This window comes from Ruditapes philippinarum, unplaced genomic scaffold (genome assembly GCF_026571515.1).
Source record: "Ruditapes philippinarum isolate M1 unplaced genomic scaffold, ASM2657151v2 ctg1663_1_1_1_1, whole genome shotgun sequence".
Lineage (NCBI taxonomy): Eukaryota > Metazoa > Mollusca > Bivalvia > Venerida > Veneridae > Ruditapes > Ruditapes philippinarum.
The window spans coordinates 55,622-118,883 of record NW_026858070.1 but is presented as its reverse complement, the minus strand read 5'-3'; the positions used below and the strand labels follow the sequence as shown (position 1 = coordinate 118,883).

The 63,262-nt window shown below is 32.8% G+C and overlaps 2 protein-coding genes across 2 annotated transcripts; both read left to right on the top strand.

Moving 5' to 3' along the window:
- Nucleotides 1–918: 918 nt before the first annotated feature.
- On the top strand, nucleotides 919–7,147 carry LOC132752003 (retinol dehydrogenase 16-like). The gene is made up of 7 exons (XM_060742233.1): nucleotides 919–1,361; nucleotides 1,649–1,868; nucleotides 3,330–3,530; nucleotides 3,915–4,067; nucleotides 5,141–5,334; nucleotides 6,194–6,433; nucleotides 6,794–7,147. Exons 2-7 carry the CDS (start codon nucleotides 1,655–1,657, stop codon nucleotides 6,926–6,928), a joined length of 1,137 nt encoding a protein of 378 aa, XP_060598216.1. The 5' UTR covers nucleotides 919–1,361; nucleotides 1,649–1,654; the 3' UTR covers nucleotides 6,929–7,147.
- Nucleotides 7,148–12,466: 5,319 nt separating this feature from the next.
- Nucleotides 12,467–56,951, top strand: LOC132752002 (E3 ubiquitin-protein ligase HECTD1-like). Its single transcript, XM_060742232.1, has 43 exons — nucleotides 12,467–12,600; nucleotides 18,206–18,429; nucleotides 23,927–24,161; nucleotides 24,491–24,854; nucleotides 25,429–25,618; nucleotides 26,928–27,139; nucleotides 28,089–28,165; nucleotides 29,042–29,264; nucleotides 29,502–29,697; nucleotides 30,057–30,204; nucleotides 30,786–30,950; nucleotides 31,352–31,756; nucleotides 32,089–32,256; nucleotides 32,632–32,769; nucleotides 33,524–33,670; nucleotides 34,198–34,286; nucleotides 34,847–34,958; nucleotides 35,666–35,800; nucleotides 36,158–36,297; nucleotides 36,803–36,946; nucleotides 38,618–38,698; nucleotides 39,276–39,374; nucleotides 39,697–39,860; nucleotides 40,474–40,650; nucleotides 40,981–41,168; nucleotides 41,470–41,598; nucleotides 42,861–43,098; nucleotides 43,877–44,140; nucleotides 46,397–46,509; nucleotides 47,180–47,365; nucleotides 47,753–47,906; nucleotides 49,624–49,715; nucleotides 50,393–50,523; nucleotides 51,169–51,371; nucleotides 51,846–51,928; nucleotides 52,365–52,492; nucleotides 52,850–52,995; nucleotides 53,366–53,547; nucleotides 54,052–54,644; nucleotides 55,034–55,112; nucleotides 55,528–55,621; nucleotides 56,128–56,278; nucleotides 56,597–56,951. The coding sequence occupies exons 2-43, from the start codon at nucleotides 18,290–18,292 to the stop codon at nucleotides 56,877–56,879; spliced, it is 7,386 nt and encodes a 2,461-aa protein (XP_060598215.1). The 5' UTR covers nucleotides 12,467–12,600; nucleotides 18,206–18,289; the 3' UTR covers nucleotides 56,880–56,951.
- The last annotated feature ends 6,311 nt before the right edge of the window (nucleotides 56,952–63,262 follow it).

Below are 63,262 nucleotides of genomic sequence, written 5' to 3'. Positions count from 1 at the left end.
TAATAATAAATTGTTTGTGCTTTTTGGCAGCGTTTTCGCATTACAAGCCATATGAAAATCAAAAGAAACTATCGCAAAATAATGAATAATTATTATAACAAAAAGGACGCCGTTTAATGAATACATTAAATTTCCATAATACATATACCCATACCGGATTTAAAGTTTCTTATTTCATGATAATGATTTATTAATACTCTCTTTAATCTTATCTTCTTTAAGTGAAGTTGAAGATTTGAAGTGTATTTATAACCCCAATATAAAGTTTTTAATGGTCATGAGATATACAAAACTGTTCTGTGTAGATATATGCAGTATCATCGGCCGCGGTGCATTGAGTTAATCTTTTTTGTTAGTATATGTAACAACGTATTAAATTCATGACAAATACATCCGTCTATCTCTTAATTTCCTGATCATGTACTCGACTTTCGTTTTTTCTTAAGATCTAATCTCATTAAAAAAAAGAAAAGAAATAAGAAGAAAAGAAACAGCCATTGTTATATTAATTTCCCCACGGATTTATATTACATCCCCGTGATTTCCCTTAAGCTTTATAAATCAAATGTGAATCATGCATTTTTATGATAAAACTTCCATTATTTTAAGTTCCGTGGTAAATGCCGAACATCATTTATAAAATAGCAACATATTCATGAAATCTCAGAAAACGAGTTTTCATAACATATCAATCTTGAATTATTTATGATAAGAGTAATATTTTCTGTGAGAGAGAATGTAAGAAATAAACGGTGTATTATTACACCAGGGTGAGATTTTCTTATTGATTAACGGTGTTGGAAAGTGCTTAAAGGTCCCTGAGCTCGCTTAACGTGAGAATATCGGCTGTAATATCCTACGTTTTCTGCTAGAAATAGGCCTACATACATCATATTTGACTCTTGTTTATTTGTTCGTTCGCATACCGCGCATGTTTAATGTAAATTCTTTTTCATTAATCTCGCAAACCCATCTGCACTCGTATATACGCCGTGTTCTGTTGACATACAAGCCTCGGGGTTTTATAGTGTATATTTCAAATCGTTTTATAGACCAGAAACCGCCACGGGGCTTATGTTAGATTTACCACCATTGGATGACACTTAAATGTGTTAAAGAGTTTGTCTGCTGAAATGTGTGACAGTGTGTAATCTTGAATAATCTTTTATTCGTGTTTTGTTATAAAGATCGTTACATAATAGCCGCCTCAATATAAATATATATGTAGCTGATATTTTAGCTATATTGACAGGGGAGTCATTAAGGCGTGATTCCGGTTATATCCGATTGCTATCATCTTGAGACAATTTTAATTTATACAGTGTTTATTATATGACTGTAGCGTCAGGACATATTTTAAGGTAATATTTTTCTATATTATTTTTGCAAGTATTTGTAAATATTATTAATTTGAATGGTTCTCTTAAGTCTTCTGTGAATTGTAAAATGTTAATCTTGAGGATATTTTATTAAAAATATTAAAGCAGTGACTTTTTTCCACATGTTTGTTTCTCCTTATATTCAATCAATGTTTTGTTGGATAGTACAAGATTTTAGCTTCAGTCTTAAGATGGAATCGCGTGCTGTCTAACTAACATCTTAACCCTTCAGGTACTTTACCACGAAATACTGTTTTTGTTTTTTTCAGACGATAATGTCGCTAGGAGACCTTTTACCACTGCAGTTCTACGAGGTTGCCTTTTTAGGCGCCTTCCTGTTTGTACCAGTTGTTGCCTTTCGCGGAGATTTAGAAAACTACTTTTTCGGTGTGCTGGTACTGTACATGTTACTGAGGGTTATAAAGAATCGAAAGAAATCCAAACTTTCAAGTGATGGGAAGGCTGTCTTTATTTCAGGATGTGACTCGGGTATGTTATATTTATATAAATATTATGTCAATATTTTACGCTCAGTTGTCTTACATGTTGTTTATTTTGAACTTGAAGTAAAAATAACTTATTTATAAGGTTGAATGAAGTTGACCTTTTTCAACTCTTTTTCAGTTTAGTTCATTGAAGAACGCGGGAAGTAGTATAATCGTCCAAAAATGAGGATTTTACGATTGTTTAGGACCTTCTTTTCTTCTTTTTGTGTCGCCTCTACGGAGTAGTGGCGACATATAGGGATCACTTCTCCGTCGTCTGTCTGTCTGTCTGTTTGTCCGTCCGTCCGTCACAAAACTTGTCCGGACTACTCCTCATAAACTACTGGTGCAATTTCATCCAAACTTTACAGGAATGATCAGTACCAAGTCTAGTTGTGCATATTGTCAGCATTTTCCGGTTCAATGATTTTTGTCAGAGTTATGGCCCTTTAATAATTTTTAATTTTAAAGTTTGTCCGGACTACTTCTCATATACCACTAATGCAATTTCAATGAAACTTTACAGGATTGATCTGTAGCTCAAGTCCTTGCGCATATTGCACGGGTTTTCCGGTTGAATGATTTTTGGCCGAGATACACAAAAGCTTGTCCGGACTACTCCTCATAAACTACTAGTGCAATTTCATCCAAACTTTACAGGAATGGTTAGTACCAAGTCTAGTTGTGCATATTGTCAGAATTTTCCGGTTCAATGATTTTTGTCAGAGTTATGGCCATTTAATAATTTTTAATTTTAAAGTTTGTCCGGACTACTTCTCTTTATACCACTAATGCAATTCCAATGAAACTTTACAGGATTGATCTGTAGCTCAAGTCCTTGCGCATATTGCACGGGTTTTCGGTTGAATGATTTTTGCCGAGTTATGGCCCTTTTGATAAAAAGGTGTTTTTTTCTGTGTGTTGCCAGATACGCAAACGCTTGTCCGGACTACTCTCCTCATAAACTACTGGTGCAATTTTATCCAAACTTTACAGGAATGATCAGTACCAAGTCTAGTTGTGCACTGTCCGTCTGTCTGTCTGTCCGTCTGTTCACAAAATTTTGCCCCAACATCGAAATTGGCCATCATGAGGCGACACATGTGATTACTGATCGCTCTTGTTTAATATTATGTGTGCGCGCGCGTGTGTGTGTATGTGCGAGCGTGTGTGTTATTTCATATTTTATGACGAGGTACAAGCTTTTCCACTTCTCCAGTGCTTCATTAAGATTGTCAATCAACATTATTTATTTCACTGTCTCATCACGTGTAGCATGGTGTCCACATGGGTCTATTACCCTAATGGAAATTATCAAATAATAAAAAATCATGTACATTAATTAAGGTGTTTAGAGAGCATAATTCTAAAGTTAAAATTGTTAATGTTTCAGAATCCGGTTAAACATATACCAGTTTATAAAGCAAACAGTTTGATACGTAGATTGGTCTGATTTAATTTTCAGGATTCGGGTATTTGGCAGCAGAGAAGTTTGACAAAGAGGGGTACGTTGTGTTTGCCGGATGTTTAAATGAAAATGGTGAAGGTGCTAGTAATCTAAAGAAAAACTGTTCGGATAAACTCAAACTTGTTGCTTTGGACGTAACTGACGATAAAAGCGTGGCTTCAGCAGGAAAGTTCGTCAGAGAAAATCTTGGAGATTTACGTGAGTTATATTACATTACTGCCATATGTTCGTACAATGTTTTAATGCACGATATACCTAGTCTTTGTTGTTGTTGTTGTATTGTTGCTGTTATTTCATTATGATTAGCTGGCAATTCGTACGAGAACGTAGGTTTTTTTTAATGTAATGTACTTTTCCGTTGAACAAATGTCTGTCTAGTGTATATTTTGTACTTTTTTCGTAATGAGTTGACTAATTTTAATTGTTATGTTATTTTTTGTACTCAACCACGGATGTTAAGAAATATTTAATTCGTGACTCAACTAACTGTGATTTGAGATTAATCTCTTCTTTTTTTAAATGAATCATCTGATAATCATAATTGGATGACATATTCACGTGTTGTTTTCTATTTTACTCCAGAATTATGGGGCGTTATTAACAATGCTGGTGTGTATGGACATGGTGATGTTGAATTATGCCCAGTTGAAACATTCAAGTCTGTAGCAGACGTCAACTTCTTTGGCAATGTTCGAGTTACACAGGAGTTTCTACCTCTCGTAAGGAATTCAAAAGGTAAAATACCATATTGCTGATTGTCAAAATGTGTTCTGTCGAAAAAACATACTTTACTCGCATAGTCTATGAATCTTGTTATATTTCTTTCAAATACCGTAAAAGCTTGATATATATAGTGGTGTAACTTATATCATCAATGAGAATTATTATCACTAATTCCTCAGTTTTGAAAATCAAAGTCCCAACTAAAACCTGAATACTATGGTAGCAGATTCATATCTCTTTCTTGTCTTCTCACCGCCATATAAGGCGCATCGAGGCAAGACGAATGCTAGAAAATTTGGATTGTTTCTGTCTGTTCGCTGCTGGCAATTATCCGCAAATAAGTTTAATAAAAAGTGTGGCTTGTTGCCGTTATTGCTATGCCAGACGAAAACAAGACAATTTATTTGGTTTTTCCTGCTTTTTCGATAGTGACAATATTAAGTGAGACAAATTTTGTCTTGTTGCAATATCTTCGCTAGTGACAATTCTCCGCGAGATCAGACGAAAACAAGAAACTTTGGCTTGTTGCAGTCTCTTTGCAAGTGACTCCGCGAGACAAGACGAAAACGAGAACATTTGCTTTATTGGCGCCTTTTTGACAAGACGAAAACATGACAATTTAGTTTGTTGCCATTTTTTTGCTAGTGACAATACTCCGTGGGACAAATTTTGGTTTGATTTGGTTTGTTACCGCCTTTCCGCTAGACAATACTCCACGAAACTGTTATTGATACTGATATTGAGAGAAGACTTAAAAAATGAGACTTTGTTTTGTTGCCGCCTTTTCGTTAGTGACAATACTCCGTTGGACAAGACGAAAGCAAGGAAATTGGTTTATTACCTTCCTTTCTCTAGAGACAATTATTAGCGAGACTGTTAATGTTATTGATATTGCTTTTGAGAGAAGACGAAATCAAAAAAAAAAAAATGGCTAGCTGCCGTCTTTTCGTAAGTGTAAGAAATTAGCCACCATAGAATACATGTATATTATCATACGCAAACACGAACAATAAATTTTCATTAAGACGGCAATTTTGTTGTGCGTTTGTATTTATTCTTTAATCATGCGTTTGTATCTATATTAGGTCGTGTTGTCAATATGTCAAGTATACAAGGAAGGTTCACATTGCCATGTGCTGCAGCGTACAATGCATCCAAATATAGTATAGAATGTTTGAGCGACACACTGCGCATGGAAATGAGAAAATTTGGTGTCAAGGTCGCAATCATTGAACCCGCCATGTTTGGAGGGAATACCGACATCCACAATAAACAAAATGTAAGTCACGTGCCACAAGAAATCTGTGTAGATGCAAAACACCGATGCACGTTTAATGTAAAAGACACACTTAAAATGTCAAATGTTTGTAGAAATGTTTTTATACCAAGCAAATAAGCTTTTATAGTTTAACGACTAATCAAAGTGAATTTGTCTATATAATAGTAGGCCTATAATACAATGAATAGTTACGGTGATAGTATTTAGTATCACACATAACAAAAAATCACGAAAGAATTATACATGGAAGTTGTTACTAAGTTAGAGATACATTATCCGATATTACATATACGGTATTTAAAAAGCAGATAATTATTCGTTTTAGAACAAAATATCATTATTCATCATGAAAATGTTTATTCAAAATCGCTTAGAATTTTGTTAACATATTTCTTTCAAGCAATATTTTATAAGAATATCCAAATTTAAAATATTTATGGAACATGTGCCCTTTGTAGACCAATTCACTTTAAAGGACAAAAAAGTATATATGTTGATGGAACTTATTTGATGCTACTGTAAATTGAATGATTTTATTTAATAAATCTACTTGAACTTAATTACTATAATATTTATTGTAACAGTTGTTAATTTTGTTAAGTTATGTTACCAACGCCTTTTATCTTGCGTCATTGCATGGTTATTGGGTGATAGGGAGGGTGTACCATAAGTTATTCATTATTTAAAGTATCGTCAGCCAGCTAGATTGATTGCTGCTTTTAGACATCGACTTACAAGACAATGTGATCTGACAACTTTAATTGGAGAAGTAAGCCTATCCCACAATTGTTATATATTAAACGTAAAGTCTATGTTAAAAGACATGGAAAAATACAGTGATATTCTGATTTCATTGCAGATATCCCGCCATTACAAACAAATAAATGAATTTTGGGAGAGGAGCAGCGAGGAGATAAAGTCAGTATACTCGAAGAAATATTTAAACAATCAGATAGATCTAATTGATCAGTTACGTGAGAAGTTAGCAGCCAATAGCTCGGACGCTGTCATAGATGCCATGTTTGATGCTGTCTCTAGCTCTGCCCCGGAATATAGATACGCTGTACATGGTGGCCCCTATCCTGTTGATCCTATAGCGGTAATTTTACAAACATTCATTCTATTACTGTATGATAGAAGAAAATATAAATGAATGGATAAAAGAAATAGAAATTTAATGTCAAACTTAAATTTCCTGAAAGGTTCAAGGCGAAAAGGAAATACGATCTTTTATTTGTATATTATTGTATTGTTCATGCTGTATGATTAACACAGCTATTAAATGTACGCCACTAATACCTATGTAACTGGTGATATTAAAACCAAAAGTCATTGAACTATGTCAGTTGTTGCTTTAGCTAAAGCTTCATATGTAGCTTTAATCATACATGCAAACCTTAAATATTTCATTTAATCAACATTACTTGAACTAAATGGAATCTCTTTTTCCTTCTTACAGATTTTAGCAACAGTGTATCCATATTTACCGACGACGGTATCAGATTGGTTCCTATGTAGAATAACTGGTCATCTAACTAAAGACAATTTAGACGGGGAACCAGCGGAATCGAGAAACGGGATCAAATCCGAGTGACGTTTAGAACACAACTTCTAGAATAGAACATTCATAATAGTAGTTAAAAAATATGAAAATTGTGATTGGCTGGATATACCAGTTGAATCTATTGCATTTGGACCATTTGTCAGACAGGATGTGAAGTTTAATGCATCTCGAATAAATAGAAGATGGAACTTACAAGCTAAAGAAGAAATGATTATTAATGCAATACTAGAAATGATATACAATGTAATATGTTATGAACAAAAACTGCTTCACGTAAACAGCCTCATAAATATGAACAAAAACAATATCTGCAGTTGATGATACGTGACTTTAATACAAAAATAATAATAAAAAAAACTTGAGAAAAAACTGAGAAACCAACATTGTCAATATCATTGTTTAAAAATGTAAGGTTGATGGCAGCTGTTCACTTTAGAGAGAAACAAATTAATGTTTGAAATTGTCATTAGTGTTTTTGTCAATCACTCAAATGAAAACAGAGTTTGTGGTTTAACTACTGTTTTTAATACAATGGTTTCATTCCCTTTGATCTAACATGTTTAAATACAAAGTGCATAGTAAGTGTTGCTGTAAAAAAAAGTAAAGTAAAAAATGGTTTCTTCGATGTCATGAATGTAAAACACTGTTTTTTTTATCTAGAGCTAGGGAATGTATGGAATAATTCACTCTTGTTTGTTTATTGAAACGATTCGGTTTTTTTAACGATTTATACTTTTAAAATGAAACCACTGACAATACAATCCAAAATAATGTTATTTGGCTGACTAACTTGTCGAGGTTAATAAGTATTATTTAATTTATGTAAAATACAGAGGTTTTTAGCGAAACACAACATGTACGCCTCTCTTTGGTGTTTCCCTAATCTAAAAATGTTGTATTATTCGCCTACATTGATGTTAATTTACAGAGTAACCTTGACATTCTAGCTTAATGTCTCTTGCCTTTTGTAACACTCGATTGTTCAGTGAAATAATATACAGCAAGATGAAAAAAGTATTCGTTAATATAGTGGTATATGTAGGTGTAGAAAAGGCTGCAAGTATATATGAGCCGCGTCACGACAAAACCAACATAGTAGGTTTGCGATCAGCATGGATCCAGACCAGCCTGCGCATCCGCGCAGTCTGATCAGGATCCATTCTGTTCGCTTACAAACCCTATAACAAGTAGAGAAACTGATAGCGAACAGCATTGATACTGATCAGACTGCGCGGATGCGCAGGCTGGTCTGGATACATGCTGGTCGCAAACCCATTATGTTGGTTTTGTCGTGACGTGGCTCATATGTTTATTCGTTACAAATCAGGCTGTTATTTCAGTAAAAATAATCCAAGAAAATGTAAAATGTAGCCTCAGTTTGACTAAATGATCTGAATTAGAATCACGCGATTCGAAAGAACAGAGAATATAGCATGATTGCTGATAGATAACACCATGCACATGATGTTGAAGTGTCAGTTTCTGTTTTACATTAACCATAAGGTATTAAAGAGGCAGTGTGAATTAACGAATTGGTTAGAACATATGACATTAACTTTTGTCCAAAAGACACGTGTCATCATGCTTCCCTTCAGCTTTACCTAAATGCTATTAGACAGGAAACATTTTGGTATGATGGTAAAAAGACAGGCTTTGTAAGCTTTGTCTACGTCATGTTCACCAGATGCGGTAAGTTTGTGTGTTTGATGTAGTAATAATGTGCCACACCGGCCTGTTCTTTCCTTGAATTCTTGTGTCACACATTTAAAAATCTATATCTTTTTCCAAACACATAATATTTTGATGTTGTATTAAATAATTAAATATCCGGTTACTGGAGAGGCCATTTCTAAATGGATGAATGAATGGATAAATAATATATCGCACCATAACTGAAAGTTCTTCATTTTTCTTTATCGCAGTAAGGTTCTACAATTTCCGGAAGCATAAATGGCCATATTTCTGCATTTGGAAAACATCTTTCCTTGTATTTTTGTGTCGATACACATAAAAATGTAGTCATTCTTCCAACACATACTCGTAATTTGATGTGGTATGAAATAATGCAATCTTAGGGGACATGGTTTGACGTCAAGGGCCGAAAAGTTACGGTTGTATATTTCTGGTGTTAATTATTGGTCCATCATATATAGAAACCATCATGTCGTCTCAATGTACATTGCTGTAAGTTTTCCTAATGACTTAGAATTAATCAATTGCGATTACTCTGGATAAGTTTGGCTGTATCATTAGTCCATGTTAGTCATTGCTCTGATGTTACCTCTTTCCAGTATTACTTTGTACTTTGTAAGTTTCAATTATGTGCGTACAGGGCATGAACAAGGGAGATAAGTCTAGCGTTACTACACTAGTATAGAAACAGCGACATTTACTAAATAAATAATGTACACAATGTCCTATCCATATAAACAATCTTATAAAGTTTGGAGTTTTGTATTTTTCTTAAAGAGCAGAATAGATTTAACTATAAATGTCTGACTCAATGATCGCAAGGCCAAGTGCTACTGCTGGTCTAAAACCCATGGTAAACATTCACCAGAACAAACATAAGTACATGTATAATGTTTGAAGGAGTAAAGCTCGTGTGAAGATTTTCGGCACATACATAAAATCAATTGGTCATACGCGGGCTGCAGGAAAAGTGCTGTGATTAAAACAGCTTTTAAATGAAACAGAAATTTGCCAACATTATAGTCTAACACACTTGTGGATCAAATCGATGAGAAGACACTTCAATCATGATAATTGTAGGTCTTATTAAAAAGACAAAGGAAAATATTTTTAGAAGTGATGTCCGCCAGGCAAATGTTCGCCTTGACAGAAAGAAGGGATGGGGGGCATAATCCTTTTTCCTACTATTTCACACTATCTCTTTCATATTAGCCTTATAAATCATTAAAGCTATAGTATAATAAAAATTATTTTGTAATATTCAATTTTGAATTTATGCTGTTGCTTTTTTTCTTTTTCAATACAAACAATATTTGAGGTCATGAATCTTTTTATAAAGAAAACTTGAACATGCAGCGTGGCAATATTGAGATTTGTAAAGTGACGGTACTAGTATTTTCTCCAGATATTGTCGTGGTCACGAATAAGGTCTCATAAGAAAAAAGTTTGCGCTTTGTATACTTATTAAAGCAACTCAACTGAGGTACAAACGACTAAAGACCTGAAATTTAGATCATTTGTGGCAATTAAAACTATAAGGTATGAAAACTATAATAATAAAGAAAAAATAATTGAAAATCATATTTGTGTTCGAATTTTAGTTCGATTTTACTTAAAGCGTTAAAATGCTCTTAATTTTTTGGTTACAGAATGATAATTTTGGGAAACTGTAGTTAGCGAATAATCTGAAATTTGTAGAACAAACTGCCGACCAGACCTTCCATGAAATGGAAAATAAATTCCCCCCAAAAATTTTTTACTTATAGATATAGATATTTATTATATGAAATATTGAAAAATATTTATAGAATAAAATGCGTATTTTCATTTTACTTATTTTCACTGTAACAAATTCACTGCAGTGAAGCATATTTTCCATATTTTCACCGGTGTCCTGCTGGACTACGTTTTCCTAACATGGGTGCAAGTTTTCAGGCATATGCCTGAAGCTCAGGTTTTTTTGTGACAAAATTCATCATGATTTACGAATACTATTAGATTATGTAGGAAAATGGGTATGGATTACAGTTTTCAGGTTTTTTTCTCTCAATTTTTCAATTTGAACCCATATTCTAAATTCAGCCGATACACACAATATGAGGAGAATTCTTTCAAATAGTAATGTCTAAAAAAGAAAACAAAAAGTTTATATAATAAACAGAAAATTCATTTTTGTATTTTCTGATCGCAAGATCAGTAAATACATAGCTAACATCCACGGTCTAACACAAAATTTCCTTACAGACCTAACAACGCAAAGTAGTTCTCACTCAGAACTGCTTAAAAACCAGCAATTTAAAAGAAAGAATAATTTTTAATGTAAGCATTTAACGAATTACAGTGCATTAAACGTTTAGAGTAGTCAATAGAAATATGAGGTTACAATCACAAATTTCGCGGATGAATATCTTTTTTACCAAATGAAAAATGTTCGGCTATTTCCGTAAAGCTTAATCAATGAAAATGCTATTTAGCTATGTCGATTACCGAATACTCCAGAGCGTACTACACAAATAAATCTGACTGTCGAGTAGTGGAATATATACATGTTTTGTCGAGAAGATTTTCGCTAAATTATTTTCATCAGTGTTCGTGAACAAACTATCTCGAACTTAGTAAAAATTACAAACACGAAATGGAAATTCTCAAATTAGAATTACAATGTATTTGTTTTTATTCAAGCTAGATATGTATTACTTCACCGTGGTGCAGAGGTAGCGCGCTCGTTTAGGGTGTGAGAGGCCTAAGGTTCAAATCCTAGTCGAAGCAACTTTTTTTTGAAGTGTCTTTTTTTAAGGAAGTAGCCACGATATGCAAGGATAAAGTGTGGCTGTCATAAAAAATGATTTTTTGATGCAACTCGTCATGCAAAATGCCATATATATCAATCTCAAACTGTTATAGACGCAATCGCTGCGTAAGATTAATTATAGTAAATAAAAATAAACTTATACAGGAAAATACATACAGATAGTCAGTATGATTTAGATTGCAAAGATCAGAAAATACCACAGAGGTTGCAGCCCTTTGATTTTTCTACAGAATCAATACAGGATTTATTTTAATGGAGTGGTAAACAATGAATATTTCGTGAGTGGCGGTACTCTCGATATATATAGTGATTTTGGTGAGGGTAAATTCTGTTTTGATTGACCACACAAACCTGTAAATCAAATAAGACACTACAAGGCACTGAAGACAGCGTCATAATGAATTCCATTGAAGTGATTGCGTTATTAGACTGTATGACGGTTGCAATGAAGTTTATTATCGTCTTTGAATAAAGTCTGGTATATACAAAGATATGATAAAGCTGACTTATAAACAACAAAATAAAACACTAATATTATGACAATACTGAGAATATTGAGAAATATTGATGAAATAAAATTCGTTTTTTCATTTTCTGTATTTTCACTGTAAAAAAATATTTTTTCACTGCAGTGAAACATATTTTCCGTATTTCACTGGTGTCTTTAATTTTCTGTTAATGATTTCTCTATTTTTTGACATCACAGTTCGAAAGACTTTCCCTTTAATGTTGTATAATGGCTGTAATGTCTGCTATATCATAGTTACTGGACAAGCATGGGTAGAGAGATTAAACAACGCAGCCGTCTGGTTTCTAAATCTATTTACTAATGATACTACAGAGAGGTGATGCCAGGTGAATTTAGGCGGGGCTTATCAGCTAGTGGCTAATACTAGCTGACCAATAGCGAGTCAATGTATTACACTGGCTGAAAATTAAATAAACTATCTTCTACAACAGACTAAAGCTAGAATTATTGCTGGTACAATATTTTTAGTTCCGAAGGCCTAAAACAATTAGAGTATTGTTACCTATGTCTCAAATTTAGTCATGTACTGCCTACACTTCGGATAACTTCGGGCTGTCGATAACGAGGACGAGGCTGGGAAATTTTCTTCGCAGGGATTGATTTTTACTTTCAATTTTTCTTTGAATGAAATATCTCTTGGATTTTACTTAATCGGACAAAATGGATTAGGTGAATATTACAAAAATTCTGTTAAATGTCTTACATCAATTATGGTAATTTATGAACTAGTATTTTAAAACGACCTTGTGGCTTGACAACAACAGATTTTTGTTGTTTCGATTCTCAGTTGAACTGTTCTGCTTTTTGTCTGTTTGCCAAAATTCACATCCTTTGTTAAAAATAAGCTTTCATTTGTGTTAAACAGTTCTATTAATTCAGCAATAGTTCGTACGACAAGTTGAAAAACTAAAAAAAAAGATATGAATTCATGATATAAGAAAATTTATTTTTGAATGAGGAAGATCATTAAAATTGTATAAATCAGTGTGATGAATAATAAGATGTCATTGACTGTGATTAATATTATGATGTCACTGACTTTTTTTGTTTCATCAAAAGGTCTGTAGGTACTATTATACTAATATTCTTTTTAATTGTAAAATTATATGAATATATGGCAAACGAAGGAACCTCTAAGATGGATTTAAATCTCAGACCTTAAGGGTACACATTTTAATAAGGAAGTGACTAGCCATACAGTTCCGTATTGCTTGCCAAATGTTCTACCTGTATGTGATTCATGTATGTCTAGCCTATATGCAGACATTCCGTAAAGTGCCGGTCTAACAGGCCTGACCGATAAAATTATGTTTGGACTGGGAAAAATGGGTGAGAGTGGTTTCGTCAAACTACCAGTTAGACGAACAGATCTTATATAATAAAACAGGTAGTGGTTTCGGCAAAATTAATTTATATAATGCAAACAATATCTCTTTTATAATGTGCACGCCAATTATCGTGGTTTATCACACATTTTCATGCAATTTAAGACAAGATATTGAACATTTAAATCTATTTCTTATTATTTTCTTCAGTATAATAATAATATTTACATAAAAGCATTACACAATACAAAAGAACGAATTACGGACAGGGTGGACCGTACCAGGGTATGTTTGGACGGGGCTGACCATATTTTGGGACAGGGCGGACCGTGACTCGAGACGAGGCGGACCGTGATTTAATGTAATAAAAATATTTAAATATAGTGTAATTGCCTTTTCTTTTTTTCTTAAGATATCATTATGAACATATACAAATATCAATGCAGTTAATTAATTTAGATTAAATTTGATTAATGAAATTATTTGAAACGACATCGAGTGGGACATTATGCAGGTGATAATTGACCAATTATTAAGATATTTAATGTCATTGTTTGTTAAGTAATAAGAGGGTATTACTTTATATAACAATACAATACATATAGAAAAAGCTTGTTATTCACGTCTGACATTTGAAACACAATACAAAACAATAGCGTGAAATAATGATGAGTGACGTTACAAAAATGATCAAAAAAGGTAGACAAAATTTACATCGTATACAGAACAGAACAGAAAAGATGACTTATAATATTCTTTAAAAGATATTTTAAAACATAATGACGAAGTTAGACAAACATATATACGAGTACAAAACTTAAAAACCGCATGCATATCGATTGATTTACTTTTTAACATACATTCATATATACACATAATATAATGCGCTATATATAATATTATGCCTTGTGCAACTATCTAGAAATATGTTTTGATGGAAAGTGTCTTGTTGGAATATTCTATCTATAATGTTATCAATTTTGACTGCATGCTCCTGGCTGACTTCTCAATTTTGATTTTTTTGACAAGTTCATTTATTAGCTTTGTTTTAATTAAGATGCTGTCTGTTTAGATAATTTATATACATGTTTACTTTTCTTGGTTTTCCTATAGAAACAAATTTAATCTAATATAATTGATCATTATTTAACAATACAGCTTAAATGTTATAAATTGCACATAAAAAATTAAGGTAATTCTGTCAAGTTTTTTAATATCAGTGCAAAAGGAAAATATGGTCTGCCCTGTCCAAACCTGCCCTGTCCAAACATAAGGTCCGCCCTGGTACAGTCCGCCCTGTCTCACAGTCCGCCCTGTCCTACGACCAAAAGAACAATATCATAGAAATATATACATGTATATAAGTAAAACATGACGAATAATGATTAAAAAATTTATAACAAAATATTGATGATATAAACACTTTATATATATGAACCATGTCTTCTTTGCCTTTAATTACTATCAGGCCTTTCCCCAGGCGCTTTAAGCATCGCGCTGCCGCTGTGCCTTAATCTCCAAATCAATCTTACCACTGTGCCAAAAAAGTTACTGCGGCGCTTGTTTTTTCTGATCCTTGTTTACAATTTCTAATAGCACTTGCAGAATTGGACTCGATGATTAATTAATAAACACAGCGGTCGTCAATTAGCGTATGTAATAACAGATTAACCCATTACTTCATATACACGCCTTTTAACGCCTTTTTCACCCCCCCCCCCCTTTTTGTTGTCTCAAATGATGAAAAAATGCCTTATTTAGGCCCCAAACACTTGTTTTTGTTTGAGAAATGTTGTTAAAAAAAGTGACCTCTTTTTCGGCGCGGCCCCCCAACCAAAAGATACATCAGGGGGTTGCCAGAAGGGGGATGTGCCCCCTTCTGTTTGGGGGGTTTGAAGGGGGGCGGAGTCCCCCTCATCGCCAAGAAAATTTTGGACTTGTGAGAGGCTGTAAATGACCCCAGATTGATCATAAGGTAACGTGAAACCAACGCTGAAAAGCATTTGACTCTATCTCAATCCATTGAGAAGTTGCAGCACTTTGAAATCAATTTTGATGGAAAAAATCAACGCAAAATAGTGATTTTTGGCAATTTTGAGATGTCCCCTCGTTGCCATGGTAACAGAAAATTTAAGCCTGAGCATGTTGTTGCAAGGGCAATGGTCCAGTCAACATTTGTGCCAAGTTTGATTAGTGTTGAAGCAGTTTTTATAGTATTATAGCAATTTGAACTTGTAACGGGAGACTTTTCAATGAAAACAGCCATTTTTCACAAAATGCTCATGAAGCAATGGGTTAATGAAAAAAATCAAAAAATCTACAAAACAACAATTTTTCTTCAAATTTATATGACAGGCCATGTTTAAACATGAAAAAACGCGATTTAGGGTAATTTCAAGTATTTTCATCATTTTCTGTTAACCCATTACTTCATATACACGCCTTTTAACGCCTTTTTCACCCCCCCCCCTTTTTGTTGTCTCAAATGATGAAAAAATGCCTTATTTAGGCCCCAAACACTTGTTTTTTTTTGAGAAATGTTGTTAAAAAAAGTGACCTCTTTTTCGGCGCAGCCCCCCAACCAAAAGATACATCAGGGGGTTGCCAGAAGGGGGATGTGCCCCCTTCTGTTTGGGGGGTTTGAAGGGGGGCGGAGTCCCCCTCATCGCCAAGAAAATTTTGGACTTGTGAGAGGCTGTAAATGACCCCAGATTGATCATAAGGTAACGTGAAACCAACGCTGAAAAGCATTTGACTCTATCTCAATCCATTGAGAAGTTGCAGCACTTTGAAATCAATTTTGATGGAAAAAATCAACGCAAAATAGTGATTTTTGGCAATTTTGAGATGTCCCCTCGTTGCCATGGTAACAGAAAATTTAAGCCTGAGCATGTTGTTGCAAGGGCAATGGTCCAGTCAACATTTGTGCCAAGTTTGATTAGTGTTGAAGCAGTTTTTATAGTATTATAGCAATTTGAACTTGTAACGGGAGACTTTTCAATGAAAACAGCCATTTTTCACAAAATGCTCATGAAGCAATGGGTTAACAGGTTGTTTATATGGTGCAATTAATAATCAGTCTGCGCGAAAATCTGTCACGGTCTGTCCTCGGTCATGGCTGAATTAAAATCATGTTGTCCGAGATAAATTTCACTACCGTCGGTCCTCACGTTTGAATAAAATTTCAAGAAGCTAAAAATATCAATAAGCTGTTTGATAATAAGTTCCCGGTGACCGAAAGAAATTTTTTAAAGAACCTGTCTCTTCAAAAAGTTACATCAGCAACGATAAAATTAAAATTTTGCCGTATGTTACAAATTTTAAAATTTTGTTTTACGATGCATGTTCAAATAAATGATGAATAACATAAAATATTCAAAAAATATTTAATCTGATATAATGAAAATCAACAACAACTAGAAATGTGAACTTTTTTTGCAGGAAACAGAATAATTTCATTTGCCACATATTTTCGCGATGCCGCTTTTTATAATTAAAAAGAAAAGGTAACCAAAATGAAGCTATGTTTTGTTAAAATGTGTGTAATAACACTTAAAATGTAGTTTATAAATTAAAATTACTAAATGTATTGTTTACATTAGTTGAGATGGAGATATTTTCCAGTATCACCTACTTATGGGAGTGGGTCCGGTGGGGGTGGAGTGAATTGGGAAGAAAACTGCATAAAGGTCTGAATATGTAGGGTATTAGAAATTATGTATCAAGTCTTTTCAATCACTTTTTAATGATACAGAGTTTCCCTTTTGGGAGTATTTATACCATTTTTCTAAATAAGCTTTTTCTCTGTTCAAATTCTGACTTCCTCATGACTTATTCTGTTTATTCATCATATACATACATCAATTGCATAAATGCAACAAAGATTGCTTAGGATTATTATTATTTGGTACTTGTTCTGGCTTGGGAGTGTCAGGACTCCTATTTTGAAAATCCTAGTGAGACACCTCCCTGTAAGGCTGTTTTTTCAATGGGCCAGCATCTTGTTTTGTTTCTACATTGATGTTCACACTAATATAAAGAAAGACTCAGTTTTAAACAGTTAAGAGTGATTGTGAATATAGACAGTTATTTAAATATATATATATTGTTTATAAAAAAAATTTCATAGTGTTTTCTTAATTTTATGATTATAGTGTAATTATTTTTTAAAATGTTACATTTATCTGGTATCTTTTTGTGTCGCCTCTACGGAGTAGTGGCGACATATAGGGATCACTTCTCCGTCTGTCTGTCTGTCACAAAACTTGTCCGGACTACTCCTCATAAACTACTGGTGCAATTTCATCCAAACCTTACAGGAATGATCAGAAATGTTTTCAAAGTACATTGACATATGGCTTTGAAACTTTGCACACTTGTTTACCATCATGACCCCAACCTGTAGACACGAGGAGGTAACTGTATCAAGCATTTTGACAGAATTATACCCCTTTTCTGACTTAGAATTTACATTAAAGTTTGCATACCACCTCAGATATTTTCATATACTATTGACATCTGGCTTTGAAACAAGTTGAAATTTTATACTCTTCTTTGAGAGCATAATGGGACTCAACATGGATTTAAAGGAAAATTTGACCCTTTTGTTATCTTAGAAAATTTTACATTATCAAGGCTCTTTTACTATCAAGCACTAAGAATAGTCGAGCGTTGCTGTCCTACCGACAGCTCTTGTAACAGATTAGACCCAGTTTTAGTTTAATTCTTGTTAAATAGTATTTTTAAAAAATTTGGCTTCTGTGAGATTACAGACCCAATGCTCTTTCATAGATCAGTTCATGATGGACGTTATCTTATGTTAGCATTTTGAAATTGAAATCCAGAAAGGGTTATACTATCTATGTTTCAATTTTAGAACAAAGTCAGCTTGATAAAATGAAAGTTATATTAACAACTTGATGAGACTTTCATATTACTTTATTTTTCAGCATTAACTACCTTGGTTTTGTTGACAAGTTGTCCAGAGTTGGACAGTAGGAGTATATATATATACACATTCTGGTGATTCCATCATGGCAGATTTTGATCCTGAAACGTTACTAGAATGGCTACAGATGAGTACCGGAGAGGAACGAGAGATGCAGTTGATTGCGTTAGAGCAGCTCTGTATGCTCCTACTAATGTCAGACAATGTTGACAGAGTGTTTGAAAGGTAATGTTAAAATATTAATACTGTATTGATTTAGATTCCTGTGTTGTAATTAATTTAAAATGTACATAGAAAATCTTACTTCATAAAATGTATTTATAAGGTTCGTCTAGAAAACTACTTTTTGTATAATTATTACTTTTTTCGGCTTTTGAAATGTTTAACAATTTTGAAAACATTGCTAGAAATTTATTGTGTTACCCTGCTCTCCATCAGAAAAATGTTCTTCACGAAAATTAAATTCATCCTTTCATCCCCCTTATAATGTCAAAATACTGAGATATGGTTTTAATAAAAAAAACTTTGCAGTTAATTGCAAAAATTTTTTTGCAGTTAATTGCATAAATTTATATTGCATGTTCTGGAATGTCTGGTTAAAATCACACGCTGGCATGCAGCAATTCATTGTCTTATTACATTGGAATCCTGGCATAATTCCCTGCCACTCTCCCTCTCTTTCTGTTTAATTGTTATATTGATTTTAGAGTGTTAAAATCTTCACTTAAAACATTGGGGGGAATTATTTTCTCAAATTTTTATCAACTGTAGAGGCATAGTTTCAGAAATATGGTCTCAGAAGTTGGGTTATAAACTTCATTACTTTGTTATCTTTTGATTCTGAAAGATTGAGGACAGATCCTAAGATACATGTATTGAGAGATTAACAAATTAATTTTTTTTTCACTTTTGAAGGACAAGTATTCTTAGAAATGGATAGTGAGCTGATTTGTTTTAGACACAACACTACATTTTAACACTACCACATTAAATATGTAAAAAGACTGGTCCATTTTGCAAACTGAAAGAAACTATCTATCATTTTCAGGGGGAAATTTCAAAATATATACTGATAATAGTGATTGAATAGGGTGAATAGTGACATGTGCAGGCCATGATAAGACGGCAAAATTGTGCTGCTTGATTTTGGTCTTTAAAATGATTGACAAGTCGGAGTTACAAAAAATCACCTCTTTTCTTAAAATGAGCTTAACAAAACAGGGAAATATGCACATAAGCTATCTGACTAATTTTTTCTCTTTCAATAATTGGTTTCAATAAACTAGACAGTAAGTAACTGATTTAGGTTGCACATAGGTCAATGGCTCCAGGTTCAATAAACTTTTGACGTCGTAAATTAGCACTCTTGCTTATCAATATTTTTGTACATGCCTGTAGTCTAATGCAATAATGAACTTTTATATTATTTGTAGAAAAATATTTACATGAAAAAGAAATACATGTTTATGAATTTTTTACCATTTATTATTTAAGAAATCAGAGCATATCTCTTTCAGTCAAATTTCTGTTATTTTTTTTTTCATATACACAATGTTATCAAAATTGCTTTAAATAACATGGGCAAGAAATCCTGTAGCCAAATTTAAGTTTTTGTAGCCAATTTAATAAATTGCTAGAAAAAGGGCAAAAAATGTCTATTGGCAAAGTGAGTCCTGGAGAAATGGACAGATATATTGACATTGTTTACCCTTGGAAGGGCTGTCTGCATACATGTTTGTCTTCCATCAGGATATAAGAACTGTAGAGGAGTAATTATTAAAACCTCACCTGATGACATGTTATTCTTTCTAAATTCATTATTTTACCATCAATTTTAGTTATTTCTGATAACATAATTTGTTAGTCTGTTATTGCTGGACATTAACATCAGGTCAAAATATCATATACAAGTTCAATGACTGTAAATTGATATTAATTATATTCTTATCAAATACAATAGATGTAAGGCTTTTGTCCTCTTCTTCTGCCAGATTTTAGTCATAGCCTTTGAATAGTTCAAGCCTCCCATGTATGATAGTCATATCTGGGCATGAACTTCGTAAAGAGACAATTTACACCTTAATTATTGTATTAGACTCTAATGGCTCAAGCTTGCACTATTTGACATGTGCCGAGTTAAAGTGAATGTATTTATAAAAAACCTTGTACACACATGATGACAGTTTTGTAACGTGTCATATAAGGTAAAAATTAATGTTTTATTGTCATTGTCGCAGTGCATGTCAGTATGTAAGGTCAACATTGTCATTTACATGTAGTCTATTGTGCACGAGATTCACACATTTTACTACAAACAAACTTGATAATTATATTACATTCATATGTAGAAAATGATTGATTAACTTACTGATGAACTTATTATAAAGAAATAATTAACTGATTGTTTACCTAATGTAGGTAATTAATAATCCCCAGTTTTTAACAAAACATTGTTGGAATTCCCAATTCCACGGGTATGGGTCATGTTCCCAAAATTCTGAAAAAAACACCCCTGTACTTGTATATAATTATATATCCAATTCCATAATTATAGTCACACACGGGAGGCCATAAAATGTTTGCAATCTATTGAAATTATAAGACCAATATTGGTTTGCTTATTGCCCCAATTCATTTGTCTAGATATCATAGTATTTAAGATATCAGTTAGTGAAATTATAGATAATACATCAAAAGATGATGTAAAAAAATTGTTTCAAATGCAGTGAACAATTTTTTGTAGTATATAATTTTTATAAAGAAAAAAAAAACAGACTTATTTCTTGTATAAAGTGTTTGTAAATAAATGTAAGTGTGTTTCATGCACTTGATAGTACATTGAACTGACTATTCTCTTACAGTGTTCGAAATTAGCAGTAGTCCGATAGCCCCTGACTTCTTAATTTCTCCTCGGGCTACCAACTTTTTACAGTAACAAGCCAAACCAGACTACTGTATTTTCAGAGGCACTATAAACAACTGTTTGAACAAATGAATCGTGCTAGTGAAATGTCTTTTAGGCTAGTGAATTTTCAAGTCTGGTAGTCCGACCGGCCTAGTGGATTCAAATCCCAATTTCTTACACTGCTCTTAGACCAAATTTTTCATGTCACCATTTTCTCCTCATTGCTGATTATTGCCTCCTCCCTTTAAAATTACATACCTTTTTCATGTGAGGAAACTAAAAAGTGGAGTGTAGTTTAAGTTCTACCCAGGTGCCCTTGTTTGTTTGAAATAAGGCATCTTCAGTTACTTGTGGTGTATCACAAAATTTAAGGTGAAACCTAGGAAGTTAAATGATACCCAAGTATTTCATAATTTGCCAAAAAAAAATCTTGAAGTTTGTTTTAAAGATAGAAATCTCATGAATAAGTGCTTTCTATAAGGTGCAAATTAGAAAAGCATTTTAGGACCATTTCAGCTGTACAGTAATTACCTACTACTGAGGTTTAAGTGTGCTTTTTAGCTCGACTTTTCTATGAAAAGGGGAGCTATCCTACTCGCCCCGGCGTCGGCGTCGGCGTCGGCGTTAGCGTTGGCGTCACACCTTGGTTAAGTTTTTCGTACCACCCCACTTTATTTCAGAAGTATTACAAGTATGGCTTTGAAACTTACCATACTTGTTCACCATCATAACCTCCATCTACAGACAAGAGTACATAACTCTGTCAAGGTTTTTGACAGAATTATGGCCCTTTTTTGACTTAGAAAGTGTATTGAGCTTGGTTAAGTTTTTTGTACCACCTCACTTTATTTCAAAACCATTGGAGGTATTGCTTTGAAACTGACCATACTTGTTTACCATCACGACCTTCATCAACAGACAAGAGGACATAACTCTGTCAAGGTTTTTGACAGAATTATGCCCCTTTTTGACTTAGAAAATACATTGAATATGGGTAAAATCCACTTATTGCCTTAACCCTTTGAGATATTGCTTTGAAACTTTTAATGCTATTTCACATCATTACCCCCATCTGTACGCAAGAGAAGGTAACTCTGTCAAGGATTTGTTTTAAAAATTAAGGCCTTTTATCGACTTAGAATCTTGGTTAAGTTTTTAGTACCAGTCCACTTTTTGACTGAACTGAGATATTAATTTGAAAGTTGGAATACTTGTTTACCATCATGGTCCCAAAACATGGGCAGGAGAAGGTAATTCTGTTAAGGATTTTATTTGAATTATGGCCCTTTTTGACTTAGAAACTCAGTTAAGATTTTCATTCTTGTCCACTTGTTGACTTAACCATTTGAGATATTACTTTGGAAGTTGGAGTTCTTATGTGCCATCATGAGACCTATCTGTAAGCAAGAGAAGATAACTCTGTGAAAATGTTTCTTGATTTGTACTTAGAAATTCCTAGTTAAAGTCTTGTGTGCCCTTAACTGTCAAAGTTTTGTTTTATAGGCAAGCACTAAAAAAGTCGAGCGCGCTGTCCTTCTGACAGCTCTTGTTAGTTAACTTTTACCTACTACATTTGAGCTGTGTCTTGACAAAACCAACATAATGCATTTGCGACCAGCATGGACCCAGACCAGCCTGAGCATTCCGACCAGCCTGAGCATCTGCGCAGTCTGATCAGGATCCACGCTGTTCCTATCAGTTTCCCTACTTGTAATAGGGTTGGTAAGTCAACAGCATAGATGCGGATGTGCAGGCTGGTCTGGATCCATGCTGGTCGCAAACGCATTATGTTGGTTTTGTCATGACACGGCTCAATTTTGTTTATTTAAAACGTTGAGTTATATTCTATATAAGTGAGTTTAATGGTGATCACAGAGAGTATCTACAGACTCATTATAATATATGTCTGATGTATCAGTGTCCCGATAAATCACATTGTGAGCCAAGCACTGCTATACCATAATACAATAAATGTAGTTGTACTCATTGATTTTCAATTTTATTGCCATACTTGCATTATGTTAGCTTAAACACAAACATTGTGCAGATAATACTTGTGATGTTTTTGTTTCCATTTTCTACACTACTGATATGATCAGTATCTAAATCAAATAACTGTTATGTTAACCTTTGTAGATTTTTGCCTTTTTTTGACCTCACATAGCAGATTTTTTTTGGGGGGGGGGGGGGGGCTTATAGATTTGTCCTTGTCTTTTCCTCCTGTCAGGCAGTCTGTAGATGAACAAAACAGTGGAATGTCCTATAGATGCATTGGTAGCCCCCCCAATAATAATACATTAATCAATGGTCACAGTCTTTTTGAATTGTCGGCATTTATGGCATTTCAAATTGTTATTAGGTGGACTTAAAAAAAACAACTTTATTTTTAACCTTTACTGGCTTAAGTGGATAAATTGCCGTTTCATGGACAAAATAATGTATTGGATCCTAACTGTGAAATGATGTATTTATCATAAGTAATGACTTTTGAATACGAAAAGGCATTTTATTACTGTTTAATATTTTCGAGATGCATTGAGGGATGGTTATGTATTAAATTTGGCACAAATGTTTAACATTGTTAGGCATACATGTAGTAAATTGTATGCTAAATTCAAGGCCCTGTGGCCAAGGTCACTTTAAGATGTCCGAGGGTAGATAAAAAAAATGAAAATTTGAGTATTAACCATTTAATTATCATAAATTTCATTGTATAGTAATTGTTCACTATCTTGAGACTGAACATTTGCGATTGGCATATTTTTGTGTAAATGTCATTGATTACCTTCTGTATGATTATGTTTTATATATTTACAGCTGTCCGCCAAGAACATTTCTTCCTGCACTGTGTCGTATATTTCTTGATGAAAGTGCTCCTGATAATGTACTAGAGGTGACTGCACGTGCAATTACATATTACCTAGATGTATCAGCAGAGTGCACAAGACGTATTGTAGCTGTTGAGGGAGCAGTGAAGGCTCTTTGTAACAGACTTACCCTTGTTGAAATGTCATCCAGGACCAGCAAAGATCTTGCTGAACAGTGTATCAAAGTAAATAACTTTTAATCTTATAAACAAGCCCTCTTATCTCACTCCTCAGACTATAAAGTCTTCGTGGGTATGTTTGTTCCCATGGTAAATAAAGTGGTTTGAATTGTTTTTGTATTATTTTTTGTTACAGATTACTTCAATCGCAAAAATGTTGTCATGTTGTAAAATCATTTCCATTGATTTTAATTTGAATCATTTTATAATATCATAACTATATGATTACTATATTTGTATAAATAAAGAACTGTGATACTTGTTACTTTAAATGAACTATATTACAATGCTGAAATGCTATAAGTCATGTTTTCTTTATATATGTGATATTTTAGGTACTGGAGTTGGTCTGCACGAGAGAATCTGGAGCCGTGTTTGAGTCAGGTGGTCTCAATTGTGTGCTCACGTTTATTTGTGAACATGGTTCCTACGTTCATAAAGACACGTTACACTCGTGCATGTCAGTTGTGTCAAGACTATGTGGAAAGATGGAGCCGAAGGACAGCTCTCTACAAGGATGTGTAATCTCCCTGTCTGCCTTGCTCAACCATGATGACACATTCGTGAGTGATGGAGCCTTGAGATGCTTTGCCTCATTGGCTGATAGATTTACAAGAAAAGGGGAAGACCCGGCCCCACTTGCCACACATGGACTTATAGAAGTATTGTTACAACGTTTACAACAAGCAGGGGAGCCAGGTAGTCTTACACTTTATGTTAGCTCAAATTTTTTTTCATTCTCAATTTGTTTTGACTATGTGATTCATGAGTAATCAAATACAGATAAAAAACTTGATTTTTGTGCTGAGTTGATATAAGATACTGCATTATTTATTTCATATTTAAGATTGTTTTTGGGTCAGTTCATTAAACTGTAAAAATAATATACTATAAAACAGAAGTGTCTAAAGTTTATTTAATTTTGGCTTTGTGAAAACTACAAGTTCATTATAAAAACAAGAACTTCACTTGAAGCACAGGAAAAAGACACACATAAAGAAGATGATGTCAGATGTTCATCTGCTTTGCAAATACTGTGTAAACAAAAATAATTCAAGTACATTGCCAACATTGCTGCAATGTTGGCAATGCACTTGAGTGTTTCTTTTATCTGTCTTTGTAAAGTAATAATATTTGAATTAAGAAATATACCATAAACAACACATAGCAACAATAACTTTTATGCACATGCATAATTAAACAGGTATGATGCAGAAAATCTTGTTAGTCTTTTGATAAAGTCAGAAATAAGACTTTGTAATTACTATTTCAGGACCGAATACATCAGTATCTAGTACACCAGGAAAGGTGAGTGTCACACCGGAGGTGAAGTCGAGTCCAAGTATATCAACTGTGATAAGTTTATTACTGACACTGTGTCGAGGTTCACCAACAATCACACATGATCTGTTGAGATCTGAGCTGCCTCATGCCATAGAATGTGGTCTTAAAGGAGATGAGAGGTTAGTGGTCGCAACTTTTAAGGAATTTTAAACCTACACCTACTTGAATTGAAGGTGCCTTAGCCACCAGTGTAGAGCCAGGTCAGCCTGAACATATATACAGTTTGAAAATAAAAAATTTGCTTTAAGGCCTCTAGTCAATGCAAAAATATACATACACAAATTCTTTATAAATTGTATGCAGTTTGACCAAGCTGTATACTGTTAGAAGATAATTTTTTTGTATTTTAGTATTTATTTCCTTTAAACATTGATTGAACTGTTTCAAATCCAATGCAGTGCAAAACAGTTTCACAAATAAACAGGTGTAGGGTTGATTGTTAACAAATTTGATATAGAAAAAAAACATATCAGGATGAATGCAATTATATATAAAATTAAAGAATAAGATGTAACAAACTTTAAAATTTGGCTAATTTCAGCATTGACTTCATTAACTCTCTGACTGTGATGAAATTCTTTAATTCTATGACTATCTACATGTTCTCATGTGGTATATCTCTATCATATTGGCACAGTGTTAGCTCTACATACATGTAGATTTCTGCTTACAGTATAGGATTGTTGAAATGAATGCAACAACACTTGTTTATATTAACTGTCACTTGTTGTATATATATCCATTTGAGTCACGTGTACATAGTTACCAACCTAACATATCTTTTTCACCAGATATTGATCTTATTTCTAGCAATTCCTCAATTTTATCTGTCATTTGTTGTGTGCTAATTATAGTCGTCATAAGGTGACCGCTTGAGATATTGTATTTTTAGTTATTATTATAAGTTGCTAATATCCTACCCTAATAACTTATTATGTTTGTCACAGAATCAGAATATTGTGTTGTTACAGTAATAAAGTTATTTATTTAAAGCTTGATGTTTTGTAAACAGTACATGCAAGGTTGCATATATTGAAGCCTCTGTAAACAAACATCTTTAGAAAGTTGTTTTCACAATAGTCACTGAACAACATTTGAACTGGTAAATAAACAGTACTTTGGTGATAAGAAACACTGTAACAACAAATATCTGCTTACAATAAACACTTATCCTTTGTATTTGAGTGAAAAAATTTATATGTATAACAATGAAAAAAAAACCAAAAAAACTATTAAACATTATAAACCCTGAACCACCTGGGTTTTGGGAACATGTCTATTATGTGTGACCTCTGTTCGTTTCAAAATCCCAGCAAAGGAATGTTCCCACATCGTAGGTAACTGTAACTATTTACACAATGAATAGTATTACGTTTCCGAATACCAGTTATTTTTAGGATATTTTATATTTATGATATTTATTTTTAGGTGTTGCCTGGATACAATGAGACTGGTAGACCTGTTACTTGTCCTGTTGTTTGAAGGTCGTAGTGCTTTACCTAAAGTTGGGGTATCATCTGTCTCAGGTAGATTACCAGGACTACGTAGAATGGACAGTCTAGGAGAGAGGTCACATAGACAACTAATTGATTGTATACGCAGTAAAGACACAGATGCTTTAATTGATGCTGTAGATAATGGTATGTTTATATAAATGAGCCGCCTCACGACAAAACCAACATAGTGCGTTTGCGACCAGCATGGATCCAGACCAGCCTGCGCATCTGCACAGTCTGATCAGGATTCATGCTGTTCGCTATCAGTTTCTCTATTTGTAATAGGGTTTGTAAGCGAACAGCATGGATCCTGATCAGACTGCGCGGATCGCAAAGGTATTATGTTGGTTTTGTTGTGACGCGGCTCAAATGATTTTAATGAATCTGCACACTTCTTTACTTTTTACATACAAAATTTAATACCCTGTCTTGAATTTGAAAGTGTTCGTTGTTATCTAACATTTAGCCTGCTGGCAGCAACTGCTTCTACAAATACAACATGTGCTAACGAAGATTTGTAGGGACATCCATGTGGTCTGATCATGTTCTGCACTGTTTGCTATTCAGTCAGTAGTTATTCAGAAATCTTTCCGAAAAAAATGATGAATATGTTTTTCTATATTGAAAGATAGATAATGGCTTGGTAAGAGCTAAAGGGAGTTCTTTTTCCTAAAATTTTGTAATCAATATATAGGATCTGCAGGCCAGCACAGCTTTATACTGGTGGCAAATGTGAGTCTTAATCTCCGGCTCTAATTTAATTATTTATCATTTACCTACTGATGATTGCCTATACTCTTTATATTAACTCTTACTATAAAAAGGAAAAGCTGTTTTTAGTTGATTTTAATTTATTATAAAAAGGACACTAATTATGAATTTAGTCAAATACTTCAGTGGTATTTCCTTTTGTTTTTTTTGATAGTGTTGCTTACTTCCTTATTTGAAATATTAGAGCTTGTATTTGTGCTAGTTTCATTTCATATTTGGTGAAGTTAATGGATTTATTTGTTATGTTTGTTTCAAGTTTATAGAAATTTTCTGGTATGTAAAGACATTTAGCAAGTTATGATGAAAGGAATATCTCTTCCAGGTTTTGAGGTGAACTTTATGGATGATGTTGGGCAGACTTTACTCAACTGGGCATCTGCCTTTGGAACTCAGGAAATGGTTTGTGCTTTCAGTTCTAACCACTACATGTATGCCATTTGTGTGAATGACACATGCGACATTGAATTTAAATTATTCTTTGTATATCTTCTAAAGTGGTTTGAATGTGAAGGCATTATAATTTTGAACATCCGGCAGTATAGTCTGGTTACGATGCATAGTAATAAACTGCTGTGGGTTTGAACCAAACAAGGTATTTCGCTCTCATTTGGAGTATTGGTGGTTCGACTTAGGTGCCTATTTTTACCTGAAATAATGCATGGACGGCCACCTGTGATTGAAGTCCACCATAGAAGCTTGAAAATTGATAAATATATGAGCCGCGTCACGACAAAACCAACATAATGGGTTTGCGACCAGCATAGATCCAGACCAGCCTGGGCATTCGCGCAGTCTGATCAGGATCCATGCTGTTCGCTATCAGTTTCTCTACTTGTAATAGGGTTTGTCAAACAGCATGGATCATGATCAGACTGCGAGGATGCGCAGGCTGGTCTGGATCCATGCTGTTCGCAAATCCATTATGTTGGTTTTGTCATGGCGCGGCTCATATATACAGTGCCTTTATGACTTAACACCCAAGAGATGAAACATCAGTAGCATTTAAAATATACATAATTCCTCACATATTCAAAATGATGACATTTTATATAAAGAATTTTGTAAAAATTGCATAGATCTTTGGAACGAGTCAGAAATTCGTATATTTTCATGTATTCATATCAACTGTGAAAAGTTAGAGTATTGTAGTATGCTATTTTAATTACACAACACATACATTTACTTTATCATTATTCAAATAAATGAACATATTTTGATTCTTCTATATTGGAGATGAATATTTGAATGTTAATTGTTGAATGTAATATTTCACAGGTTGAGTTTTTGTGTGAGAGAGGAGCAGATGTGAACAGAGGTTTGAGGTCCTCTTCTCTGCATTATGCAGCTTGTTTTGGACGGCCACAGATTGTGAAAACTTTACTTAGGTATGGAGCAAACCCTGACCTGCGTGATGAAGATGGAAAAACTCCGCTAGATAAAGCTAGAGAAAGAAGTGATGAAGGACATAGAGAAGTTATACAGATATTGCAGTCACCAGGTTTAAACTTGTTTTAATGAATAATTATTTCCTCTATCCTTAACTTCTTTTGCATATGCCACTTAACTAAGAACACTATTGGTCTATGTGATTTTGATGCATGAGTTTATGTCTGAACAGGGTCCATCTTTTCCTTTAATGATTTTACTTCATGCTAATATTTTAAATTTTCTCAAATGCTGTTTCAAAAAAACAAGGTAGAAAAAAGTATGTGTATAAATTTCTTTGTTACATAAGGTGAATGGATGGTTCCATTACAAAGGGACAGCACTCCTGTGTCTATGGAGGAGAAAGAGAAAAAAGAAGAGACACCGATGGAAGTTGATGACCCTGCGGAGCCAAAAGGTGACCCAGAGGTGGCGCCACGATATGTACAGAGACTATTACCAGTATTTACCAATGTGTTCCAAAGTTCTATGATACAATCTATACGGTAAGTTTATAATGACTATTGATATATACAGTATATGAATTGTGTGAAGTAGATTGAAAAGGTCAGGAGTGAACTATGTCTAAGTTGGTCAAGATCATTGACTTGTAGTATGATTCAATGCTTTCAGTCAATTTTTAAGGACAATATATTTTCAAGCTAGCAAGCTTCCAATTTGATGGTTCTATGCAGGTCCTGGCTTGTGTTTGAAATAATTGATAAAAAGCTAAGTTAAATCAGTAAATTTAAGTCATAAATAACCATAGAATCATTATCACTTCTACATCACTGTTTGGTTTTGGTATTAAGATTTTTAACTCTTTTAGAGTTTATTATAAACAATTTTGTATTAACATTTTCAGAAAATCTAGTTTATCTCTGTTAAAGAAGATGGTACATTATATAGAAGGTCCACTATTAGAGGACTTGTGTAATCAAAGTGGGTCATCAGCAGGGGTCAGCTTCGCTACATCACTGACAGAGGTCCTAGCTAATGTTCTAGACCATGAGGTATAGTGTTGTCTGTTTTTATGGTGTTTAACCCTTAACCTGCTTGCAGCAACAGATTCTACCCATGCTACCAGTTTAGACATGCTACCTGTTTAGACCGAGATTTGTGCGGTCTGATCATGGTTGGCACTATTCCCTATTTAGTCAGTACATATTTTGAAATTTTTCCTTAAGATAATACAGTAATTAGTTTTGTCTAGATTGAAAGATGGCAAGACCAATTAAGATATTTAGGTGGTAAAAATTAAGTTACTATTTCCATTTTATGTTGTTGTAAAAGCCTGCATGTCTCAAGTTAAAGCCTGTATGTCCAAATGTTAAAGGTCGGTGACTTTAAGTTTTGCATGTACGGTGAACCCTTTGATTTGACATGATCTTGGACAGTATTAAGGTTGTTTAAGAGCCTATTCAGTAGTCTAAAAAGAGAATTTAGTAAAGGTTAGAAAGGGATTGCCTAATTGCATTGGAAAGAGATATGTTGCAAATGTGACCAACAGAAAATGTCAGATTTGTAATATTTTTGTCATTATTGTAAGCTTTGACTTTTGATATTTTCATGTGGAAAATAATTTGTTTTGTAGGATGACGATGATGGTCACCTAACTGCATTACAAATCATACAGGAAGTGATGAGAAAAGGGGGAACACTCTTCCTGGACAACTTTGCTAGGTTAGGATTGTTTGGCAAGGTTCTCTCCCTTGCTGGACCACCAGAAGATGAGGGCGCTGTTGGAAGTAATGAAAAGGTATATAAACTGTTTCAACTGTAATAATGATATACCTATGTCATGTCATAGAGCCCGGCCGACCTGAATGTCTATATAATATTCTGATGAGGACCTATACAGATAATTGCTCAGTTATACTTACATTGATTGACCTTAAGGTGACTGATATTACTACTGCTCAAGTGATTGCTAAGTGAGGGATGTTGCACTTTTTCATTATCCCTCATGTACGGAATCAAAATTCACAATTTTTCATGTAATTTTGTTGTAAGTAATGCTTTCGAGTGATCACTTTTTCTCAAATTTTGATAGAGTGAACTGTTTGAAATGTATACATTTTGTATTGGCTAATAAATAGTACATGTATAAATTTTATTAACTGTGTGATGTTAATTGATAATTGTATATATATGTTACAGGATGAGGATGGGAGTGTACAAGAAGATGCCTCAGATATTGTTCAGGGTAAACCATACCATTGGAAGGACTGGTGTATGGTACGGGGTCGAGACTGTCTATACTTGTGGAGCGATGCAGCTGCATTAGAACTTTCTAACGGCAGTAACGGCTGGTTCAGGTTTATTCTAGACAGTAAACTAGCTACCATGTACTCTAGTGGAAGCCCTGAAGGTGGATCAGATAGTTCAGAGAATAGAGGAGAGTTTCTAGAGAAGTTACAACGTGCTAAAAGTCAGATAAAACTTGGTACACCTAGTCAGCCTATTATGTCACATGTGTCGGCAAACAGGATCCTGGTGGGAAACTGGGCCATAACGTGTAAGAAGGAAGGAGAGTTACATATACAGAATTCTGATGGCCAACATGTAAGTGCAGGATATATGTATGTTCTTTGTGGAGAATGTTTAAAATGTTTCTCTCAGTTGTTGAATTGGAACGAAATTAGATAAGGTCAAAGTTTCAAGTTTTCCCCTTAATCTTGTTAGTTTAGATAAACATTAAAAAAATGTCTTGCACTCACTTCTAAACTTATCACGAAAATATTATTTATAAGCTACATTTTAGAATGCGCATATTGAGAATTCCATCCTCCTGTTACTATATAATTTTTATGAACCATTTTATATAATAAATATATTAAAATTGACTTTCTACATCTACATGTATCAAATGTAATTGGAGTATAATTTATTTACAGCAAGCTACAATTTTAAAAGAGGATTTGGCAGGGTTTGTGTTTGAATCAAATCGTGGTACAAAACATTCCTTCACTGCCGAGACTTCTCTAGGACCAGAGTTCTCAGCAGGCTGGGGTGGTAAAAAGAGCAGGAAGTTCAGGTCAAAAATTGATGCTCTCAGATCAAAGGTAAATGCTTATCTTCTTAAAGGGCAGGTTTGGGGGTGGGGTTGTTGGTTGGGCTATCACACATGTGATACATTATAAACTATTCTCATACTCTTCTGTCTGATTGGTTTTTGTTAAGTAACCAATGATAGAGTTTCATTTAAAAATATGTTCTGATATTTATCTTCAGAATTTCAAGACCAAAAGTTAAACATAGAGGAATATAGATTAAACATTTCTATAAAAAAAGAGAAACTTATTTAACATAGGTTTAATGTAGCTTGTAAATAAAAATTTAAAAAATGTGGGTTTTCTTTTTAACTCCCCGCACAATTAATATTATTTAGTATATAAAGTATATGTGTTGTTTATTAATCTTGTATTATGTTACCACAGGTAAAGAGTCAAGCTAGAGAGATTTATGATGAGTATTTCAAGACGGCCGAGTCAACACCTCGCAGTATTGTATATAAGATGAAGATGATTGTTCAAAAACTAGAGGCAGCCTGTGCCAAACAAATTACTCAAGTCAAGGTATACACTGATTTATTTTTCTCTCATCCTAAACAACTTGTCTTTATTTCAGTTATTGACAAACTATAGAAATATATTTTATTATTTTGAGTCTATAAATATATATATAAGTCAATACTAGGGAGTGGCAATAGTAACTTTAGGTGATAGTCCTACCAGTAAAATTATATCATTACAGTTTTTTCAATACTAAAGAGAACTTTTTCTTGGTGATATTTTAGAATAAGCATTTATGTTTTCAAACCCCTCACCACTTTACAGAATAATTTTATGTATAGATATAATATGTTATTCTAACATGACCTGCATTTTTCCCCATTGAACATAGAATAACTGAAAGTGTGTGTTATTATGCAATAAAATCACAGTTTGACATTCTATATTTAGACATGTGACGTAATCATTATACATATGACGCAACCACTAAAAATGTGATCGCTGAAAATGAGTACGGAAACAAATAAGGCGCAATTTAGGTTAATATCAGGTACGGCAGCATTTATTTGTTGATGTTGTGTTAGAATCGAAATAATGTATCGAAATCAGTGAATTTATTGCTTGATAAAATCACTGTTTGTCGTTTGGATGCGCATCACTATATCACTGGGGCTACGCCCTCGTGATATAATTCCTCGCATCTGAACTCGAAACAGTGATTTTACTGAGCGATAAAATCACTGTTTGAGATATATTATTTCTTAAATGAAATACATGCATATAATGATTTATGATATATATATGATATATTTGACAGAGTGCGGATGGTCATGTAAATTGGCAGGAGGAAATGAGACATGCCCTCGAGGAGCTGGTGGATCTATTGAAGGATGAACATACTATATCAGCTTTTGAACTGTACTCTAGTGGACTTGTACAAACTCTTCTCAATATACTTAGTAATGTAAGTCTGTATACCTGACTTTGTTACAATGTTACAATGACATTATACCTTTTTAAGTGAAGGAATAATACAGATACCTCTCCATGCTTTATGTGAGGGCAGTGAGGCACAGATGAGCATAATCACATTGTTACTCAAAAAACTAAGTAAAAGAAAGTTTTAAACTCAAAAATAAAAACACTACAAACTTTTAAAATCAATTAAATTACAGTTAAAATATAATATTATTTTGAGTGCTACTTAGTTAACACTTTATTTGTTCTGTCTATGTTTGCTATCTGGAAACCTGTTTATATCTGTTTAACATAAAAGAAGTTAGAAGAAAAGGTATAAATAAATAATAGAATATACATGGTATAATAATATTATTGCTATATGTTCACATTCCAGTTTATTTGGCTTCTCAATAAAATACTTGAGCAGTGTATCAGCTTTGTTTGCTGGATTATACATGTACACAGTGAACTTTTACCTGTCTGTATATATTAAAGTGTATCTAATTCAACTTGAATTTTCTTGTATTACAGAATATAGAAGAACCTAACACAAAAGGCAGCCAGAAAAGAACAAAGGAAAGAATCAACATATTTAGACTTGTGTTCAGAGATAGAGAAGGGTGATTATATAAATTTAAACTCTTACAGCTCTAATTCCTTTACCACCATTGTTATGTATCAAGTCAGGCCATTATATTGATACATTTACATGGTGTCAGAACAAGATAGTTCAATTTTTGTTTTAATTGATGATTATATCTTTATGATTTTAGCAACCATTTACTGTGTTTCTTTATGTCTATCTGCTATTCAAGTACAGATTTACACTTAATTTCTATGTTGGAATAAGTCTGCCCATTAAGCCCAATTGGGAAAGCATAGGATTAGTAATTTAGAGGTCCCTGGTTCGATCTCTATGAGAATTGATCTTAGCTTTGAGTTTAATACTCATTTGTCTCTCACTGCTGATTCAGAAATCATTTGGGATTCGTAGTCAAGTTACATTTACAGAGTTATAAGTAACTTAGTAAGTATCAAGTAAGTTATTGAGGAAAGCAGGTACGGCTAATCAGCCACTAAGATTTAACCAAAAATGTGTTAAAATCATAAAAACATAAAAAAAAACCCGGAAAAATAAGGGCATGTTTAAATGTTTTAACCATATTATTTGTTATTACAGGGGAATGTCACCAGCAGTGTCACTAGTGAGGAAGTTGATAGCAGTGTTTGAATCTATAGAGAAATTACCTGTATATAGTTATGATCTGAATGGGTCTGGATATGGTCTACAGGTAGGTTATAGGAGGTCTTCATGTGAATAAGATATGTCAATATATCAACGGAAAGGGTGAAATGCAGTGAATTCCTTTTAAACTTTAATTCATTCACTGCGTACATTTAAGTTGTATGTTCTCATACTCAATTGCTACACACTTGTAGCTGAAGGGTTGCCTTAAAATGTTGAGGCATCAGCATTGCAGCCACCGTTTATTCCTGCATGATTGTAAAAGGCAACTTAATGGGTTCGAATGACTGGAGTCTATGCATCCCTAAGCTCCAGCAGATGTGGTGGTTTTTACCTGTGGTGTCTCTTTAAGTTTGTAACACCTGGGGTTAGCCTAAATAATCTTTTCTGTTTTCACGCCATATGACCTAAATTGTGCTGGTGGGCCGTAAAACCAAACAAAACAAACTCAATTGCTATGGTAGAATTCTTAGATCTGAAGGATTCTTAAAAGTAATGGTACCTATCAAACATAACAAGATAGGGTATCAATGAATTTAATGATATATATATGATTTACATTAATATATTTTGTATAGTGTGAAAATTGACTTGTGACTAGCTGACTTGGTGGTATACCAAAAAGGAAATAAATATATTTTATATTTACTTTCTTCCTCTTTCATTAGGTTGTAATAATTATACCTGTCAGTTAAAATGTTAATGTTGTAAACACTGCTGTTATTACTGTAATATTTTTGTGAATATTTTCAGATATTTACCAGGAAGATAAGATTTCAGTTAGAACGTGCACCAGGTGAGACAAGTCTAATTGACAGATCTGGTCGTAACCTGAAAATGGAACCTTTAACTACTGTTGGTTCCCTGGAGAAATACTTACTTAAAATGGTATATTTTCTGTATTTGTTGACTTCATTTCATTATTTAAACAGCCATGTTTGGTTAATGAAAATTCAGATGTAATAGGAGATATATTTATAATGGTCATTATTTTATTTATAGAATAATATCTTGTCTTTAAACCTCATCTTAAATGAACTAGTCAACCTTTCAGTCTGGACAAAACCATTCATAATTTTTAGGGAAAATGTCAAAATAATTTTTAGACTTAATAGCAAACATGACCAGAAGATATAGATGTGCTAGCACAGATAGCCTTGGTCGTCTGCTGACAGAGGTTGACACTAAAGATTGTTAAATTATCCATATCAAATTTACTTACAAAACAAGTGTTATATTACACAGGTTGCTAAGCAATGGCATGATTATGACAGGGGTACATTTAACTTTGTGAAGAGATTGAAGGAAGGTCAGACAGTGACGTTTACACATCAACAAGACTTTGACCAGAACGGTCTACTCTACTGGATAGGAACTAATGGAAAGTAAGGGAGACTAATCTGTTCTGAGTTCTATCTATGTTTCTTGTTTGTTATATGTGTATGTAAATATGTTAATTGTGTCATATAACAAAAAAACATAATTTATTTTACTTTAAATAAAAATTTTAATCTATTTTATCTGTGATACGTAACAGCTTTGGTGAAAACTTGCATCAGACTTGCTTTAAACTTGTCTGACATGTGGCTTGATTGTATAGAAATGGTCCTGAAACAAAGAAAAACAATAACATTTCAAATTGAACACTTAAACAGAAATTCTGTTATTTAGAGTTCAAATTTGTGCCAGTAGGCCACAAAATTGCTGAAAATATTATTTTTACAGCCTGAACTCTTTTCATTGATATATTATGTTGACAATAATCAAGACATAAACACAATATCTTTAGGTGTTCAATAAATACTAAATACATTTAATCAATAGTTTGAGTTTTAAGAAATATAATGAAATTTTATGAAATATTATTTATGTACATAATTGTTTTATTAGGACTGTACAAGAATGGATAAATCCAGCACAGTATAACTTGGTTGTGGTAACATCATCAGAGGGTAGAAATTTACCATATGGTAAACTAGAGGATATCCTTAGTAGAGAAAATGCTGCACTCAACTGCCATACCAATGATGATAAGTAAGTTGTATTTGTTAATGTGTTCAGCTTTAATGGGTTCGTCTTTAACTTGAGTTTTGCAATTTACTGTTTTGTATTTACCATGTTTGGCAACCTTTAAAGTATTGATTTCATTATTATGCCCCCACAATGTGGGAGCATATAGCGTTGCACTTGTCCGTCCGTCCGTCTGTCAGTCCGTCCGTCAGTCCGTCCGTACGTCCCGAAATCTTGTGAACGCAACTCCTCTTAAACCGGATGGCAGATTTTGCTTAAACTTACAGGGATGAACAACCTTAATGTATAGATGGTAGTAAAGGAAGGAATTTTTGCTGCGACCAAATTTAACAGAATTATGGCCCTTTGTTGATTTTTTCACTAGATACTATATAGAAATTTTTGTGAACGCAACTCCTCTTAAACCGGATGGCAGATTTTGCTTAAACTTACAGGGATGAACAACCTTAATGTGTAGATGGTAGTAAAGGAAAGAATTTTCGCTGTGACTAAATTTTACAGAATTATGGCCCTTTGTTGATTTTTTTCACTATATACTATGTAGAAATTTTGTGAATGCAACTCCTCTTAAACCGGATGGCAGATTTTGCTTAAACTTCCAGGGATGAACAACCTTAATGTGTAGATGGCAGTAAAGGAAGGAATTTTTGCTGTGACCAAATTTAACAGAATTATGGCCCTTTGTTGATTTTTTCACTCTATACTATGTAGAAATTTTGTGAACCCAACTCCTCTTAAACCGGATGGCAGATTTTGCTTAAACTTACAGGGATGAACAACCTTAATGTGTAGATGCTAGTAAAGGAAGGAATTTTTGCTGCGACCAAATTTAACAGAATTATGGCCCTTTGTTGATTTTTTCACTCTATACTAAGTAGAAATTTTGTGAACGCAACTCCTCTTAAACCGGATGGCAGATTTTGCTTAAACTTACAGGGATGAACAACCTTAAGGTGTAGATGGCAGTAAAGGAAGGAATTTTTGCTGCGACCAAATTTAACAGAATTATGGCCCTTTGTTGATTTTTTCACTTTATACAATGTAGAAATTTTGTGAACGCAACTCCTCTTAAATCGGATGGTAGATTTTGCTTAAACTTCCAGGGATTAACAACCTTAATGTGTAGATCGTAGTAAAGGAAGGATTTTTTGCTGCGACCAAATTTAAGAGAATTATGGCCCTTTGTTGATTTTTAGTTTTCAACTTGTGGCACATGTAGTCCAAAAAATATTTGACCTAGAGTCATAAGATTGACAGAACAGTGGCGTGTGGGGGCATCAGTGTCCTATGGACACATTTCTAGTGTTTTTAAAGTTTTTGTCGTATATGTGCAAACTTCGGAGCAAACATAATTACAATTTTAATTTTGTGATGGTGCTGTGACAAAAGTTTTTACAGTGAGCTTTGTTGCCAAATTGTCATTTTTCCTGTCAATATTTATGTCACACTTACTTAAAGCTTTATTTATAGATTGATATCTTAGAGATATTTTGTTGAAGTTACCTGTTAAATTTTATGTTGATTGGTGCAATGTCATTTAACAGAGCATTGCACAGTTTACTGTAAATTAATGTAAATAGTTATAATGACAGGAGATGGTTTCACACTATACCCCAGACAATGTGTATCTGGTATATTTTACTTTATTTTATTTATATGTGTTTCATTATTCAGGAAAGCCTGGTTTGCAATAGATCTAGGTGTGTGGATTCTACCATCAAATTATACTCTAAGACATGCTAGAGGATATGGCAGGTAATTTGATAACAAGCTAGATTCTTATTTCTTTCATTCATAAAATATTTATAGATCATGTGGAATGACAACCATGGTCACACAGGAATACCTTTCCTATGTAAACTTCATTCACAGTGAATGTAGTGAGTAGAATCAGTATCAGTAGGGTTAACATTGATAAAATGAAAGCTTATTGAAATATTATAATATTTATAAAGCATTTTGCTAATTTATATGATAAAAACTAAAGAAGCATAGATTTTATTTTCTTTTTGTTGATATGATAGTTCTTTTTTATTTGCACATAGATATTTACTAAATAGATTAAGGAAATGACATTAACCCCTAACCTGCTGGAACCAAAAGTGATCAGCCTTTGCCACCAGTATAGAGACAGGCCAGCCTGCACATCTATACAGACTGACCCGGCTCTATACTGGTGGCAGCTTAACTTTTGTATTTGATATTGAAATCCCTTGAACTTTGAATGGACTGATACATTACTGAAATAAAGCAGGTTACGGGTTGAAGTTGAACAAGATAAAAATTTGGCTGAAATAATGCAATAACTATTATTTTAATTTTTGTCTTTAAGGTCAGCTCTTAGAAATTGGTTGTTGCAAGTTTCTAAAGATGGTCAGACATGGACGACGCTGTTGGATCATAAAAATGATTCAACTCTCAGTGATCCTGGGTAAGTCAAGTTTATCTATTCAGATACAAGTACAGACATATATAAAGTTAAAAATATCAGATGTGTGAGGAAAGTATGTAATAAGATCTACAATGAATATTAAATCTTAAGCTTTTCTTTCCATTACCCAAATGGTAACAGATAAAGTTTCTTATAGATTGAAGTTCCAGACTGTTTCATACATTATATAAATTTTTGCATATAATTTATGATTGATATTTTTCAAAGCTATTTTGAAGTTTAAATTTTTAAATGTGATAAATTTCATTTGCTCAAGACCTGTAGATGGAATGTGTAAACTTGATATTGTTTTTCCCAACAGGTCAACAGGCTCTTGGCCTCTTGTTCCTCCAAAAGAAGAGACCCAGGGTTGGCGTCATATTAGGATTCAACAGAATGGGAAGAATGCAAGTGGTCAAACACATTACCTGTCTCTATCTGGGTTTGAGATTTACGGCACTGTTACAGGGGTTTGTGATGATTTAGGTAAGATGACGATTGTATAAATGTGTTTCAACTTTTTCTCTAAAATTAGCTATGTGCATTTTGTTCCATGCAATAATTATTGGGAAAAAAAAACAACAAAAAAACTTGCTAGTTCCAATAATATTTGGTCTTCAAAAGTGTAATATCTAAAGGAGTGAGTTTGAATTATGCTTAAAACTCATCATAATGTTATAATTTAGATTCTGAAATATTTTAATTTTTTTGGCCCATTAGCTCAACTATTCAAAGAATATAGAGACCTATTGTACCAGTCCAAGCATTGCTGACACACTTAGGTTGGTATCTCCAAAATTACTGAAGGGAATTGTTGAAACTTCACACACTTATTAAAAAAACTTAAGAGGAGTTCACTGTCCATGGTGCATAATTCTAATATGAATTTGGACAGAATTATGCCCTGTTATGAAAATAGAAAATTCTAAATTATCCAGGCTCTTGTTTTACTATCACTGAGAATAGTCTAGTTGGCTGTCCTACTGACATCATTTGTTTTTATTCCAGAATTTCGAGAGTGATTATATTAAAAAATGGTACTATTGTGCATTGTTGTTATACATTCCTATCAATGTAATAAGTTATGTAATGTTAACAGGTAAGGCAGCTAAGGAAGCGGAGGCAGTATTAAGAAGACAGAGGAGGTATATTAGAACACATGTATTAAAACAGATGTCACCTGGTGCCCGGGTTATTAGAGGCATGGACTGGAAATGGAGGGACCAGGATGGTAACCCACCAGGGGAGGGAACTGTGTCTGGAGAACTTCATAATGGTAAAATATTCACTACTTGAATTGTGAATTTGCTTGAATTGTGAATTATTTGTAGGTTTTTAACAAAGCAGGGAAGTAAGTAAGTATAATAAGAAGTGTTGATAATTATTTATAGTTGTAAAAATGATAATGAAGTTATGGTTTTTCTACATCAACGTATGACAGTCAATGCAATATTTACAACAAGTATTGTATTTGACAACTTGTCATGCATTTGATAATTTGTATTTCATTTCACCACTTATATTGTATACATGCTAAATAATAACTAATTATGTAAAACGAGGAATTTTTGCTGGTACTTGTATTAATTTGTACTTTATTTTCAAGGTTGGATCGATGTAACTTGGGATTCAGGAGGATCCAACTCGTACCGTATGGGAGCTGAGGGCAAATATGATCTACAACTAGCAGCCTCACATGATCCTGAAAGATTGAAACCCCTTCCTAAAGTAGAACAAGGAGCAGTAGGTGGGGTCAAGGTCAAAGTTACCTCGGCTGTTGGTGATAAAACAAAAGTATGTCACCTATATTATACCACAAATCTTATTTTACTGTCTTGTTTTTATGTCAATAGACATTTGGCATTTTAAATTCTGTATTTGTCCACCATTTTCTCCATAAAAATCATTTTATAGTGGAAATAAATGAATTTGCAATGTAAAATCTTTTGTTTGAAATGAGCATTGTGTACATCACTAAATAAAATTTGAAGAGCTTAAATCACTTTATTTTAATGATGAATAAAGTTAATTGGGAGTCTAATATTTTAAATCATTTCATATATATAATGATAGAATTTGAACCTTGTATTTATAGATGAGTGTATTAACAAGTAGAAAGAGCAGTTCTACACCAAGTCTGAATGAAGTAAATGATAATAAACCGTCTGTAGCTGCCACGGAACAAGCTGCCTCAGCCGATAATCTCACTCAAACTGTCAAATCTGTAAGTTTATAGTTGTCTCCCTTAGATGTTTCATGAAATACAACAACAATATATTTGGCTTCTTAAGAAGTCCACCAATCTAGTCAAGTTCAGTATGACAGTATTGGTCTATGAATATTAGATTAAAAAGTTTCTGTCCTTGACATGGCACATGTTTTTAGCTCGACTATTCGATAAGAATAAGTAGAGCTATTGTACTCACCCAAGCGTCCGCGTCCGCGTCGGCGTCGGCGTAACCACTTATGTTAAAGTTTTTGTAATAGTTCAAATATTTTCAAAGTCCATTGACATATGGCTTTGAAACTTTGCACACTTGTTCACCATCATGACCCCAACCTGTAGACAGGAGGAGGTAACTGTATCAAGCATTTTGACAGAATTATGCCCCTTTTTCGACTTAGAATTTACGTTAAAGTTTTTGTAATAGTTCAAATATTTTCAAAGTCCATTGACATATGGCTTTGAAACTTTGCACACTTGTTCACCATCATGACCCCAACCTGTAGACAGGAGGAGGTAACTGTATCAAGCATTTTGACAGAATTATGCCCCTTTTTCGACTTAGAATTTACGTTAAAGTTTTTGTAATAGTTCAAATATTTTCAAAGTCCATTGACATATGGCTTTGAAACTTTGCACACTTGTTCACCATCATTACCCCAACCTGTAAACAGGAGGAGGTAACTGTATCAAGCATTATTTTTTACTATCAAGCACTAGAATAGTCGAGCGTTGCTGTCCTACCGACAGCTCTTGTTTATGATCCAATACTTAAAGTAGCATAACAATTTGCCGTTTTGTCTTTCTGTCTCCCTGTCCTACTGTCAGTCCATAGACAACAGTGGAATGTTAGGTAATCGGCATTTGAGTGACACATATATAGTTTCTTTATGATTTAGTGAAATGAGACAGCTAAGAACACAATCAAATAGATATATGTATGTATGAATTATGATAAACAAACATAAGAATATGTACATTTCACATGGCTAATAGAGAGTTCATTGTAGCAATTAAATAATTAGAGGATTATGTAATAACTTCATCACAACTTCATCATAACCTTGATGAAGTTGTGATACGGTGGTTTTCACTGATGTTTTGTTAAAATGATTTGAAATAATGTTTTTTAAAAGTGAATGTCACTATCGAAAATATTCAAGTTGTTACTTCAAATGAAAAGAAGTCTTTTTATATAGTTGTAATATATAGCAGGGATAGGTAAATCCAGCTAGTTTCATTGTTTGATATTTATTTTCCAGGTTGCTGAGAATCTAGCCGAGAGCATGATGAACCTGGCGACCTCTGACTCGGGGGTAAAGGTCACATTGCAGACAGTAGAGGATGAACTTGACTTTGATAATAATAGTTTACAAGAGGAACCCTCCCAGCCCTCGGAACCGACAGTGCTAGTACATGCCCAGGGAGATGGTGCCATAGTGACACAGTCAGAACATGCCCAGGAACAGGAACTGGCTGGTGTGGAGGTCAAAAATGAAGGTCAGTGATATAGATATAGAGGATATTTGTTTGTTTTGCATGTAAGATTGAAATATAATTTCACTGAGTGAACACCAGATGCAATATTTTCACGAGTGGCGTAGCCACGAGTGAAAATATAATAGCTGGTGTTCACGAATGAAATATAATTCAATCTTATATGTAAATCAAATAAATTTTCTTTTTATTTCATGCGTTTTAAGTAATTTTAAGTAATTTTTACTGATTTTGCCGCGTAACGTCGCGCATTCTCCTTCGTGACGTCATCACATCATGACGTCACATCAACAAATTTGAAATATAGTTCTGTTAAATTTCTCTAATTTTGTTACATTTTTAGCATAATGTATGGTGACATCGACTTTCTTTTCCGAAAGAAGCAAAATTTACGCATGACGGCATTTATTTTTGCCTGTTATTCCATTCAGTTTTGATTTTCTTTTCATCCGCATTCAGATATAGTCCGGCTACAGTGAAAATTATATTTTATAAATTTCACTAGTGGTTTATCAGAATATAATCATCTGATTATATTACAATAAAACACTGGAAAGCATGAAATAAGTTCTGATAATTCTGGTATTTTATCATTTTAATACTGAATTAATTTGTCAGAAATTAATTCATTTCATATGGTAATTTTGAAATTGATAATTATATTGTCTAATATGACAATAGATACAAAAAAAAAGTTTAAATTGTGGAGATTTATATATTTGGTTGAAAAAAAAACTACAAAACTTAAGATTAGACTGTATTTTCATATATTACATTGCAGGTGCTTCAGCTGAAGCTAAAGCTGAGGTGAAGGTTGTAGAGAGGACAAATCAAGTAAATGCCAGTAAGACTGAGGCTCAGACTCGTACTTCACCTACCAACCCAATGTCTGTTAGTGTACCTAACCTGCCAGCCAGCATGGAACAGTCTATGAGTCTACTGGAAACATTTGCTGCCGTGGCACGTAGAAATGCTGGCAATAACATGTTGAGGAGTAGTAATCTGGTTAGATTGTTACCACCTAACTCTCCCAGTGATTGGACAGGTTTGTGCAGTAAGGTTCATTTAAATTCATAGCTTTACTTAGAAAAAGGCTTTGACAATGTAAAAAATAGATATCATCTTAAAAAATCCATCATTCTGTTTCAACAATATTTCATCCTTCATCATTTTTCAACATTTTTCAAGTTATTTCTTAAGCACTTCTAAGGTAGGACAGTTGTATATGAGATATATAAGGAGACAGATAAGTTTATATGTATGATCTTACATAGCTTACTCTTGGAATGGCAGTTATATTTTTTTTAACCACATTAAAGGCCTGTTTATCTTAAAAGAGGATACAAACATGATAACTATAGCATATCTAATCCTTTATTCACCAATATAAACAACATAGGACTTAAAAATGTGTCCATAGGACAAGAGTGCCCCCACACTGTTTTGTCAGTCTACTGTCTCTAGATCAAATATATTTTTGGCTACACATTACATAAGTTTGAAATTGCAAATCTTTTACTAAGTCAAGGGCACAAATGCTACAAATACTGAATTAATCCACAAGTAAACCCCCAGGTGCATAACTTAACATGCTGGCAAACATTCCTGTAAACATTCAGGACTCCAGGTCAAATACTGTTAAATTTTGAGCTTCACAGAAGCAACTTGAAAATTGCAAATTTACACTTAGCCAAGGACAAAAACTGTAACAAAATGGAAAAAATCCAAATGTATAACCCAAGGTGCGCAGCTTCACATGTTGATTTACATTTTTGTAAAGTTTCATTATTTTTGGAGAAAGCGAGACAAGTTGAAAATTGCAAATTTTTATAAGTCAAGGACAATAACTCTACAAATACTGAAAAAATCCACAAGCAAACCACCAGGTGCACAAGTTGACATGCTGACAAACATTTCTGTAAAGTTTGTTGACTTTAGGTCAAAAACTTTTTGAGCTACGCATGACACAAACTGAAAATTGCCAGTTTTTACTTAGTCAAGGGCACTAACTTTGACAAAACTTAATTGGTCCAAAAGCAAAACTTCAGGTGCACAACTTCACAATCATGCTGATCAGCATTCCTGTAAACTTTGTTAACTCTAGCTCAAGTACGTAAGAGCTATATCCGATACATGAGAACAGATGGCCGTACCTGGGCACAATAAGAAATTCTGCACTTGTGAAAGAACAACTAAAATCAAATGGTATATGTAACTCCTATGATAATGTACACACATTATTGAAATCATGTGGATGTGTACATAATCATGTGTATCTAAAATATAATGTACATGCAGCTACAAAGTATATTTAACAATATGAGAATAAGGATAGTACTTAATAATCACTTAAACGTTGAAAATGAAAGTCAACATCACACAAAATTGTTGATACTCTTGACATTGTGATGGATAGTGATAAACACTGCATGATAAAATGTTAGTTATGCACTCTCAGTCATTGACATAAATTACTGAATCATCTGACTTTATTGTTTCCTTATTTAATACATCATCGAAATCGTAAATTCATAACAAATGGAATAAAACTATAAACATTTAAACAAATATAGCACTCAACTATGATTTTGTTATTTTCTTCATGTTTTCTTTTCTTTTGGGAGTTTTTTGCTCCCTTTCAGTTGAAGGAAGTTTAATATATCATTTTTGATAAATAGAACTGAAATGTACCCCTATATTTCTTCATATTTGATAAATTTTCACTTAATTTTCTTCCAAGAAAGAGGAAGTATTGAATGTTAATAAATTGTACAGGAGTATTTACGTATTTAAAGTTGAATGTATTTGTAGACGAAACTTTGTGAATATGTTTGAGGATATAAATACTTACGATATGGATAGACACATATAGAATTATTTACATTTCTTTCGTTAATTGTGTCATTTGTCATTGTCATGGAAATGAATTTGGCGTGATAATTGTTCAATTGTAGGGTTTCAGTGGATTTGTTAATCTCCAGTTAAAAAATTTGTTAAGTCTTGCCTTACATAATGTAAAGAGTGACCTTATAATGTAGTGATATATAGAGTGTCCTCTAAATGTAAAGAGTATTCTTTTAATGTGAGCAGCGGTCTTTTAATGTAAACAGTGAAATCATTGAATTTTTTTGAATGTTACAGTGTGACTTCTGCAGCATTTTTCTTTTAATCACAGGTAATACTACAAAAGAAAATACTACTAACTAGTTAAATAGATTTACTTCTTGTGTTTAAACTTCATCATACAGTCAACCTTTTTATGTTATATCAATATTTATATTTTGATAACATTTTTTTGTAGATACCTTATTGTCGGCTGCCCAGAGTTTTCCAAATCTGACAACATCTCTGACAAATACATCAAACACTCTGACAACAACACAGACAATGGCAAATGTGACTTCATTAAGTCAGGTAAGCATTATTTGAAAAGTTTGAATCATGATTTGGAGTCTGGCTTCAATTTCAGGTCCAAATATTTGTGTAAAACATTTCATTTATCATTAAAATGGTTACGTCATATCAGTGAACTAAGAATAAAATAACAACTTGAAGATCCGGCTGTATCCAGTATATCTTACCGAGATATCCTGATGGCATATTCAGCTCAAAATAATATCCATACTATTTTGAGTATAGTCTTATTTGTTAGCCTCTGTCAAAGTTAAAACTAATGGTAATATTGGAGAAAACACATATGATTTAATATAATTATACTTTGTGATGTGCAGTATCCACATTTAAATTGTTCTAGAAAGAATACTTATGTTCGTAGCTTAATTAGATTTTATATTTCTTGATCAATGTCACTGTAGTGTACAAAAGAAAATTACTGACATATTTTGAAAATATATAAATAACACATGGGTTTGTGGGTAACAGTAAAAATATCACTGTTACCTGGGGTGTTACCTATGTAACTGTACAAATTTCTTAGTCACATGGTTCACTTGCATTAACAGTATCAATAACTCCCAGTGGCCTATGGGAAATTAACATTACAAAAATAGTTAGGGGTAATTCTAAAGACTAAATACAAGAAATAATTAAAGAATAAAATGAACAAGTTTATGTTTTCAATCAGGCTTTGACACGAAGTTTGACATCAACATCTAGTGAGAGTGACAATGAATTTCTGGAGACTTGTCGTCCAACATCGCTCCTCACTGACCTCGAAGATGATGATGAATTACCCGAACCAGATGATGATGATGATGAAAATGATGATGAAAATGAAGATGATGATATGTATGATGATGTACTTACTGTGGTGAGTATTGATCATTACTGGAGTTGTTAATTGCATAAATTTATAGGAGAATGTTAATTGCATGGGAAATATAAGATTTACATCTGTGTTTTTTTAACAGAAATTTTCCTGCAGAAGATTTGCCTGTAAACCTTTTCAATGAAAAATTTGATATTAGATTTGCATTATTTTGATAGATTGGCATTTTAAAATGTTTTTAAATTTTAATTAATATATGTTGCTAAAAAAAGTGTAAACATTCATGTTTTAAAAGTTTGTTTTGACAGTTTTGATCTTTTTTTGTGTGTGGTTTTCAAAATAGTTATTTTAGATATGTGTATAGTAAAATATTTTGTTGTATTTGAGTATATGTTTCAAAACATGATAGTAGAAGTTTTATATCCGCAGGATGATGATGTAGAGTTAAGTAGAGAAAGAAAGAAGACATGGGATGATGAGTTTGTATTGAAGAGACAGTTCTCAGCTCTAATACCAGCGTTTGATCCTCGACCAGGACGTACAAATGTCAATCAAACACAAGATGTGGAGATACCGCAGCCAGGTTTATATATTAACTTATAACTATATGTTGAAAATGATTTTTAACAAAATGATGTTAGATGAATTAATGTTTATAAGTATATTCATGATCCACCTTACAACTTACACATAAAAGAAATTAGCTCAAATGAGTAGAACATTATGTAGAGGTTTATCTGTTTTATTATCTTATATTTTTCACTACATAACTTAAATTGTCATCTTTTAAAATGTAACGGGCAAAATACTGTTAAATTTCAATAGGAGTAAACCTGTTACTGCAATAAGTTGACCAAATGTTTGTTGAACATATATTGCAAAGTTTCAAGTAATCATGAGTTTGGAATTTCCCATGAGTAGGTCTAACCGTCTGTAATGTGATACTCACATGTTTCACCCTGTGAGCATTGCTGAATCACACACGAGATTCTTGTTGATGATTTCCCTTACAGTTTTTTTTAGGACTTTATCAAGCTTTTACATATTATTATACCCCCACAAACGAAGTTTAGGGGGGGTATATAGGAGTCAGCTTGTCGGTCGGTCGGTTGGTCGGTCGGTCGGTCCGTCCGTCGGTCGGTCCACATCATGGTTTCCGGACGATAACTAGAGTTTAGAATGAGCTATTGTAATCAAACTTGGTATATAGCAACCTTATGTGGCAACTCCGGTTGGTATTGCATTTGGACCCCCTGGGGTCAAGGTCAAGGTCACCGTTACTAAAAATAGAAAAATGGTTTCCGGACAATAACTAGAGTTAGGAATGAGATATTGTTATCAAACTTGGTGTATAGCAAGCTTATATGAAGACCTGGGTTGGTATTGCATTTGGACCCCCTGGGTCAAGGTCAAGGTCACCATTACTAAAAATAGAAAAAATGGTTTCCGGACAATAACTAGAGTTAGGAATGAGATGTTGTTATCAAACTTGGTGTATAGCAAGCTTATATGAAGACCTGGGTTGGTATTGCATTTGGACCCCCTGGGGTCAAGGTCACCATTACTAAAAATAGAAAAAATGGTTTCCAGACAATAACTAGAGTTAGGAATGAGATATTGTTATCAAACTTGGTGTATAGCAAGCTTATATGAAGACCTGGGTTGGTATTGCATTTGGACCCCCTGGGGTCAAGGTCAAGGTCACCATTACTAAAAATAGAAAAATGGTTTTCGAACAATAAGTACAGTTAGGAATGAGATATTGTCATCAAACTTGGTGTATAGCAAGCTTATATGAAGACCTGGGTTGGTATTGCATTTGGACTCCTTGGGGTCAAGGTCAAGGTTACTGATACTAAAAATAGAAAAATGGTTTTCGGACAATAACTTGAGTTAGGAATGAGATATTGTAATCAAACTTGGTGTATAGCAAGCTTATATAAAGACCTGGGTTGGTATTGCATTTGGATCCCTTAGGGTCAAGGTCACCTTTACAGTGTTACTAAAAATAGAAAAATGGTTTTCGGACAATAACTAGAGTTAGGAATGAGATATTGTAATCAAACTATGTGAAAAGCAAGCTTATTTGGAGACCCCAGTTGGGATTACAATTAATTGAAATATTTCTTTGTACACAGTTGATAGTTTGTGTTCAAATTTTTCTTCAGACTACTTATTTTTCAAAATATCAAAGTTGCTGGTGGGGGTATTAATCACCTTCAGTGATAGGTCTAGTTATGTTTATAAGAATAAATAAAATTCAGAAATGATTTCTCAAAGATGTATATATTTTATTGAAGGGTCAGGGGAGACTGCTGTAAAACAAGAGAAGGAACAATCTGAGCAGCCGAAAATTGTCCTCTACCTGAAAACACCAATGTCACTTCCTGGGGTATGTTGTATTTTATATATTGAAAAGTACATTTTATTTTGATATACTGAACTACTCATTTAATAGCATACTAAATGTATGTAACTTCACTTATAGGACACTTGGAATAATTCTAGAAAGGCGTGATCTTCAGAAAGCCACAAAAACACCATAAAATTTACAGATTATTTGTTTAAGTCTGTTTATACAAGGTGATAGAGAATACAACATCCTTCTCTACTATCCCCCCACAAGATAAATATGATAACACTGAAATAAAATACAGGACAATTTATAGTGCTTCCAAACATCACTTTTAACCTGCAGTTTATCATTTTATAATTGAGTTTTAGCTCGACTATTTGAAAAAAAGGGAGAGCTGTTGTACTCATCCAAGTGTCAGGGTCACACTTTGGTTAAGTTTTTGAGTGCAAGTTGGTTTCTCCAGAACTACTGAAAGGAATGGGTTAAAACTTCATATACTTATTTGAGAGCATTATGAGTCACTGTCTATGACTCATAACTCTTAAATGGATTTTGACTGAATTATGTCCCTGTTTTTGACTTCTACATTACCCAGGCTCTTGTTTTACTATCAAGCTCTGAAAATAAATAGTTGATCAAGCTGTCATACCAATAGCTCTTAATGCTATTAAAAAAATAAACAAGTTTTTTTCAAATATTATTTTCTGTTTTAGGTTCTAGATGATGATCTGCCTCTAGTAGAAGACAATTCATGTATATTTAGATATATTCAACAATTACTGGTAACTGGCTCAACAGGAAATAGAAATGAAAGACTGAAAAGAATTTGGGAACCAACATATACGTAAGTACAATATTTCTTACTTTCAAACTTTGATGTATTTTTGGCCCCCTGTATTTTATCTTGGGTGTTTTAATGAACGATATTGCATTGTAAATCTAAGGAACAACAACAAAGTGTCCTGGTTTTACCTTTTCAACCAGTGGAGATCAAAATCAGCTGGCTAATCTGTGCTGTCTGATCAATGACAGCACTGTTTTACATGTAGCTATTTAGTATTTGTTTGGAAATTTTCACTAAAAATGATGACTGGTTTTGTTCAGATTTAAAGCTGGACAAGTCCATTTAAGATATTTAGCAAGGTAAAGGTTAAAATTGACCTGTGTCAGTAACTATATCACAATTATAATGCATATTTGTTGTGACACCTGGTTAAGTCTTTATTTTGAAGTTATGAACTGTTTGAAATGAATTATCTGCATTGAGGAATTTTTCAATTCTTGGATGTTTTGTTTATTATTGTGATATTGAGTCAGTGTAACTTAGGGCTGAAATTGCTCATTTACGAGTACATTCAAAAGTAATACAAAGTAATGATCCCTGAATTGTTAAAAATGTTATTAATTTACCCAGAAAATTCGTTAAACATTTTTACTGGAGATAGTATATTGTAGAAACAGCTATAAGTAATATTATTATTTATTGCAGTATAATGTATAGAGAATTAAAAGATGGTGAGACAAAGTCTGAATTAAACATGAAGGAATCTACTGGTACTATACAGATTCTCAATGAATGGGAAACACCAAGAAGTAACGACCCTATAGCCTGCACTGTAGATCATGTCCTCAAATTGTTACAGAGACTGTATGCTCTCTCCATGGAACAGGGCGTTAGCAATAATAAATACGGTAATGATAAAGCTTTGTTGAATGATGACAAGGGATAATTAAAATCATGTCTGTTTCCATTCATTATTTACTGTTACTTAAAAGACAGGCAATATTTACTCTAGTTTAATACCTCAAAGAGATAAACATGTTACTGCTAATATCTGTATAAGATTAAGATATATTGTATGGAATGACAAATTATTTTTGTATTAATGTTGTCAGAAATTTTTTTAATATATATTTTTATACCTATTTACCTTGTTTAATGCTATTGAGGGTAATGACTTTGTATATGACACCAGTTTACACTGTTTTAACTTCTTGAATCTAAAACCATTATAATGAAAATGCACAGCTCCAAATTTAAAGCATTGCAGGATTGCTAGTCAATTACACAAAATAATTAGATTATTGTTTGAATATTTACAAAATGTTGATTTTGTGTCACTTATAATAAACTGACTTGTATGTTAAATGTATTTATATTTTCAGACAATATGGATATGTCACTTAACATGAGTGTTGAAGAATTTGTTAGTAAGAAAGCTACAAACAAATTGGTTCAGCAGACAAAGGTAAACTCAATTAGATAGCAAATGGTAATATTGATTTAAAACTCTTTCCCTCACATGGGTATATAATAATGTATTTGAAATCTTCATGTCTGTCTAACTGTATGTAAGACATTTCATTTTCATTTCTTGTCTGTCCTAGCCCAGATTTTACTGAAATTTGGCTGTATGACAGAATTGTCTGTGATTCTGAGCTGCCTTGCAGAAACTACTTGAGAGTATTGTAAATACTTGAAGTACATGAACTAGTGTTTGGAAGTGGTAATTTTACTACATGGTGGTATAATTTAAAAGTTTTAAATTAAATTGTGTTGTTACTATTGAGTGATATTGTTATATGCTGTTAAAAGAGTTAAATATATGTAAAGTTTAAAATGAATATAAAGAATTATGATTTTTATAAGATCGTGCAATAACAAAACTTTCACAATACTTTCAGGATCCTCTTGTCCTGGCAAGTAATGCATTACCAAGCTGGTGTGAGAGTATGACAAAATGGTGTCCCATGTTGTTTACGTTTGAAACTAGGCAGCTCTACTTTACTTGTACAGCTTTTGGAACTTCAAGGTAAATTTTCTTATATATTAATATATAATATTTAAGACTAAGTATTTGTGAGTTGTAGTGTTTTTCAGGATAACAGCTGTTAGACATTTTATAAAAGTAAAAAGTGATGTATTTCAGTAAATAATTCCAGAAAGGGGAGATCTCTCTTTAAATGATTAATATTCTCTTTACAAATCATTCCTTGTAGCTAAGTTACAGCAGACCTTTTCTTTCATTTTTTGTAACGGAGCAATGGCTGCGAAATTTTAATTTGCACCTTGTTCATAGTTGTCCTTGAAGTATTATTGCTAAACTTGTGCTGACAGCTTTCTGTTAGTTATGCTACTGACTGATAAGTTTTAATTATTCATGTAACAGGGCAATAGTGTGGCTTCAAGGTAAGAGAGATCAGCATTTAGAACGTCATCGTGGCCCTGTACCTCGTAGAGATGATGGTGGTGAATACAGAGTAGGACGTCTCAAACATAAAGAGAAAATCCCGGGGGAGAGTTTAGAATGGGAAATTGGGGAAAAAATTTTATTTTAAACACCTTTTAAAATGTTTCATTGATTTAAAGTATAGGGGGTTTAGGTATTTAAAAAATAAAAAGTATTTTCCCTAAGGGAAAAATGTTTTACTATTGATTTATAAAAATTTCTTTTTTTAAATTTTTTATTGTTTTATTTTTCCGCCCTTTAACCAAAAAGGTTTTACAATGTTTTTTTACTTTAGCCCTTTTCCTCTGAATTTTTTAAAAAAAGGCATAACCATTTTTCATTTTTGGAACTGCCCATTGGCAGTTTTAGGGATAACAAGATAAAAATTTGATGTTAGTCAACAGTATAGAATTCAGTCAGACTGCAAGGATTTGTATAAACTAAGTTTGTTGTTATTACAGATGCTGAAGTTCCATGCACAGAGAAAGTCTGTACTGGAGATAGAGTTCAATGGAGAGGAAGGTACTGGACTCGGACCTACTCTAGAGTTCTACGCCCTGGTAGCCGCAGAGTTACAGAAGACTAATATTGGCATGTGGCTATATGATGATGACTTCCATGAAGAGATTGAACGAGATGTAAATATATATACCATCATATTTTGTAATATCATAATGAATTTTAGTGAGAAAATTTAAGTGCTGGTGGCAATGAGAGCAGGCCAATTTCAAAAGTATAGATTAAGCCAATTTGCATTACTTAGAACTCAGATCACACTCCATGCCATTGGCTGCCTGAATTTAGTAATTTTAATCTTGACAAGTCAGAAATAAAAAACCCTCCGGATTTCAAATTCAAACCAACACAAATACTTGATTACACAAATTCCATGGTTAGGTACATGTATATTAAATTAGATTAGACATAGTTAATGATGTTTGTTTCTTGTTTTGATGAAGAATACAACAATTGTACATTAGAGAAAGTAAGATTAATGTACAGTTATTAAGAATGAAGAAAGTCACAATAAATGATGAAGAAGCAGTATTGGACTCATTATATATCTCATTATATAGTGTCAATAAACTTTGAAGGTTGTTAGTGAGACGTAAATTTGGCATGAAATATTTTGACTATTTCAGGTTGATATTGGTGAAGGTGTTAAGCCTAGAGGATTCTATATTCAGAGATCAGGGGGCCTGTTTCCCGCCCCATGGCCACAAGACTGTGCTGATCTTGATAGAATAGAAAATTTATTCCACTTTGTAGGTATATTATTAGCCAAGTGTATACAAGACAATCGCCTTATAGACCTGCCCCTGTCTGTACCATTCTTAAAGTTAATGTGTATGGGTGAAGTTGGCCATAATATAACACAACAGTACACTCTATCTCTAGCAAAGACCTCCAGTAACATGACAGAATCTGTAACTAGTGAAGGTAGTGAGATATTTACTGGAGAAGACTTTGATAAAGAATTAATTCTCGATCCACCAAAGCCTCGTCATCCGATGGTACCACCGTGGTACGAGGGAATACTCTGTGAGGACGACATGGATATTATAGATCCACACAGGTCAGGATTCCTGAAACAATTACGAGAACTGGCAGCCAAAAAACAGAGGATAATGAAAGATAAGACAATGTCAGAGGACAAGAAGAATATTTGTCTACAAGAACTTGCCCTACCTGATCCCAGGATTCCATCAGCAGGAGTCTTCCTTGAAGATTTAGGGTAAGACATCTTACCACACTTCCTAAACATGTTAATCTCCATATATTGAGAAGTCAAACATTATAAATTTCATACAGCGCTTGAAATAATGTAATGATGTCAATTTATACAGTAAAGCAAGTTTATGAGAGCTGTTTATTTAGGAAGCATTAAGGAATATGAAAAAGCTAAAATTCTACAATGTTCATTTAGATCTAGTCTTTATTGAAACATTATTATACAGTTCGTAGTAACAAAACATTTGATTGAAAACTTAATGAAAGACATACAGGTATCAAAAATTGTCAGATGTAAACATGACCAGGTAAACGTATGGTTGATTATTCTGATAACTTACATGTATTGTGTTAAAGGGGAGTGTGTACAAGTATATGATTGTTATATTGTAGACTAACGTTCCAGTTCAATCCATCATCTAAGAAGTATGGATTTACAGCAATAGACCTCAAACCTGACGGTGAAGATGAGGTATGTATAGCTCTATGTATTCTATATATATTTAGTGATAGTTTAATATTTATAATAAACTGTACTGATAGGAGACGTTTTGTTTTTCTCTCCATAAGAAGTAATAAGCTTTTTACCTGGGAAACAATAAAATTTTCTATTCTATTACTTTATTAAACTTTTTTTTTCAATCAGAAGTAATAGGCAGATAAATAAACAGAAAAATTGTGTTACTTTCTTTTAAACAGAAAAGCTTTTGATAAAAAAGTAAGACAAAAAAATAGAAAAAAATGTATATAAAATATGGTTTCTTACTCTTAAGAAAATACCTGTTGTAATGTAGCATTGATTGACTTTGAATGATGTATGTTACAAATGAAATTCTGGTTTTGTTTCTGATATGTTGTACATTAGGAATATTTTGACATATTTACAGGAAGTGACACTGCAGAATGTAGAGGAGTACACTGATCTAGTTTATGACCTCTGCCTTAATTCTGGCTTACGTAGACAGATGGATGCATTCAGAGGTAAGTGTAATATTTTCATACAGTTTTCTAATAAACAATAAAGTACCGCTTATTAACGAAACTACTGATTCATGTATACAATTGTTGTGTATTTTTAAGGCCACCAAGTGTTTGTTGTTTAATTGGTACATATTCATTCTTTTGTGTTGAGTTAAAATTGATTTCATTAAATGTTGTTATACAGTCCTCATTTTCTGTATTTGACTTGAAACAAATTTATAAACATAAAAATAACTCTGACAGTAACATAGCAGCAAAATCATCTAACATTTCCAGCCTTATTTCTATGTGAATAATCAAGGGCCCTTACTTGCATCAGTTATAAGATAAACTTTCACCAGTGATTCTGTAAGCTTATCCAAGTACAAGATATATTTTTAGAAGTTTTATGTAACTTTTACTATTTGGATAGTGCATAATTGGGAATTTTCTAGATTTATAGTATGAAGTTATGCTGTCAACATTGAGCATTGCGATATTTATTTATGTATATTTTCTCATTCCAGCTGGATTTAATAAAGTTTTCCCCATGGAAAAGTTGCATTCATTCTCACCAACAGAACTAGGAACTATATTGTGCGGTGAACAAGCCCCTAATTGGACGAAGGAAGACATACTGACTTACACAGACCCTAAACTAGGCTATACAAAAGATAGGTAAGAATAAAATGGTTTTAACATGTGCCATAAATAGAAAAAAATGCCGTAAAAAATGAGTAATAAATAATATTAAATTTACAAATTAAATTATCTTGTTCTTTATGTTTTTATATTTGAAATAAAATTCTTGTAACTGTTGAAAGCTGAATAATTTGTAATAAAATACAATATTTTTGAGTGGTCTGTGTATTTTCAAACACCACAAATTTCATACATGACAAAGACATGCGTAAAATATTAGATTCATAGCAAAGCTTCTTGTTAATTATCTAAGATATTAAATTTTATCAGGATATTGTTTTGATTTATTTTCAGTGCCGTGTTCCAGCGCCTGGTAAATGTATTAGTTGACCTAAGTCCGGATGAGCGTAAATCTTTCCTGCAATTTACTACAGGATGTTCCTCCTTGCCACCAGGGGGCCTTGCCAATCTTCACCCTCGTCTAACTGTCGTGAGGAAGGTAGATGGCGACGACAAGAGTTTCCCATCTGTTAACACTTGTGTACATTATCTTAAACTGCCAGAATATTCATCAGAAGAGATACTGCGTGAGAGACTGTTGGCTGCGACTAGAGAAAAAGGTTTCCATCTTAATTGATGTTGTACAGCAGGATAGAATAATTTTAAGTTCACAACTCGTGTCTTTCTGAGGTGAAATCAATGTACCTCTCGTACAAATATAGAAGATTTAGAATCTGACAAGAAAGTGTAACCGTCGTGTTATACAGAATGCTTGTTGAATGAATACAACAGAATTATGATGGTCTGCAGTAAATATTGCAGAAATGATGTTAAAATATTAACATTGATATATAAGTACTTTGATATTTGTTTTTGTGCTATATACTAGGCTCCATATATCAGTGGAATTGTGCCAGATGTTCGCTTACATTCAAATATTTGATGTGCAATATAGCAGTATGAACCACTGTAACTTGTCTTTGGTTTTTTTTTTAATCTCAAGTATTTAGATTATTTTGATAGCTTAAAATCACTATAATAATACACTCATTCTTCATTGATCATTTTATGTGTTATAAAAGAGAGAAACACATATCAATTGTCACACACATTTTTTTCATTTTTCTCACATATGATTGTGATGGTTAATTTTGATAGAAAGAAGAACATTAATACAAGAGTCTGGTGATATTCTTGTTAGTGTTGACAGAAAAATATATTATATGTATCTGCAAAATGAAGGTGGTAAAACGTAAAAAATCATGCTGTATAAAAATCGTTAGTCTTTAAAAGTGTAAAAAGAAATTAATAGTAAATTCATTTTCATTTTAGACTAAATGTTTGTTTGTTTTTTATTGATGTTTATATTAACAGTTATTTAACATACCTTTTTAACTTGGTTTCTTTTTTTCACCATTACATTTATCATTATTTATTGATATAACTAGTGAAAGCATACATTTTACAGTTCAATATTAATATATAAAGTTACCCTGTCATTAATGTGAATGTGGCAAGTCGTTTTATTTTGCTGTTGTAATTGCAAGGCATGTATAGAATTTATAAAAAGTAAATAATAATTGACATCATAATATATTTCTTATAGGAATAGATAATGTGTGCATTTATCAATATTTCACTGACATTTAGGATTTATATTTAATTTAGATAACTTTAATAAAAGCTATAGATAAAGCACTTTCCTTATTTATTATAATTATACTAAAAGCAATTAGAAAATCGGTACTTTGCCTTTTTGATGTTTTTTTTAAGTAAAGGCTAGATTCTTTTGTCAATGTAATAACATGTTAGCAGTGATATTTGTCAAATATTTCATGATTGTAAGTGACTGTTTATTTTGCACTTTGTAATCGATTTTGTGTATAAACAATTAAATATCTCAGCACTAATGGCAATATAAGATACATACCATTAGTACAGATCTAGCCTAGTCTTGTATTACAGAGAGTAATATATGGACATCAAAATATGAAACATCTGAAAATGAATTGTTCGAAGTTTAACCCAGGGCAAATCTGTCATAAAATCATAATGATTTAGTACTTTAATATTAAATTTGATGATAAATCATGATTTAATTGACTACAAATTATCAAAGTATAGGTGATTTGTTCTTTACTTTATCCAAGTTTCTATGGATACGCACCTCTCAGTTATTTTGTATGTATATTTTGTATAAGTTTGTACATTGTATGCAAGTTTGTATGTAGTGTGAATTATAACTGCACTAAAAGTTAACACTCTCCAATACTTTACTATACATGTATGTTTTCAATACATCAGACAATACTTTGTTAAATGATAGATAAGTTAAGTATTTGATCTTTCCTTTCTCTATGTTCCTTGAAAAACAATTTAAAACAGTTTCAAAGATAATGCTGTTTGTATATTCAACTGTACAAAGTATTTTATAATGATTACCCTATGTAACTTTATTTTGGAAATTTACAGGTATTGCAAGGTGTTTAAAACATGCATGTATTGTAGGTAAATAAATGAGAAATATGTTGTACAGAATTATTTCATGCTTGTGCTTTCACATGTGATAACTGATAAAAAGTATTTCAATTGAAATTGTGTTGTGTTTATCTCTAAATATAATGAGTAAATTTCCCCATCCTCAAGGTCCATTTGTAATGAGTGACCTTTGTACACTATTAATGATCCGTTTCTTTCTTTTAATAGAAAGAGTGCAACAATTCTAAAAAGAAGGTCCTGATGGCCCTAAATGACAAACCCATTGTTTATTCCAATTGCACAAGTTATATAGTTTACAAGTTCTGTAGAGGTCTACTTGGCAATGATATCTATGCTCTTGGACATTTATTTTCAAACAAACAAATTTAAATGAATTTCCCAACTGATCCCAACCCGGTTTGATTGCATGGCTAAAAATAGCTTTTTTCATGTAATCTGAATTATAAAGAAGGCGAAACATACACGGTGGTCGTCGGATCTACATGGAAGAAATAAGTAGATCCGAACTTGAGTCAGATTGAGTGATATCCCCACCCAAGTAAAATGGCAATTGAACAGGTTAAAGTCAAAATAACACAGTAGATTAAATCACTATAATATGTCTTGAAAGTCTAAACAATTTAATGTGTACTCTGTATCAAGATTACAAGCATAACTTACTTCTAATCACTGTTCCTTTTCTGGGAGCCTATATATTTCAATTTAAACTTTTTTTTGCGATAAAATAAAGTAGATTTGTTTATACACTGATTTTGCCACTATTGTTTTCAATTGATAATCAACTTTGAAACCCACTGAAATTTCAATTAATAGACTTGGGAATTTACAAGTCACGTTCACTTGATTAAAATTCCCCAGTTCACTTGATTAAAATGTGGCCAGTATATATATTTAATCAGTGTTTAGCATCTGTTTTTGAAAGACATTGGGTGCTTTTGTCATGACCCATTCTGCATTGGTGTTAACCTTTTTGTATTAGGTTTTGTTAATGGCCATTCTTCAATTTACATTGAATCTTTATATGTGGATACACCTTGATTTGTGTTCTACCTGTCTCACCCATTTTTCAGGGGTCAAGGTTACTAGAATATGTTCTTACAAAACATAAAACTGGCCATCTATTCCAAATACATTGGCCTAGGAATTTCAAAGTACTTTGATAAGGCCTATCTGCCACACACATTTTCAGTTGTTCCAATTATCTTCAAATGTAGGAATTGTTCAACTGTAAACAAGAGTACACTGCTTATAATCATTATCAGGATATGAAGCACACTGTACTATATTCTTCCAACACAGTATAGGTCATATGGCGACTTTCCTGCTTTACTGGTGAAGGAAGACCTCCGGTGCCTCTCCTTGCATTATTTCAGGCACAAACAGGCACCTGAGTAGAACCTCTGATGTTCAGTAATCTTGCTGGATAGCTTTTATCACATGAAAGATTGAGATTTGGACCCGCAACAGTGAGGGGCCAACAACCTTAACCACTTAGCCACAGACGTGTACTATATTTTAACACGATCAAGATACAGGATGTAAAAAATAACTAAACAAAAATGATTTATCATCACTTTTAAAAGTATTTTCAATGAGACAATAATACATACACAAATGAAATAATATGGCACTTCATATAGTTATTACTATCTGAATGCTCAATTAGTAGCTGTTTATGTACATATACTAAAGATTATTATACAATTCTTCAAAATTTCCTACTTATTCTCACCAGTAACCTTTTGATGTTAAGTTACAGATATATCTATGCTAAAAAAGGATTGTTGCAAAAACAAGAATATTTAGTCATTCTTTGAATTGATTTTGTGAAACAATGGGGAAAATATTTGATTGACTAAAATTGTACATCTTATACACATGTTTGTATTATAAAAAAAATTCCAACAATACAACTGTTTGAAGTGAAAACATTTAACTTTAAGCAAACAAAATAAATGAAATAAATAAAAAAAATTTAAAAAATATCTAATAATCATATCAAATATCCTGCCCACATCTATATGTGTATTAAAACATGTTAGTACATAAGCAAATTCCTGAATAATTTAATGAAGTTTATAATCAGGTTTGATCTTTTTTTAAACACAATTCTATAAAGTTTTGTTCATTAGTGTACAAAAATATCTTTGTAACTTAAATATAAATAAGACTTAAAAATGAAAATTTTCCAACTGTCAATGCCAATAGTGAGTCATTATTGTTCTTGAGACAAAGTACATTATAATTGATTAAATTATGAATGTACATTTTATACATACATTAAAATATATATTTATTGCACTATGTATGCCCTTTTATCATGTCATGATGTGAATATATTGATTACATGAACAGACATGGATTTTGAATATCTACAATATGCTATGTATATGATAGCATTGCATGACTTTGTCATTGTTGTGGCCTGGAAACTAAAGTTCCATAGTTTCGTACATGTATCTCATAACTTTCAAAGTTCACATAACATCGATAGCATCAGGCCAACATTGTCATGGAAGTAATCTGTGCTTAAAATTTTCAGCTTAAAATTTTCTGTGTTTACAATTTTTTGGTGAAATTTTTCTTTCCTTAACTGAGTGAAAAGGTATAAACATGTACAGTGTCACAGAGAATTCCTACTTTCAAACAAAAACAGAGATAACACTGTGTGTGCTTAAATTTTATTATACCTCACAGGACTGTCTGTTTAAATTGCCATATATACATCATGGAACAATCAAAAATATTATCTTGGGATATTACCACATTAGTGCGATCTCACATGGGTCTTAAAATAGACCGTCTTAGGCATGCATCTAAAAATAGATTTTGGGGATATTACAGGTCTGCATAAATTAAACAATTTTCAGAATCCGGTAAAGTAAACTACTTTCAGCATTATAAATTGTAAGATAAATAATTTACAGAGTTTTAATATCATTATTATTAAATACATTTTTTATTCGAGAAATTTTACAAAATTTTTCAATATGAACTTCGTGAAGTCCTGATCTAGCTGTGCCATCATGTAGAAAATATATAAAGTTATGTGGCATAAATCAGTCAACCACTAGAAAGCATGAAATAAATAGAAATTTCAGTTTGTTTTGTTTGTAAGATTAAATGATATTTCACCTGTGAACATCAGCTGTATATTTTCACTTGTGTTCATACCAATTATGAAAATACTGCAGCTAATGTTCACTCCTTATTACATTCAAAACAGTTTTAAATATCCTACACAAGTTTGATTCAATAATGTAAATATTAGATCTGTCTGAGGGTAATACTTTGGCTAACACTTCAGTAAACATCATATTTCTAGGGTAAACTTTATGTACTATATCACCCTCAGAATCATATGGTATTTATATAATCATTGTGACATAGTAGAGATATAAAATACAGTAACGATTGTAATATTAAACTAATGAATATCATTTACACAATCATTATGCCTCAGAAATACTATCATTTTATTTCTCAAAACTTTCTTATTTTTGGTATCCTGTTACAGCCTCCAATTGGCCTGTTGGCAATGGATAAATCATAGTGAATTAGTATTTTGTATGGAAGTTAAAACACTACTTTGTTTACATTTTACTACATTTAGGACACATTACTGCACATTCAGCACAACTTTTCTTTTGCAGTTAAACATCTAATATGCTCTGAATCCATTATTAAACATTTTTAAACACAAGTTTGACATTTCTAAAGAATTACAAAAATATGGATTTCTGAGGCATAATGTGCCTTTAACTTAATAAAACATTATTCAATAAATGCATGAATGTAAACAATAAACAATAATAACTGGCAACAATGAAAACAGATATGAAATGATCATTTATGAATATCATCAACAATCAAATAAATGTCATTTCCTATGATAAAGGTCTTCAGACAGTAAGACAAAAACAAAATTTTGTGTTATCTTAACTTTCACTCGGTAAATATTAGTAAAAACAAGGATGCTTATTATAGATTACAACAATTTATGATGTAAATACAACAAGATATAAGAGGCCGGAATGTTGAACAGGAAATATCACATTTAATTTGGACTTCTTAGAACAGGCAACACAAACATTAAAACATGGTAACTATTTACATATTAGAAAATAGATTGTGCAATAATTGCATTAGATTCTATCATTACAAATCATTACGGAAAAGGTCACCTATTATCAGTTTGTTTTCTTCAAAACCCAGACTTTCCTTAAATTCTTCCTGCAAATCAATAACAATAGGTCATCTTTTATTGGTATATGTATTAGAATCCAATAACTTCCTTTCACCAGTATAAACTTAAGCTAGCAGAATAATCCATAGCAAGCAATGAAAAACATGTAGTAAAACCAGACATTAGTTAGTGATTCTAAAACCAGACATTAGTTAGTGATTCCTTTTATCATTTTTATCTTAAAACCTCCTAAACTTCACAATGAAAAGTTCAAAACTTTATGCTGGGCTAACTTACAATTTCAACAGCAAGAGAAATGTTAAAGTCTGTAAACA

Bases quoted from the DNA above. Each gene is read 5' to 3' on its own strand.
- LOC132752002 (XM_060742232.1), top strand. From the start codon at position 18,290: ATGGCAGATTTTGATCCTGAAACGTTACTAGAATGGCTACAGATGAGT. The intron at 32,257-32,631 runs GTAAATGCTTAT...ATGTTACCACAG, and splicing joins TTGATGCTCTCAGATCAAAG to GTAAAGAGTCAAGCTAGAGA. The intron at 32,770-33,523 runs GTATACACTGAT...TATATTTGACAG, and splicing joins AACAAATTACTCAAGTCAAG to AGTGCGGATGGTCATGTAAA.
- LOC132752003 (XM_060742233.1), top strand. From the start codon at position 1,655: ATGTCGCTAGGAGACCTTTTACCACTGCAGTTCTACGAGGTTGCCTTT. The intron at 1,869-3,329 runs GTATGTTATATT...TTTAATTTTCAG, and splicing joins TATTTCAGGATGTGACTCGG to GATTCGGGTATTTGGCAGCA. The intron at 5,335-6,193 runs GTAAGTCACGTG...ATTTCATTGCAG, and splicing joins ACATCCACAATAAACAAAAT to ATATCCCGCCATTACAAACA.